The sequence below is a fragment of the Hemibagrus wyckioides genome, linkage group LG09, assembly GCF_019097595.1.
Source record: "Hemibagrus wyckioides isolate EC202008001 linkage group LG09, SWU_Hwy_1.0, whole genome shotgun sequence".
Lineage (NCBI taxonomy): Eukaryota > Metazoa > Chordata > Actinopteri > Siluriformes > Bagridae > Hemibagrus > Hemibagrus wyckioides.
The window spans coordinates 1,059,654-1,131,742 of NC_080718.1; the positions used below are offsets into that span (position 1 = coordinate 1,059,654).

At 37.7% G+C, this 72,089-nt stretch overlaps 2 protein-coding genes and 1 non-coding gene across 3 annotated transcripts; 2 read left to right on the forward strand and 1 right to left on the reverse strand.

Annotated features, from left to right (window-relative positions):
• Window positions 1–15,567: 15,567 nt before the first annotated feature.
• Window positions 15,568–17,610, forward strand: LOC131359544 (hatching enzyme 1.2-like). Its single transcript, XM_058399488.1, has 4 exons — window positions 15,568–16,532; window positions 16,750–16,890; window positions 16,965–17,082; window positions 17,223–17,610. Exons 1-4 carry the CDS (start codon window positions 16,415–16,417, stop codon window positions 17,608–17,610), a joined length of 765 nt encoding a protein of 254 aa, XP_058255471.1. The 5' UTR covers window positions 15,568–16,414.
• A 6,222-nt stretch (window positions 17,611–23,832) lies between these two features.
• Window positions 23,833–25,192, reverse strand: LOC131359404 (dynein heavy chain-like protein 2). The gene is made up of 5 exons (XM_058399276.1): window positions 25,025–25,192; window positions 24,734–24,895; window positions 24,491–24,643; window positions 24,109–24,201; window positions 23,833–24,012 (listed from the first exon to the last, which is right to left on the reverse strand). The coding sequence occupies exons 2-5, from the start codon at window positions 24,857–24,859 to the stop codon at window positions 23,833–23,835; spliced, it is 552 nt and encodes a 183-aa protein (XP_058255259.1). The 5' UTR covers window positions 24,860–24,895; window positions 25,025–25,192.
• A 20,265-nt stretch (window positions 25,193–45,457) lies between these two features.
• trnay-gua (transfer RNA tyrosine (anticodon GUA)) lies at window positions 45,458–45,546 on the forward strand. The gene is given in 2 exon segments: window positions 45,458–45,494; window positions 45,511–45,546. It is a non-coding gene; the product is annotated as a tRNA-Tyr (tRNA).
• The last annotated feature ends 26,543 nt before the right edge of the window (window positions 45,547–72,089 follow it).

Genomic DNA, 72,089 nt, shown 5'->3' on the forward strand with positions numbered 1-72,089 from the left:
GTTCTAATTCTTGATTCTTCTCAGCAACACTTTGCAAACTAGTTGATGTTTCTTTATCAGCGCACATATTACACAAAAATGCTCTTCTAAAAATCATGTCAATTCAAATATACATGAATATGATTCCACATCATCGAGGTGAGCAGCACAATTCGGGACCTCCCCAATACACAATTCATGAGTCTTTGAAATGTGGAGGGGGCATTCTGGAGACCAAAAGCCATGACTGTATACTGGAGGAAGTTGCCCGGGGTAGCAAAGGCAGAAATCTTAGATGCCCATGAAGTGAGGGGTACCTGCCGATAACCTTTTAACAGGTCCAGCTTGCTAGTAAACCTGGCTGTGCCAACACAATCTACACAATCCTCCGTTCTAGGAAGGGGAAAGAGTCGATAATCGGTACAAAAACGATGTGAGGCATCAGCCTTGGACACTAAAATACAAGGTGAACACCAAGGGCTCACACTATGGACAGCTAACCCACATTTAAAGTAAGTACTCTGTTTCTTCCTTCATAATCATTCACTTAGCTGGGGTTGTTCTACATGGGTGCTGCACGATCACCTCACCTAACTTTGTATGAGATGGGACATCAGCAAACAGACAAGGGAATCTTGTAATCAGGGCTTTGATAACCTCCTGGAAAAATGTAGGCAACCCTGCCAATTTCTTAACAGAAAGGTTACACAGATTTAGCTGTCTGCTCTAAAGGAGTTTCTAAAACTTTGTAAGCGTCAGGCACGCACTCATACACATGAAGAACAGTAGCCTTAACAACTTCATATTCTAGACTCTGTTCAAGAGTGAGAGCGGAGCAGGCTTCCTCAGCTTTTCCTGACAGTTTACACTGCAACAACAGCGTCCACAAACTTTTAGGCCAGTTTAACGTTGTGGCTATTCGCTCGAACACAGAAAAATAAGTATCAGCTTCATCTTCTCTAAATACAGGCACTAAACCAACATGTCGGCTAACATCGAAAGCAGGCTGGTGTTACCCGTCTCAGACCAAAGACGCCCGACGGAGTAAGTAGAATACACAGTGGTGTCAATACTGCAGAAAAATCAGAGACACATTAATATGCTGCGAGCTCTGGAGATGTTTAATGAACTCTGCATTCTTTCCCTTTTCTCTTATAATGTTATCATGAATTGAAGGTATTCAGTTTCAAGAAAACAAACAGTTTGTAAAATACCAAAAATTAAAACAATAAAACTCAAACTCCATGTAAACTCGATGTGAATGCCATGTATTCTAATAAAGTCCATGTATTCAAATAGTCCATGACTGTCTATGATTCAATATGGCACATGTAAATGAACAATACATTACATTATACATTCATATCACTAATAGTAATTCACATCACAAACGTTTTTCTCTTTTTTTTAATCCACTTATTCACTGTCCACATAATCATAAACAAAACATAAAAACTATTTTTGCCTTTTCATTAAGCAGGTCTGCCATTTCGTTTCACCCTGTGTTTCACATGGACGTAGCCATTTTGGCTCAACTACAATACACTCGCCGCCATTTTGGCTCAACTCAAACTGGTTTCAACTCTGATACAAAACAGACATTTAACTCACATCCACGTCCACATGTACTTATAATCCATATATAAAATTCTTCAAACACACCTATGAACTCATTTTGTGTACCTGCTTGCTTATATGTCACTGTTTCTTGACACACTTGTTCACGGATCACACAAATTTATCAACCACTTTACAAAATCACCGTTTCATTAAAACAAACTGCATTTATCTACACTCACATGTATAACAAAACATCATGACTTATTTAATGTTGTTTCAAGCGATTAACAAACCATATTTTCCTCACCTGCGAGCTCTAGAGATGTTTAATGAACTCTGACCTGAGCTCCGCAGTTCAGTGTCTCAAAAGCGCTAAGCGCCCTCTAGAGGAGACACAAAATAAAACACTTTCAGAGTTAGGGCAAAATACAGAAAACATTACTAAATTAAACTGAACATCATGTGACCTTGTTTCACTGTTTTGTGGGATGTCTACTTTTCTTGTAGACGTACACTCTCTTTACACATTTGTTTTCGACCCACTACACTGGTTTACTGGCAAGGTCAGGAGCGGAGCTAGCGGTGATGCTGGCGCGATGGAGACATCAGTCCCAGTGGGGGCAGAGGATGCTGCTGCTGATGGGCAGAATTTCCGTGGAAGAGGCACTGGCTTTGTGGAGCAGCCAGGTCGAGCTTCTTCCACTCCGCATCCAACTCCTTCTCCTGAACGCGCAGCAACTCGCAGCAAATCTTACACTCTTGCCACTTTATTGGCAACCCCAAACTGCATCCCGGGATCTACTGAGCCGGCCTGAAGCAGCTCAAAATAGGCTTCATCATCCAACCAACTTCCAGGCTCCGTATCGGCACCCGCAGCGCTGGGAGCCTGAGGTGGCCGAGTAGCGACGCCCGGAAGCACCTCCCGCTCAGGTAAGATCTGCTGCTCCACTAGTACCTCATACAACGCGGCTTTAACCACATTCTTGCTAGTGGGTCATGGAACCGAAATATTAAAGAAGTCGGCTATCAATAGCAGATGGTCTTTCCGACATTTCTCAAAAACTTCTAAAGTAAGACACAATGTAAAGTAACCAAATCAAATACTCATTTTATATATGTATATTTATTTATTTATAGAAGATGGAACAGACATGAATATGATGCCCCAGAGGTAGAAATGACGACACATAACACAGCAGAAATAAAGCAGGTATATTATAATGTAGTGATATATACACAACACACTGAACCAGGGAAGACTTCAGGCTGGACCAAGGCCAAAATAACAAACAGAAACACTCAGGATAGGAGCTAACTAACCTACACAAAATAAAAGAAAAAGACAATTACCTTCCTTAACCTCCCTTAGAAAAACACAGACAAAAACCAACATTCCCCAAAAAAATGGGAGTCACACCCCTACTACTGGATATATAGACAATGTAGCAATATTTACATTCACAGGCAAGAGAATATACAAATAAAGCAACCAAAACAGGGCATAGAACAGACTCAAAGTCAAGGCAAGAAAGGATCGAACCCGGACTGACAGAAACAAAAACACAACATGGAACAACACAACCACCAAATGTGAAGTGAGCCATGAAGCTGCTGGTACTGGCTTCTGTCCCAGCTTTATAGGGTCTCCATTACTGCTTGCAGGTGGTAGTAACTGGATCATCAGGAAAGCCTGGGCTGGAGTACGGAGTGGACCAACCTGAAGTACTGAGTGTGGTGTTCGTTGAATATACACTAAGTGTAAAGTAAGTGCACGAACTGGCACGAGCCTCTTTATTTCTATAGCACTCAACTTCAACATGATCTTAGGCTTCTCTATCACTTCTTGGTTCGAACCTTTTACTCTTATATCTCTGCTACTTGTATGTTTAGTACTACTGCCATCTAGAGGACAATCAGATGAACATCAACTAATCTCTACAGTAATCACCAACACAGGACAGGACACACAGAACAACCCATACCTCACAGTTTGTAAAAGTGTATATGATTCTAAACAACAAAGGTGAAGAGTTAAATCTAGCACTGAGGTTTAAGATCAAGAAGAGAGTGTGAAAGAAAGTAATGAGGAAGAAATAGAAAAGAAGAAAATAGAGATAACAAATGGTGATGCTGTAGAGGTAGAAAACTCAAAAGATATTGATATGACAGAAGATGATAACCTGCTTAAAACACCAACAGGATGATTAAATGGGAGTTGAATCTGATATCTGTAGTAACTCTGATGATTCAGTAATGGAAAGTCACTTGACTCAGTCCCTCAAAGAAGAGCTAGGAGGAGTGCTTATACTCCTGAGAAAATTAACTCCTTTCTGCAAACAACTAAAGTGATGAAAGGAATTAAAGTAGAGGAGTTTTTTCCAGATGGTGGATTGTTTACAGAGTCAGCAAGAGTAGCAATGAAAGAAACAGGGCTGGGGGTTTAACAGAACAGGAGAAATACAGGTTAAAGAAAATTGTGCAAACGTTGAGTTTAAGCATGTTGAATGATGTAATGTAAAATCAAAAAGTGCTTATTGGCATTTTAATACTGTTTTACTGCAAGATATTTTTTTTGTGAAATGAAAACGTTTGTTTGTTTGGCCGCTCCAAAACATTGAGTTTGTTTTCCTTAAGCCATTTTGTAACTAATTTGGTTACAATTTGCAACCAAGCTTTAACTTTCTGGCTGATGTCTTGAGATTGCTTCAATATTTCTACATAATGTTCTTTCCTCATGATGCCAACTATTTTGAGAAGTGCACCAGTCCGTCCTGCAGCAAAACACCCCCACAACATGATGCTGCCACTCCCGTACTTCACAGTTAGGATGGTATTCTCCTACTTGCAAGCTTCCCCCTTTTTCCTCCAAATTTAATAATGGTCATTATGGCCAAACAGTTCATTATTAGATTCATCAGACCACAGGACATTTCTCCAAAAATGAAGGTCTTTGTCCCTGTGTGCATTTGCAAACTGTAATCTGGCTTTTTTATGTTGTTTGTGAAGTAATGGCTTCTTCCTTGCTGAGTGGCCTTTCAGCCCATGTCGGTACAGGACTCGTTTCACTGTGGATAATGACACTTTCTTCCCAGCTTCAGCCAGTATCTTCACAAGGTGTTTTGTTTTTGTTCTGTGGTTGATGCACACATTTCGCACCAAAGCAGGTTCATCTCTGGGACACAGAACCCATCTCCTTCCTGAGTGGTATGATGGCTGGACATTCCCATGGTGTTTATATTTGCGTATAATTGTTGAACAGATGAATGTGGCACTTTCAGGCATCTGGAAATTGTACCCAAGGATGAAATCTTGGCTGATTTCTGTTGATTTTCCCATGGTGTCACACAAGGAAGTGTTTGAGGTGTGCCTTAAAATACATCCACAGATGTGCCTCCAATTAACTCAAATGTTGTCAATTGACCTATAGAAGTTTCCCATGACATCAGCATCTTGGCTTTCCCAAATTGTTTAAAGGCATAGTAATCTTTGTGTATGTAAACTTCTGACTTTGAAGAAAGTAATAAAAAAAAATTCTCTACAAAATTCTCTGAAAAATCTTATTTTTCTGGCATTTAGCAAATAGGAATAATTTTGGTAATCCCAACTGACCTAAAACGGGAAAGATTTAGTCTGATTTAATATCAGACAGTGAGAAAAAAAGATTATGTGTCTTTTTATACAGTGTTTGTAAACTTCTGGTTTCAATGGTAAGTACCTGGGTGTTCATCTAAACTATAAACTGGACTGGACAGACAATTCCACTGCACTTTACAACAAAGGTCAGAGCAGATGGTGGGAGAAAGGAGGATGATGGTCAGGTTCTGGAAGACTCTGATGACCCTGGGCAGCTCCTGTAGTGGTAGGCTACTTCATCCCAAGTGTTTGAGAGAGCGGTACTGTAGGTCTTTCCTTCCTGCTGCTGTGAGACTGTACAACCAGCACTGCTCCCAGTAGCCCCTTCCACAAACTGGACAATATATTTTGGGATTTCTACTATATCATATGAGAATTGTGCAATAACACAAGATTCATTTTTACACAAGATACTTTATCTTGATATTTTCTCTATTTTATGATCAGATTACAATTTATTATCATCATTATTATTATTATTATTATCATTATTATTATAAACTGAAGAAGATAAATTACCGAAATTGTATGAATGAATAGAATCATAATGAATTATTATTATTGTTATAACTTTATTACAAAATACAGTGGTAAAAAGAAAGTATAGACAAGAAATTTGCTTGATAACAGAAAACGTTTACAAAAATTGCCCCAGATTACTTGATGTCATTTCATCGATTCTCCAGCAGATGGCGCAAAGGGATTGTTGGATTTGATTTACAATTTCTCTGACAGTTAGTGACATGCATTTATGAGTACTGTGTTCATATTTACAAAGCTCTTCACACAGTTAGAGCAACAACGGTCTATAAGGAACGATCTAAGTAAGTATATATTGATATATGAGTGTAAGTAAATAAGTGCATTAAAGTGTATGTGTTAACAATAATAACAATACAATAATAGTACTTTATTATTATTCTAATTAATAACGATAACAAACATAAAATAATAATAATAATAATCATCATCATCATCTGCATGACCTTTCATTTACTTACTAAAAGCAATCTCTGAATTTTCCAAGCAGCAGAATGTTCAGTGTGTTAGTATGAAACTGCTATGATAAAAAGCCCTTATGATCTTCATGCTTTATTCTTCACAGTTTCTCAGGACTGGTGAGCTGTACAGCGTCTGCCGAAGTGTTCCCTCCCACATTGCAGACTCCTCCCTCTCACATGTAATCACAGTATTCATTACTCTGATGAAGAGATTTGATATTAATGATTTTTAGAAGAGCATTTTAATAAAATATATCTTGAGTTTCATCTTCCCGTTATTTGCAGGAATTCTCTTATTTTGCCCACACTGAGGATGGTTTCACTGGCATTCAGGTAAGGGATTATTTATTGTGGCATTGCAAAATTGTGTTAATTGCAGTGACTAATTGTGTTTGTGTGTGTTAAGGATGTTCGGCCAAAAATCTTCAGCTGCTGCCGTATGAACATCAACATGATCCATCCAATACCTTTCTGGTAAACAAACCTTTACTCAAGCTGTTTTTACTGTAAGGAAAGTGACAGAATGTTTGATGTTATTATGAAACACAAACACATACATCACACAAACACACACATCACACACAAACACACACACATCACACACAAACACACACACATCTCCTTCTTTACAAGTTCTCATTTTTTGTTTTTTTTGTTTTTTTTGTATTTCTAGTCAGTGAACACTATTCTATCCTTCATCAGGAGGATAAGGGGTCCTGAAACTCAGCTCTGCTGGGTTCTGTACAAATATTTAACCAACGACTTAACACCTGAGTCGGTAAGAGTCTTATCAGTGGATTAAAAAGAATGCTAGAATTGTAGTTTGATCATCGCATTTCATCGCATTTTCTTTTCTCATATTTTAACCCTGGCATTAACAGAGCTTGTCTTCTTTCTTTCCTAAAGTTAATGGGAGGATACTTGGACCACCTACTGGAGTTCATCAACATGTGGGATGCAGACGAGGAGGAGCCTGAAGCAGAGAACTACTTCACAGAGCTTATTGTAAGTGTTGAATATCTTCTGATGCCACGATACACAAATTCTCACCATTGTATCTGTAAGACAGTGACATAATACTGGATTTGTGTGTGTGTGTGTAATTTGTTGATAGGGTCAGCTTACAGGCCTTATTGATGTATTCTACTCGCAGCCACGGTTAGGGATCTCCTCCAGCAGCACGTAAAGAAGATGATGAAAACTTTGGAGAGACTCTGAGCAATGTCCTTCCCTTACCCCCACACCTCCCCATTTCCCACCATACACACACACACACAAACAAATTTTTTAACTAGTTAATTCCCTTTTAATACTTTTGTACATTTCATATTTTGTCCCTACATCCCTTTTGGCTCTCCACATCCATAAATTAATTTTGTAATTTTAAGGTTTAGTCTAAATGATGTGTCTGTGTTTGTCTTTCATTTAATATCATTACTACAATTATTAATCCTTCTATTTTCATCCTCCTATTAAGACCCCCCCATCACCCCCTCCTCCCTCTATGTAGACCCGGAATAGAGTTCATCTGGAAATAGTTGTATCTTTTATTATATAGTTCATAGAAAGTGTTCATATAGAGTTAATCTGTAAATAGTTCAAAATCTGTAAAATGAACCGTAACTTTATTATTTATAAAGACGAAATATGTTTTAATCAGCAATATTTTAAGGTATTTTCCTTAAACAATGCTTTATGTAAAAACAACAACCTAAAATCTTACTTAGATTAGACAATAAGATGAGATGTACCTTTATCTGTACCAGAAGTATTTCCTTACCAATACCAAGAAATAGAGTAAAATTGTTTAAGATAAAAATAAACAATCAAATAAATCTGTGTGTACATATATAGCTATGTATAGATGTAGAGATGCTCTAACCCAGTCGTATAGCCCTTTTTTGTGTTATGCTACTAGGTATGAAATAAATGAAAACATTATTAGTAAGGCTTATAGAAACTTATGAACTGGTTCATTTGTGTTAATTCAGTTTTTTATTGTATCTTGTGGACTATATGTAAACTTCATTGTTTATGATCCCTCTTATTTATTCATTTATTTGTTTGTTTGTTTGTTTCCATTTTCCATTTTCTGCTAGTGCTTATGATGTCAACTGCATTAGTGTTGGCAATTTTATATCCCTATGTGTGTGTGTGTGTGTTGGGGGGTAAAAATGTAATGAATTTATATGAAGTTCTTTATTAGTAAAAAGTATAGAAGGTTGTTTCTTGCCTTTACTTCTCCTGCTGTTGACCACACCCCCTTTTACTTACATTTACATGGCATGTGATGCCTAATGTGATGTCACATTAATTGTGTTATAATTTATCACACAGTTTCACTGCTTAGACTTTCACTTCTTTATTTCTTTATTTTAATAAACAATTGTAAGTCTCTGTGTTTTAAACTCCAGCTGTTTTTAAATAGTCTACAGGGGTACAGATCATTCAGTAAAACCTTTGTTAAATTGCCTGCATATGTTACAAAGGCATACACACCATTTGATTTTTGACTCCTTATGCATCAAAAGCATCAACATATTTAAACGTACAGAAAAAGTTACAGAATTCAATTTTTGCCACATTGCAGTTTTGGAAACAGAAAACAATGTGATTCTACTTTCAGTATCTAATCAGTTCCTCCAGGATTTTGTGATTCTGAGATCACAGAAATGAAAACAAGATCAAGCAAATTCAGTTCAGTTCAATTTATTTGTATAGCACTTTTAACACTTCTCTCAAAGCAGCTTTACAGAAGTATAGAAACACAGAAATAATGTTAAAATGAAAAAAAGTTACTATTATTTTAAGTTATGTTACTATTTATGTCTAAAATGTATCCCTAATGAGCAAGCCTGAGGTGACAGTGGTGAGGAAAAACTCCCTAAGATGATATGAGGAAGAAACCTTGAAAGGAACCAGGCTCAGAAGGGAAGCTCATCCTCATTTGGGTGATGATATTCAGAGGAGTTTGCCTTCTTTCAGTTTTGTCCGTGTTTCAATACCTGGCCCTTTAATTAAGCTACACAGAGATTGTCACAAATCATTGTTAAATCACATCTGTGATCATCCTTGTAATAATTTGATTGAAAATGATTGTATATTGTATTGCTTAACTGTTATGAAACTGTATTTTCCTGTACTTTAGGATTCACCCTGCACTTCCTGATGAAATATTTATGATAAACACACATATGTATATACCACAATTTAAATCCAATGATCTAGAGATGTCCAGAATACCTCTAATCAGTTAAATATTATCACAAATAGATCTATTGGGTCCACAATATGTCTGGTCTATATGAAAGAGGTGACCAGTCACTTCTCTTAATCTGATAGCTAGTGTTTTTGATAATAACTTCATATCAGAGCACAAAGGTGACAAAGGTTGCCAGATTTTTATGTCTCTTAAGTCATCTTTCTTCAGTAAAGCATCCCACAGGCAATGCTAGCAAGTCATCTCCTAAAACTTCCCAGAATGTACTGTAAATACCATCTGCACTGAAAAAAATAACTCATTGGGTGAACTCAGTTGTGGGCAGGACTTCCATCCAATAAATATATATAGCTCCAACTATATATATATATATATATATATATATATATATATATATATATATATATATATATATATATATATATAGGAACAGGTGGACAGGCCTAGAGAGGAAGCTGGCAGGTGATCCTGTGAAGCCTGCTTTATTGTGTGTATTTTTTTGTGCCACTCCTTTCCTATTGTTCTCGTTCCCACCATGTCACCTGTTCCCCATTAGTCTTAATGTTGTGCCCTATAAATAGGGATCCTTTTGTACCTGTCATTGTTCTATGTTTGTTGTTTGTAAGTCAAGTTTCTGTTCATGTTTTAGTTTCTGTTAGTGTTGTCATGTCTTCGTTATTAGGTTAGTTTCCCATTGTCTTGTGTTTATGTTAATAAAGCAGTGCCTTCTGAATCCTGCATATGGGTCTTCTCCATGGCGTGCTGATGCACGCAGCGTCCACGGAGGTCCGGGTTCACGCACGGGGCGGCAGAGACCGGACGCGACACTCATCCATGCACTGTAATTTAATTGAGTTAGTCCAACTAATTTTTATCAAATGCAGCTACAATAATAACCAGTAAAACCTCAAAGGATCTATACAGTGCAGCTTACAAGTTTTAAATGTTAGAACACATCAACCTGAAAATCACTGACAAGGCTGATAACAATAACCCTCAATTCAGCATCATCAATACTTCAATACTCACACCACTATATTAACTTTTAGACTTGAAACCAGACTGCAAGGTTAACTCTTTTAAAAGGATTTAAGAGCAGTGCCCTGAAATAGTACTTCTGTAAAAGTTTCATAACTGGTGAAAAATGAATTCCCAGCTATTCCAAATCCCTGAGCCACAAAAAACAAAGGCTCTATGAAGATGGAGAGCTTTGCACTGCTTTACACACAGGGGATGCCAATGTGTGGTTTTGATATAACAAACACCAATGATGCAAAACAGCTTCTATTAAATTGTTTATTTTAATACTAACTAAAGAACAATTTAAACATCAATTATAAAACACATTCCTTATTCTAGATATACAGTAACTGTATATGTAATAAAAGCTGAACAACAAGGGTGTAGGAAACATTTGCGGGAATTAGGTTTACACCTGAGCAATTTAAAATCTAATAGGCTTACATCTTCTGTTACCACGCAGATAAGTGCAAATGAAAAAGAGCAATATTTTACTAACCTGAAAATCCTAAAATAAAAAAATAAAAATTACATCGAAGCTTCCATGTATGTCATGTATAACCAATATGGCAAAAGTAAAATTCCCTCTACTTTGCTTATTCGAGAGGTACGGCATTGTTTTCTTCCCCATAGTACAAACTAGGACAATTGCAGTTACTCATATACACTGAAAAACTGCTTTTGGTGTATTATCCTAGGGTCTAACAGAAACTGGTTGCATCGACCACTTTTGGGCTACAGAAAAGAAGAAGAAAAAAAATCTCACCCATCTGATAATAACTAATATGGATACCCATATTCATTTATATGTAACAAACTGTAAAATTTGACTTGTTACACAAAAAAATTCTGGCCATTCACAATCAAAGGGAATTACAGTTTTGTTCAAATCTGTTTATATCCATTTCAACTTAAGTGTTAAGTGTCATGTGATCAGGTGAAGGGTAGCGGGGAAAAAATGGATGCACCGGCTGACACTGGCATCAGCTCTATGGCAGCTTGAAAAGGGTGGAGGGTAGAGTCACACTTGAGGTGAAGGTGAAGGTTTTGGGTTGGAGGGTTGGAGGTGAAGCAGGCAAACTTGAGGTGAAGCCCATGGAATTCCACACTTAAACCCCATCAACCCTTAGTTCATCCAGGTAGTGCAAAGTCACTCCACTTCCCGTGGTTGTATATCCTTCCTTATAACTGTTAAACAGCTTGCAGTCATATGTAAAATATGTAAAAAAACACCCATAGTCTGCCTCTGTGAGCTTTGTGAATTCTTTGAAAATATCAGGACAAGAAAAACATCAATGAAGTCTCTGATTGGTTGTTGACTGAGCCAAAGATGAAAATGGAAAAGCAAAACAAAAACAGCTCCAAAAGACCCGATAATGAAGACTGACAGTGTACAAACAACTTGATTTTCAGCTGCTGTATCTTTGTATTCAGCTTGTGCACATCCAAATTCATTATAACCTTCTGGAAAAACTCGAAGGTATACTTGAGGTTTTTTGGAAAGCTTATGCTTATGGACATTGCCTATGTTGCTCAAGACTTGAATGCCTTCGATCACAATTCCCACATCCTCTGGCTCCTCAGCACCATCTCTTCGGATCGTGTAAATCCCCATGACTGTGTCTCTCTGCAACCTCAGTGGCGGAGGCCTGGACAACAACGCATACACACAACACTTGCGTTAAGGAGAATGATGAACACCAAAAACCATAAACTATACACTAAGAATGTGAAGTTGGCGTCACGAAGTGTTAAGTGCTGAAGGACATGGGCACCATCTTGTGAGATTTCCCCTGCCTTTCTATCGGTGAGTTGGAGTCTGTGTTCTGACTTTCTGTCATGATTCTGTAAAGAGTCACCACATACTGTCAGTGCTGCTGCCATAGGTCAGTAGAGGAGTGCTGTCTTACCTTTGTGAGCACTTGCACAGAGCCACTGAAAACCGATCAGGTATTTATTGTTATTACTTTTTCCAAATACTGTTGCTTACTATTGTGATTTAATTTCTCCAGGTAAGGTCCCTTTTCTACCTTCATATCTTCCCATCTCTATCAAATTTGAACAATTTCAACAACTTATAACCTTGACCTTCTGGCTCTCCCTTTTAGTTATGCTGTCATAGCTAGTCTTGCCGGAGTCCCTGCCTGCACTTTACACATAATTCTACTTTGTCTTTAAACATCACATGATCAGAAACTTAATATCTTTCTCTTTCTCTCTCTACCTTCTCTGTCGAGCTATACACCCCACTCCTGAGCTCCCAGTGTTTGCCAGTTTCCAGTGCGACCGCTGCCCTACCCCTGGTCGGAGTCTCGCCGCTTGATGGTGCCCACTGATGCTGTGGATGGATCTGTGTGGACCAGGAGACAGCCATGGACAGAGCCACTTGGGGACTTTCACACCATCACAGACATGCCATTACATCTGTCAGCCCGTGACAGCAAAGAACTAGTGTTTATAATGACCTTAGAAACTACACTGACCTAATAGTTCCTCATGGGTCATTGATTGCTGTTGTAGAAAGGACATTAATCAGCTACAGTTACATTATTTTCTGTTTAGTGTCACCCAAATGAGGATGGGTTCCCTTCTGAGCCTGGTTCCCCTCAAGGTTTCTTCCTTTCCATCCCAGGGAGTTTTTCCTTGCCACCGTTGCCACAGGCTTACTCATTAGGGATAAAATAAAATAGTCTAACTACAGAATTTAATAATTTATTCTTATTTCTAGTTAATTAGTTATTTTTTATTTTTTATTATTATTTTTCATTTTCCCCTCCCCTTTCTCTGTTTTCTTCTTTTGTAAAGCTGCTTTGAGACAATGTTCATTGTAAAAGGCGCTATACAAAATAAACTGAATTGAATTGAATTGAATTATAAAACCAAACAAAAGATATGCAGGTAACCTATTCTAACCGCTGTAGCAGGCACAGATAAAGAGACCACATAGATCACAAGATAGTGCCCGTGTCTCCCAACAGTTAACATGATATGACATCTTCACATTCTCTGTAAAACATTCTTAGATTATCAACTGCAGCTTAGAGATGCAGACTAGATCCTTAGCACATCAGGTGCCAGGGCAAATATTATGAAATATGCTAAATCACCTTCTTTTGCAGTTGCTAGGCAGACATGACCTATCCCATAGCTTGAAATATTTGGCCTAAAACATCTAGCCAAGGGTATGGATGGTGGTCATAGGATTTTCTCATTATAGTGTATGGAATCAGATAGCCCTCAATATTAATGAATGTTCACACAATGATTCACAAATGTATATAATAGAAATTGACAACTTGTATAAGTATTTGTGATTTTTATTAAAAACATATTTACATGCTACGTTGTATATGTATTTATATATATAAGCTGTTGAAGTGCTTGTTATTTGTCAACTTCACTGCATTTGTGTGTGGGTGTTTTGAGACTCCCTGTCACTGCTCAGTTCAACTTAAGTGTGTGATTTAAGGCACAGGTTCCCTACCTGCAGGGTCCTAAACCTCACTAGAGGCTGCCAAAGTTTCAGAGGGGGTCACAAGGCCTTCTTAATTTTAAGCGATGTATGAAAACTAAAAATATACAGTCGGCCTATGTACTGGCACTTTAGTCATTTCCATGAGAGGATTTCATGAAACTGTAATTTAAAAGAACAACAGCCAAGCATCAAGAAGAAGAACACACTGAATTTGTCAATAAAGCAACTTTTTAAGTATATATTATATATATTTAAAAAAGAGTTGTCTAAAAGCATCCTAAAAATCTCTAATGCAATACTGATAGAAAATGATAATTCATGTAAATCACTTATTTCTGGCGCTATGTGTTCACAATTAATCACACCTTTTAAACTACACTTATTTTACTGACTGAAAAGGAAGGAGGTAGGCTACAGATAAAGTGTGAATTTAAGGGCTGTGACACACCAAGTTGACGCCAAAGAATTACTGTCTCACATCGTCTTCATCTGGGTCAACAAGTGGTGCTTGATCACAGAGCAAAGACAACAGCTGACAGACATGTAGGGCTGGACGTTCAGTGCTTGTGTGAGAGAGGGGAAAAAGTGTAAGACCCGGGACTGCATTTGTACAAACCCGACAGCCCGATGGCTAGCTTGGTCTGTCTTGGACCTAAGAGCAGCATTATTTTATTTATATAAATATGTTATGTATTGTATGTATGTATGTTATGTACATATAAATATGTATTTTATTCATATAAATACATCAAAAATTGTATGTTTTTGATGAAAATTGCTAATACTTTTAAATACATATATAATATTGTGTACAAAAAAACTATTTTGTGGAGAGAATCATTTATATTTAAACCACAAAATACATTTACAGAATACAAATACAGAATTTTTCTTTGCGTATTTACTGATTTAGGACTCATGACTCATGTGATTCGATAATAACGTGTCATGGACGAAGTAACTGTGTTAGGCCGTATGGGAGGTATATTGTGATAAACTTACCAGATATTCCTTGTAAAAAAGAGTCTGGATCCTCATTGAGATAGATCACAAGGCTCCTCAGGATGCATTCCCTCCTGATGTCAATGCTGTCACACTAAAGCAGGGGCAACAATCAAGATAGAATTTAGCAGAAGTGGGTGCAATGGCAGAACAGGGAGGAGAGCAGGCTGTCTAAAGCCATTGCTTGTCTGGTTGGCGAGTTGGGTGAATGAAATGCAAATGCAATGAAGTGCTTTGGATAAAAACACCATATAAACAGGCCATTTACCATTTCTCAAATGTTTAAATGAGCAGCTAAGGACAAAAAAACCTTGCAATAACCACCTCAATACAGTGAAAGCATTTCCCATGGATTTTTACTTGCAGGATCTTTGATATCCAGGTCGTCCTTGATCTTCTGCCCCTTCAGTCCTCCTTTCTTGTTGAAGATTGCTGTATTAGTTTGTCTGAGAAATGGTCCTGCTGTGACAGGAACTTTGATCGCGGTGGCTTGGTAGTGATCCACAAGAACTCTGCATTTATCTGAAAATTTTAAACAATAAACAATGGATTAGAATTACTATCATATAAGGATGCAGGATAACTAGAAAATTCAAATTGCAAGCCATTAAACACCATGAACAGTAATAAACATTACTTACTTCACTCTCAAGGAACAGGGTGGGCCATCTGTTTTTGAACTCTCCTATCTGAAGACTGAACAAGCACCTGAGCAGCCTGTGTGGACAGAAATGGCTGAATCCTTCTGATGTTGCACTGAAGAAACTGTCATGAGCGTGTGACATTAGTAACATGGGAGGAAAATGACAGCTGATTGTCCATGGTTACCCCAAGGTTGTGAGCAGTGGCCAAAGGGCAGGTCAGGGAGTTGTTCAGAGCCATTGCGAGATCCTGGGCTGGAGATAAAACATCTGGGATGACCAGCAGATCAGTGTTGATTTGAGAATGGCCAATGACGCTACACATTTCATTCCAAATGAAGCAGCAAGTTCACCTTACTTTTCCTGAATAGTCAATTTGTCTGCATTCTCAAACAATTATTAATTGCAGGTCCTGCTTCTCCAGAGCAAAAATACACATATTTGTAAATTTTGGATACAAATCACATGACCTTCAGCCATATGGCTCAGATATTCATTCAGAGAATGTTTACCTTGGGTTAACTCGTAAGTCCTTCAAATATACAAGGCACTCCATAAAACTAGAGCCTGTCTGAGACATAGATCAACAACCAGTCATTAAGAGGTATGGTCCAGCTAAAGTCCATCCATTACTCCTGATTATCCAACCAATCTCCTAACTCTCATGATGCTTCAGTGAGGCATTAAAGTGTTGAGTTCAGAGGATCCTCCCTTTAGTTCCACACATTAGACAGTGGACATTAAGGCCTAGAGTTAATCCCCAGAAAGCTACTCCAAGTTGTTTCTGTGTGTGTCAGTGTGTATAAAAAGTGAGAAATGACAGTTGGCAGTCACCGAGCTACGGTGAAGGAGCATCCAGATCATCTCCCCACACTGAAGCATCATGCAGTCTATAGTGTCTCTCTCCATTCTAGCCCTGCTGCTTGGCTTCTCGCAAGCTTTCTATCTCGACCAACCTGAGCATGTGGACATCACGTCAAGGATTCTCACCATCAACAACGGTCTGATAACTCCCTGATCTCACTACACCAGTATTATTACTGCTACACATTCTACAAATATGGGCCTAGAACCTGTCTTGTTCTAAGATTAGGATTTTTGTAATTATTTCTTTTGGGTACGGTTTCCTTGCTGGCACCAGTGACAGAAATTGTAAGACACCACCATTACTACTTATTGATTTTGCTGTCTTTATCCCTTTTTGTTCTCTGGTTGAAGGATCCAGTGAACTGTTGTTGGAGGGAGACATACTCTTGCCAAGAGGTAGGAATGCTCTGGTCTGCAGCGACAGCAGCTGCTTTTGGAAGAAGTCCTCAAATGGCCTAGTGGAGGTGCCTTACACGTTGAGCAGTGTTTTCTGTAAGTGAAAGACTTCCTCATTATGACACATCTCTGTTTATTACTTGTTAATGTATTGAACGTTTTCTCTACAGCTTTCTCTGACCGGACCGTAATAGCCAATGCCATGGCCTCCTTCCACAGCAAAACCTGCATTCGTTTCGTTCCCAGGACAAATCAAACTTCCTACCTTAGCATCGAGAGCAAAGATGGGTGAGAACCACTGAACCAATCCCTGTACCTGAAAATGGAATTTGGAGTTCTCTAATTTTGTTTAATGTACTTAGTTTGTACTTAGTTAGTCCTTAGTTTGACGTAAGTGACATGGTTGATTCCCCTCTTTTTTCTCTCAGATGTTTCTCTAATGTGGGCAGATCAGGTGGTGCTCAGGTGGTTTCTCTCAGCAGGTTGGGTTGTGTTTACTATGGCATTGTCGAGCATGAGCTGAACCATGCACTTGGTTTCTACCACGAGCATACTAGGAGTGACCGTGACAAGTACGTCAAAATCAACTGGGAAAACATCGACCCAACCACGCAGTCTAATTTCGAGCTGAAAAACACCAACAACCTCAACACTCCGTACGACTACTCCTCTGTAATGCACTATGGAAGAACAGCTTTCTCCATTAACGGGCTGGACACCATCACTCCCATTCCTGATCCGTCAGTGAATATTGGACAGAGAAAGGAACTGTCCGCCATCGACATCCTGAGGATCAACACCCTCTACAAGTGCTGAAATTGTTTAGAGGCTTCACTTGCTGTGCTAACAAAATATGAAATCATACAATAAAATGGCTACATGCATCTTTTTCTTGGTGTGTGCTTTAATAAAGTATTTCACTGAAACCCCATGAAACAGTTTTCATCATGCCAGGACCATGAATGTCCAGCAAGATTTATTGTTACTCCCTCCACCTCAGTATCACATACGTACTGGCATTTTATTGAATGTTGTTTTGTATAAATGAACCAGCACTTTGACATCTATGACTACATATAAATATAAAAACTATACATTTGAGGACAGTCATCAACTTTAGACTTCAAAAAGCATATCCAGTGAGAGAATCCTAATACACCATGTCCTGTTCGTTTGGTATAATTGAACCAGCACTTAGACATGTATGACTACATATAAATATAAAAACTATACATTTGAGGACAGTCATCAACTTTAGACTTCAAAAAGCATATCCAGTGAGAGAATCCTAATACACCATGTCCTGTTCGTTTGGTATAATTGAACCAGCACTTAGACATGTATGACTACATACAAATATGAAAACTAAACCTTCAAGGATCATCAACAACATTAGACATGATTGCAGAAACAAATCCTGTGAGAAAATCCTAATATACTACATTAGTTCAGCCCTCTGTAGGTTGATCATTTTCATTTCCATTAAATGATGTGGCATCCTTTCATTTCTAACACATTACCCAGTCCATTTCAGTATAGATATCCAGCATGATATTTTCCCCATTGAGATCTGATGTGTTTTCAAAGTGTTCCTTTAATTTTTTTAAACAGTGTATTTACCAGTGGTGGACCGTCAGTTCCAGCAAGGTCTTCTCTGCTGGCCTAAACAGCAGTGATCTGAATCACTGACTTGCATTTTAATATATTTAATATATTTTTCCATGAATGTGTATTAAATTATTCCCAATAGTCTATTCTCTACATTGCATAGCTTTTCTCTCGGTTGCGCTGTTTCCAGTAGTGTATATTTATGATAAGAGTATGTATCTAATCATATTTCAGCCAGTGGCAGACATCATGTGTCACCAGAGTGAAAGAAATCTGCCTTAAGGCCTTCAGAATCAATGGTGCAGGCGCCCGTAGCTTAAAATAAGTGGCAATGAAATTGTTACATTAACCAATCAGATTTCGAGTTGTTGTCACTGGGGCCATCTAGCAGGCATATGATTACGTCAGCAATTTCCCGTCCTTTGATTGGATAATTGGAGTAGTCAGAGGCAGCGAACCGCCCATATGCATTGTTTCTATATTCTCTGCGTCTCATTTCGGATCCTTGGGAGATTGCAGTTTGCTGCATGTGTCATCAAGAATGTCTTTTTTGAGAAAAGTAACTGTAATAAAATTGACTATTCCTTGTGAGGTGTGAAATACTGTAGACTAATTTCTTTTTTACTTTGTTATTTAATGGTTGATTAGTATCTATTGCCGTGGCGTCCAGGGGTGATCCTAGTTTCATTTAAGGGGGGTTCAGCCCCCAATGAGGGTATAATAGTAAAAAAAATAAAAAATAAATAAATAGGGTTTAATAAGGTTTGACTAACAGGGTAGGATGGTAAACTTATTGCAGCATTCCACTGTATTGCATAGATGTGTATAACGTACTGAACAAGCCAAATACTAGTCTTCCTGATCACACACACACACACACACACACACTTGTCCTCTGATCCTCGCTCTGCGGATTGAAAGACGGGGAGGAGCCGAAGTCTGCCGCAGTTTTCATATGAAACTTAAAGCGGACTGAGGCGATCACGAATTTGTGTACAGTTTATGGACAATCGCTGAGGGCTGAGAAGAAAATGGCCTAGCGATGCTCATGGTGGCGTCATAATGATGGTAGAGATGAGGATTAATTCAGGAAGGACACCAGTGAAGGCCTAGGTGTGAAATGCACGGTCCGCCACTGAGTTTACATACTGTATAGTCCACAAGATACAAATAAACTATTCAAAGAAGCGAATACGCACGCGCACGCGCACGTGACGTCTAAAATGCACAGATTCACCCGGCTCGAGACACCATGTGGGAATACCTGAGATGCGGATTGGGGTCACGCAGATGATGATGATGATGATTATTATTATTATTATTATTATTATTATTATTATATGTTTGTTTTCGTTATTAATTATTATAATAATGTAATTACTATTATTGTATTGTTCTTATTGTTGATACATACACTTTATTACACTTATTTACTTACACTCATATATCAATATATACTTACTTAGATCGTTCCTTATAGACCGTTGTTGCTCTAACTGTGTGAAGAGCTTTGTAAATATGAACACAGTACTCATAAATGCATGTCACTAACTGTCAGAGAAATTGTAAAACAAATCCAACAATCCCTTTGCGCCACCTGCTGGAGAATCGATGAAATGACATCAAGTAATCTGGGGCAATTTTTGTAAACGTTTTCTGTTATCAAGTTATAACAAGTATAATTCATTACAATTCTATTCATTCATACAATTTCAGTTATTTATCTTCTTTAGTTTATAATAATAATAATAATAATAATAATAATAATAATAATAATAAACTGTAATCTGATTAAAAAAATAATGAAAATATCAAGATAAGGTATCTTTTTTTTTGCACAATTCTCATATGATATAGTAGAAATCCCAAAATATATTGTCCAGTTTGTGGAAGGGGCTACTGGGAGCAGTGCTGGTTGTACAGTCTCACAGCAGCAGGGAGGAAAGACCTACAGTACCACTCTCTCAAACACTTGGGGTGAAGTAGCCTACCACTACAGGAGCTACCCAGGGTCATCAGAGTCTTCCAGAACCTGACCATCATCCTCCTTTCTCCCTCCATCTGCACTGGGTCGAGACTGCATCCTATGAAAGAGCTATTTTTATGATTTTTTCCAGTCTCTTCCTGTCTGCAGCAGAGATGCCACTGCCCCAGCTGAAAAGGCAAGATGCAAGATGCTGATGTCATGGACGTTTTGATAGGTCAACTGACAACATTTGAGTTAATTGGAGGCACATCCGTGGATGTATTTTAAGGCTCACCTCAAACACTTCCTTGTGTGACCCCATGGGAAAATCAAAAGAAATCAGCCAAGATTTCATCCTTGGGTACAATTTCCAGATGCCTGAAAGTGCCACATTCATCTGTTCAACAATTATACGCAAATATAAAACACCATGGGAATGTCCAGCCATCGTACAGTAGTTGCAGTACAAGTTTTAAATACTTTAAATACTTTTATGTTGCTGCTGGTCTACAGTAAGCTTACCTGTATATCTGTGCAGGAGTGAATACTATTAAGATCTTGAATGTGAACTTTGGGTGTGCTGATTCTGTAACCTGTTCAAGTGGAATCCCCAACAGTTTCACCCAGAACACCAACTGCTACGCTCCAAACACACTCTCAACTGTCTCCTCACTGTAAGCTTTTAGTTTGTTCTTTAAGCTTTTTTTACTTAGTAGGTTAACTTGTAGTCCAGCTCTTAAAGAGACCATGTTAACATTGTTTTTTTCATTTACAGGTGCAATGGACTGAAGAGTTGCACTGTCGAAGCTTCCTCCACCATCTTTACAGATCCTTGTAACACTACTGCTACATACCTCACAGTGTCCTACACATGCACCGCTGGGCATCTGGTCTTTTTCTTTTTCTTCTTCTTTTTTCTTACCTCTTTTCAGAAATATTGGGTAAACTGGAAAGAAATAAAGTTCTTATGAACTCATGAATGAAATATATTTTTTATTCTTATTATAAATTTTTTAAAAATCTGTCATCTGAATTACTTCAGTTTACTTCAGTTCAGTGTACATACAGTACACGCAGTATGAAAGGTATTTTAAGTGCAGCAGTACATAATTAATTTCTTTCCTGTTCTTTTTATTGCTATTGACAGAATACCTTGAAGGATTTGAGATTTCAGTGTAAAAAGGAATCAAACCCTGTTAGCTTGATGAGTTTTGGTGTTGGTGTGCTTTATATTTGCATGTTATCAACATGATCAACTGCTGAAATACCCCCCCCCGCCCCAAATTGTTTATTTGCTTTTACATGCAATGAGTATGATAATATAATATATAAAAATTCAAAAATAACAAATGAGTTTCACAAAATTTAACAAAATTTATAATAATAATATAAATCAATATATATATTTTGATAAAAGGAAGTATAAAGTTTAAAAGGTTCATCTGGTGGCCGGTGCAACAGAGGGACGACCTGAAAGAGAAAAGCAGAGTCATATTACCCTATTACTGTCACAGATACACGCTGTGTGTTCAGAATTATTGTGTAGCTATTCAGTTATATATCACAGTAATTCTCAAACAGTTTATCATAGTTTGTATAACCATTGCACTTATTGATATTTTTCATTTTATTATTGCATTAAATTTCTTGTATTACAAGGTCAGCTGTGACTCACGATGTGAATGGACCCTCTGCAAGAATCTGTGAGGTCTTGTGTGTGGCTCAGTTGGACCACTGCTTCCTGTACACTCAGTCTGGGTGAGGGAAGCCTTGCGCTGCTTATTGTTGTTAGCCAGCGTCACATACAGTGGCTTCCTGCCCATCATCCTTCCATTCATCTCCTTAATGGCTTTTTCTGCTTCATTTGGAGAGGTGAAGCTCACAAATCCAAAACCTCGGGAGCAGCCATTCTCCACAGTCACCTGTAGGGGTCAGCAAGGAAATACAGCAAGCACAAAAGTTAATATTACACACACCTACTGTATGTGGCTAATCTTGAGGAAAAACTAGCACTGTCATTACATCAAAACATAATGAAAATAGCTATATTGTGTTAGTATCAGGGTTCTGGTATTGCACATTCAATATGAATCTCTTCAGTGTTAATAGTAATTTGAGGTAGCAACCATTCGAAAAAAACACCCAACTACACATTCATCTCCTTGTGCTGCAAGTGCACACTGGTTTTGACATAATAGAGCAGGTAAGGAGAAGTAAACAAAAAAAAGAAATAAAATGTAGGGTTTAGTAATTTTAGGTGACCTTTGCACTGATGACTGTTCCATATGGCAGGAACGCTTCATGCAGGCGCCTGTCGTCCACACTGTAGTCCAGATGTTTTATAAACACCTTACTCTTCTACAGAACAGAGAGCAAATCAACATCCAGCGTTTGATTTAGTATTTTATAGTAATCCATCACTCAGTATTAAGACAATCATTAAGCTAAAAATGTGTGACCAAAACATGGGAAAAATCATTAAAGTCCTGTAATATAATCAGAAAAATACCTGTGCATCCTGGGACTGCAGTGTGGTTTGCGCTCTGCGTATCTTCCTGTCCTGTTGGTTGTTTCTCCTCAATTCTGGAGATGCATCTGTAGCCACAACCAAACATTTCACTTTATCATCCAATCAGTATTATAATTGGGACCTACTGAGACCGTAACAATGTTGTAAACTTAACACAAATTGAGAAGTGTGACTTACTCTGTGGCTGAATGTTCTTTTGAGCCTGGTGTGGATTTGGACAGGGTTCTTTCAGGCTACTCTCTGCCCTCTCTCTGTGCCTTCCTCCATGTTCCTCCTTGCTCTGAACCACACTAACATACACTGGCCTGCTTCCCAATACCCTGCCGTTCATCTTCATGATGGCATTTCTGGCTTCATCAGGAGATGCAAAAATGACAAAGCCAGTGCCTTTGGGATGGCCATTCTCCATATTGACCTGCAGAGGAAACAGATTTAGAGATGCGAAAAGCAAAGAATGAGCATTACATGCACTATATGGTAACAATATAATAGATTTCCACATTCAGAAAATAAACCGGTTAAATAGTTCGCAATAAAAAACCCTCATCTTCTTGTGCTACAAGTGCACAGTGATTTTAACCTAAAAGAGGGAGTATGGGGAGGTGAAGGTAGTAATTGAAATTGACCTCTGCACTGATCACAGTTCCAAAGGGATGGAATTCCTCATGTAGTTGTCTGTCATCCACATTGCAGTCAAGGTTCCTCAACAGTAGTTTCACTGTCTGCAGAACAGGGCAGAGTCAACATCCAGATTGTTAATTAAGCCAATTTGTTAATTAAAAACAAAACATACAAAAAACAGAATAGCACAGCTTGAACAATAACTGATACAAATGCTATATGCTAAGTAGAGACACACAAACATGTCCTTATATGGAAATAAAGCTAGAAATAAAGCATGTCCTCTCAGGCCTTGATCTGCAGCCAGACTTTACTACAGTACCTTTTTATTCTTGCAGAGGCGTTCATTAGGGAGCTTTTTGTCACTAACAGGCAGCTGCTGGACTCTGGCCTGCTTCTCTGCCTTCTGCTCCTCTACCTTCTGCTCCTCTACCTTCTGCTCCTCTGCCTTCTGCTCCTCTACCTGGCTGATGATATCCATGCTCCAGGGATTCTGGTTTTAACAAAAAATGAGAGAGAATTAGAGGATGAAAGACACAACATCCTTATGTTATGTATGCCCGACATATTCACAAGCTTATTGTCTTACATAGAAAGAGAAAGGCTCTACATTCTCCATCTCATTGTCCTCAGCGTCCATGATTTCACCCCACGTGAGTTTTGCGGGAGCTGGAGATGTACACTGTGGTAGTTCAGACATGGACTCAGGATCCATAGTAGGCAGAAAGTTGGAAATTGCCTTAAAGAAACTTGGCTCTTGAGGCACATAAAGGTAATTTATGTAATCAACAAAACTACTAACATAGCATAGCATAGTGGTTACAAAGAACTCCCCAAAAACCCTGAATAGCACAGCTGAACAAAAACTGTTAGAAATGCTATATGCTATATAGAGACACAAACTTGTCTTTATATGGAAATAAAGCATGTCCTCTTAAGCCTTGATCTGCAGACAGACTTTACTGCAGTACCTTGTTATTCTTGCTGAGGCGTTCATTAAGGAGCTTTGTGTTTCTAACAGGCGGCTGCTGGACTTTGGCCTGCTCTTCTGCCTTCTGCTCCTCTATGTCCTTCTCTACCTTCTGCTCCTCTACCTGGTTGATGTAATCCATGCTCCAGGGATTCTGGTTTAAACAGAAAAAAGAGAGAGAATTAGAGGATGAAAGACACAACATCCTTATGTTATGTATGCCCAACATATTCACAAGTCTTACATAGAAACAGAAAGGCTCTACATTCTCCATCTCATTGTCCTCGGAGTCCATGATTTCACCCCATGTGAGTTTCACAGGAGCTGGAGATGGACACCGTGGTAGTTCAGACATGGACTCAGGCTCCATAGTAGGCAGCAAGTTGGAAATGGCCTCTGATTGGAACTGAATAAAGAAAAAGTTAGAGAAAGAGTTAGCTTTAACGGCACTCGCCTCTTGAGGCACATAAAGCTAATTTATATAATCAGCAAAACTATTAATTAACATAGCATAGCATATTTCTTTACAACTTACCGTTGTACCAAGTCTGAATAATAAAAGCAAGGAAACTGCTGGCTCTATCTGAAATAAACTTTCTCGCGGTGCGATGTGAACTGCTGCTTGCTTTTCCTAACTTGCCGATGCTCTGGACTGTGGCTGACCAACACTACGTCATGTTCTGATTCTTTGTATGATGCGTTGTGTTCCGTCATTGCCATAGCAATGCTGTTCTCTCCACTACCCACCCTTCACCTGACCCCCCCCTCCCCCCGCGGGTCATCAGGAGGTCATTATCAGTGATGGGCAGTAACGAAGTAAATGTAATTCGTTACTGTACTTAAGTGTCTTTTTCCAGTATCTGTACTTTACTAAAATATAACATTTCTTTGAGACTTCTTACTTTCACTCCACTAGATTTTGAAGTAAAATATCGTACTTTTTATTCCACTACATTATCTCACATCTCTCGTTACTTGTATTAGAAAAAAATAAATAAAAAGCAGTTGTCCAATCACAGCACAGCAAACCGAGCTACAGCGCGCGCAGTGTTTTTGAACCTAGGTATCTTTCCGGTTTCATTAAATGCAGCGAGTGTTAACGGTTCGGTAGAAAAACCCTGACCCCATCCCGCTACCTGCACACACATGACCCATGACCTGACCTGCAGGATTTGTTTTAAGATGTAGAACAGAAGAAAGACTCTTTCATATTCAGATACCTGCTCTGTCTCACTAACATCATCTTTGTGAAAATGTAGAGGTGAGCACGTGCTGTAATCATCATAATGGTCATTTTCTTTAATATGAATCTAATGTTAGCTCTCAGTAATGAAGGATTTTCTAGTGTATGTGAACAAATCTGTCATTATCTTAATTATGTCGTGTATGGCTAGTTCCGCTTTAGTTATCTAAGTAAGCTAATCAGTAGCTCTTGAGCAGCAGCTTATATTAACCTTACTGATGTTATACAGCATCCCAATAACCCAATAACTCAACTTTTATTGTTGATATTTGACCAGTCACCAAGTAACATTCCTTTTTCATAGTTTTTTTATTATGTAAAGCAGAATTACTGCACAAATACTGTAATTGCCCATCACACACCAAAGCATTAGTTACTAAATACTGAAATACTGACTTTGCTGAATTTGAACTTTTTTCCTCTGAATCTGTAGAGCAGCAAGTTTCTGTTAAAGTGAATCTGCTTAGATCCTCACTGGTCATTTGTTTAAAACTGATTCCCCAGGACACAGTAGTGTCCAGCACACATTAGTTATTCTTTATGAGTTACCAAGTCAGACTGTCCAGCTGTAGTGCTTACTATTTCCTTCTGTTGTGATGTATATATTTTTATTTTTAAGCACTTTATTTAGGAAACAATTTACAAGCTATAGACCCTGTCTTTATATGTGTCCTTTTTCTTTTGTAGTGTCCATGCACAAATACCTGTGTCCTGTAAACACTGACACAAATACCTGTGTCCTGTAAACACTGACACAAATACCTGTGCCCTGTAAACACTGACACAAATACCTGTGCCCTGTAAACACTGACACAAATACCTGTGTCCTGTAAACACTGACACAAATACCTGTGCCCTGTAAACACTGACACAAATACCTGTGCCCTGTAAACACTGACACAAATACCTGTGTCCTGTAAACACTGACACAAATACCTGTGTCCTGTAAACACTGACACAAATACCTGTGTCCTGTAAACACTGACACAAATACCTGTGTCCTGTAAACACTGACACAAATACCTGTGTCCTGTAAACACTGACACAAATACCTGTGTCCTGTAAACACTGATACAAATACCTGTGCCCTGTAAACACTGACAGACACACACACATTTCAACAGCAAAGTGTTTTATCATGTTTTAATGGTTACTATTAAGTATACTGTTAAGTATAACATAAGTCTTAACAGGAAAACGATGAGGTAGCATCATGAGTAGTTTTGAACACCATTTCTGTTTTTGGTCTGATGAAGTAAGGTTTTAACAAGACAAGAAGGGTGCATTGTTTAGGTGTGTCTGTTAAGCATGAATAGTCTTTGTGTAGATAATGAATTAACAGTAACTTAGTATTGCAAGTCTTTGCTATCAACACACTGAATACGTTCAATTTTGTCTCCTTTCTTTAGAGAACATTGTGATCTGTGAGCAAGGCTACAGCACGCTGGATCATAGTAAGATCTCTGCTTCCTTATGGTTGGGCTGATGAGCATTTTACTTCTTTTGATGTTGCTATTGGGCTACAGCAATTTTACATGTGTCTCTGTGCAGGAGATGAATCTATTTGGATCAGAAATGCAATCTAAGGATGGGCTGTGGAATTAGAAGCAGATTTACTTATACTTGTTCACATTTTTTACTTCTATTTATAGTTGTAATGGAAAGAGGACATGCACTTTAGAAGTTTCAAACACCACCTTTACAGATCCTTGTGCTGAAACTGCTAAATACCTCACTGTCTCCTACATCTTGTGGGAGTAATTTTTGACTGGTTTAGAGTGTTCAAAGTGGTTTGGAGTGTTTAAAGTGTATTTGAATGGTTTAGAGTGTTTAAGGTGTATATGAATGCATTCTTGTTTGGGTATGTATAAAACAATTAGAATCAGAGGACAGCATGATTGGGTTGTCAGGCACCACCTCAATTTATTGATCACCTCTATTTACAGGTTTAATAATGTAGGGTTTAACACAAACGTGCGGGATGAGGGGTTTGGGCAATGCTTGTTAACTCTGGGCTGAGATTACATAGCTGGTATGGAATGAGAAACAGTGAGGGTAACATCAGTTTGGTAGGCCTTTTCAGTGGTAGACGAAACTTGGAGCTGTGCCCAGGGTCATCGTGCCCCGCTATATGGCTGAGAGTACGTGAGAGAAAACGCAATTAAAACTGCAGGCTGGTGCAAATGTAAAGAAAAATAGAGCAATGAATTAAACTGAAGCAATCATAGATGGAGCAGAGGCCCCGAAACTCAACCATGCTGTCTTCAGAGGTCAGAGTGAACTGCTAAATGAAAAAAGCCAGAAAGTGCCACTGATAAGAGCACAGATGCCCATTATTTTTTATATGACTGATCTCAAACGTCCAATTATAATGGAATGTGAAAGAGTTAAAAATTAAAGATATAATGGTGTCCAAAAAGAACCCGATATTCCAAAAACGAAAATAGGTGGGACTTTCTCAGTGAAGAGGGTTTGGATTGAATATTATGAAAAGATAAGAGAAAAGAATAAAAAGGCTATGTTTTATGATGATTATTTCAGAGGTTGTTGGGATGTTCATTCATGAGCAGCTCAGTTCTTGTAAGCAGCGCTGATTGCAAATAAAACCTTGTATCTGCATTCATCCAGTCTGCATGATTCGTCTTCTTTAGTTAGAGTCTTGCTTGACTGAGCTGTCGGGTCAATGTGGAGTTTGGAGTCAGATAATAGCGAAGTATTAATGGAGTAGTGTTAAGTAGTACATTATAGTATGGGACAAAAAATATGGGGTATGGGGTAAAAATATTTTCCACATTGTTTTGGTGACCCCGACGTGATAGAATATACGCGATTGGAACAAAGCACAACGGAGCCCCGGATCTGGGACCTGCAGTTGCAGCTGCCACCCACAGACCAGACACTTGGCCATCTAGGACAAAGGTAAGGCAGAAGCCTGTTTAATGGAAATTCTGCATTAGTTGTGTGTGGTCTGGGGAGGTGGAGGCGCCCGTTCCGAGGACGGATCAGCTCTGTTTTGTCTTGATAGAGTAATCGTAAGTTAAAGTTACATAAAATCATATGATAAAATTGCATGATTAATGCATGATAAAGACTGGATGGTGTCAGATGTGTGAATGAACTAAAAAACGTCCCTGCAGGGTTCAGTATGATCGAAAGTCCTGGTGGGTTCCAGGTGGTATGAAAGTTCTGTGAAAAAGACCTTGTTTGGAAGCAAACAGAGTGTTCAGTAGCAGAAATTAAATTCTGTGAACAAGAACACTGTCAATGGGAGAAAATCAAGAGTCAAGTAACAGGTGTAACAAGTAAAAATTCCTGGATCCCGGGTGATACAGTGAAAGGAATAAAGAGAAATACAGAGAAATAAAGAGAATAAAGAGAAATAAAGAGAAATAAAGTGAATAAAGAGAAATACAGAGAAATAAAGGGAATAAAGAGAAATACAGAGAAGTAAGACGTAAAATTCCCGGGTCCAGGTGATAGTGATGAAAGAGAAAAGAAACAAAGAGAAAAAGTGCTGAGTAGAAATTCCCGGGTCCAGGTGATAGTGAAGAGAGAAAAAATAAAGACAAAAAACAGAAGTAAAAAAAAAAAGGGGGCCCCGTTGTAAATAAGGTGTGTTTGTCTTTGTTGTTGTTGTGGTGTATCTGAGAACTTCTGTGTGGCTTTGAATCTGGGTGATGGTATTGTATGGCTAGTTGTGTACACGCTTGACTTTGTTATTCTCGGATGCTGAGAAAATCACTGTGTAACGGTGAAGTGTGATCTGAATCTGGGGGTGATATTTTGCTGATTGTGCTGCATTTGAAATGAAGCTGGATTGAAGTAGTGATTGCACTGGTAATTCTTGCGTTGTGTAAATACATTGCGGGGTATGGAGTGTATACAGGTTGAATTTGAAACGTATATTTTGGAGATATATCGTAGAGGTAATGAAGAAAAGCTGAAGGTGTTATTGGAATGGTTCCGATTTAAAATGAAGTTAAATATTGTGTTGAAACGACCACTCACAGGTGGAAGGTAAAAGACGATAAATAGACGACGGTACTAGGGCATGAGCTTATGGTGACATGTTTATAGTGAACTCTGACAAGAAGCGGCTTTGCATTTACGCCCACCCTTATAAGAAATCATGCTCTGTCAGAGCTCATTGACCGCAGTGAAAGAAATCAATATTTTCTGAAAAGACCCTATTGTAGTGGCAAGAAGTGTCATTGTCAGGAGGCGGCAGAATGTGGCCCATAACTTCAAGAGGTCCCCGATACTCCGAGGTCTGGATCAGCGCCTGGCAGTTGGGACGGGATCGCAGGCTTAGGAGGAGCTTTATTGCAGGTGACCTTACAGTTGACCCACAAATATTAGTAAAAAAATAATTTGTGAGACCATTTATATCCCTATCTATAAGAGTTTAGTGCTATTCACATGAAAATACTTGAGGAAAAGCATTCAAAGCATCCTATTACTGCTATTGAGAGTGTGTGTGTGTGTGCCGAAGAGATTTCGCCGTGTAGGGGTGCGAGTGAACTGTGTGTGTGTGTGTGTGCATGCTTAAGGTCAATGCACGAGAATGTGTGTGAGTGGGTGTGTGTGCAAATTCTTTGTGAATGAAAGAGAGAGAGAGAAAGTGAGAAAGAGAGAGAGAGAGAGAGTGGTTGGATAACAGGGATTTTCACTTTGAAGGATTAAGAGTGCATGGCATGAATGAGCTGTTCAGGAAAAAACTAAAAATATTGTATTTTTACCCCAAACAATACCCAGAACCACTTGTAATAAGTTTATCACAAAGGGAAAGGGTAGTTAAGAAGAATCCACCTAGAACTTGGTTCTGTATTTTATTAGGTCATTCAGTAACTTGTAGGAGGTGTGATCCAGACAAAACTACACTGCCTTTATTGAAACACTGAGATACCTTACTGGTGTCCTCTGCTGGATGTGTACTGTTATCTTTTTCAGATTGTATAAATTTGGACGGCCCTCCGAGAATTAGACACAGAGACCAGAGGTATGCACACACTTGGGATGAGTGAACATACAAAGATAGAGACGGTGTAGAGCAGGGCTGGGCAATTCATTTCTACAGCGGGCCACATAACAAGTATGAACTGTGTTGGACGGCCAAACCAACAATAACTTGAACTTAATTTTGCTCAATATTAATTTTCTTCCATTCTAAAAAGCAGTAAATTATATATTTTGATTAGCTGTTACTGGTAAACAGAAGAATAAGGATATTCTGTAAATATTTATGTAAATTTATGAATTATTGTGTAGGTCAAAGAGGAAAATAATCCTGTAAGAAGTAATAAACAGTTTAAAACAAAAACAATCGTTGCATCACTGTTTCATTTTATTTTTAACTTGTTAAAATAGGGGCATGTTCTTAAATGCATGTCCACCATACACTCCTTAATAAACTCTCAGTCAGAAAACGGTTTATTTTTCTAGTGATTTTCTGAGATATGACATAACTCGTCTTGACAGCTGCATCTCTGGGTGTGTGAAGTTTTGTAAAAAGTCCTTGTCGGGTTTGCAGCGTAGCTAGCATAGCCTCCGACTCCTTTGCGCGCTCTTCATCAGACAATTTCTGGTATTTCTCCTCGTGTTTGGTCACGTAGTGGTGATTCAGATTGTAATCTTTGAAACCTGTGTACCACACGGCTTTACCTTTGCTTTCTGTAAATAAATATTTTGCAGTCCATGTCTTGTTGAAAACGCGGCATTCAGAATCAACTTTTCTTTTTTAACGGGAACTGACATTTTTAGGGGTAGCTGACCAGCATTAACGTGCCAGCATCACCGGTTGCTGTTCAGACACGCACGCACATCCATACGTAAACAATAAAACTCCAGGCTTTTCAAAATACAAGAAACACAGTTGTATTGCGTGCACAGCATCAATACTTGTTCTTTAATGTTTATGACTGACTTAACGCCCAGGTCTGGTGTAGAGCGATGGCAGTCAGAAGATTTGATTAACAAATTGTGGGCTTTAACAAAGTCTGAAGGCTTGTATACTTTACAGAGAACTTTCCCCGACACAGATTGGTATGAAGAACTTAGAAAAGTTTGGAGGCCCAAATTATTGAGTCCAGTATTGCGTGAATTGGTTGAGGCCTCAGCCCCCAGCAAAGCCACTATTCTTTTGTTTGATTACATTGGGGACTCACACAGAGAAGATGATAAACCACTAGTGGAAATGTTTAATCCGAGACCAGATCAATATAATTAGTGTTCAGAATAAACAGCAGCTGTAACAGTAGAGCCCATGATCGTCCATTGGGAGAGAGGATTGGCAACATTAATATTAATTGATAAGATTAATATAATTGTAGAGAAGTTGAGGAAAAACCTAGTAAAACCCTGTATGACAGTTGATTCACTGTAAAAAATTCTATTGGTAACATAGTTGATAGAACTTTTGTGGACAATAAGAAAAAATGAAATGTAAGATATTTATTTAAATGCAACTTTATAATATTAATTTTCATAAGTATTTAGAATGTTGAACCAAATAAAATTTAAATGGTTCACTTTAATTGTATTTTCTTAGTATCCAGGCTCGCTAAACTGAAAAACAGGCACAGCAAAAACTGTTAATTTAGACACATTATGGTAACTTTAAGACAAATGAAACATAGGGTTCACTGAATGTTTATGTGGAAAATAGATATATTTATCGAGAATGAACATAGAATGTAGAATTGTTGAGTGATTTACAGACGTTTGGAGATTTTGGAATGGTTTGCATGATAAGGAAAAAGAGATAGATAGAGAGTGGACTAGCCGAGGGAAAAAAAAAGAAAAAAACCCACACCCCACTCACTATCTAGTGCACTTACTCTACTGGGAGCCATTTTGTAAAGCATCTTTGACATGAAATCTCACAATGCACTGCAGCTTGAACACATGACCCTGAGAGAGGATGAGAATGTGGTGAAATTCATTCATGAATACCAGAATAGATGGAGACACAGAACACAGTGTCTCATGGATTCATTAGAAGAGAATGTTGTTCCTAAAGCTGAAGTCAGTATTATTTCTTTGCTGAATTAGAAATAAATTGAACCAGCCAGAGCAGACACAAATATCCCACTAATAAAGAAAAAGTTTGGCAGGGAAAAAAAAAGTTAGTTAAATTAGATAAGTTAGGTGATCAGTATTTAATGTCCAAGTTTTTACTACAGAGCCACTGTACCTTTTCAGCGTGGTTTAGAGCACAGTGTGTCTTGCTGTAAATTATTAAACATGAAAAAAGTTCACCTTGTAGCTCAACACTGCCATCTTATATCCATTAACACTGCAGGCCCAAGCCGGTATAAGGCCCAGAACTGAAGGTTTATTAGAAGCTGGAGTATTGATCCCAACACAAAATCAATGTAACACTCCAATATTTCCTGCCAGAATAACCTAATTCAGACAAGCGGCATCTCGTACATGATTTGCGTGTCATAATCCATATTGTTGAAGCAGAGGCACCAGTAGTTCCAGACTCACATATATTGCTTTCCAATATTCCAGGTGACACCAAATGGTACATAGTCATTGATTTATGTTCAGCATTTTTTAGTATTCCGTTACATCCAGATTCACAACATCTGTTTGCATTTTCTTATAATGGGCAACAGTACACCTACATCAGTCTTAAATCGAATAGTGGCAAGGGATCTAGCTTCTTTGGATATTGATAGTCTCCTGTTGACTTCTGTTGATGACATCTTAATTTGTAGTCCAACCGAAGAACAATGTCAAGCAGATTCATTAAAGGTCCTAAAATTATTGGTTGAAAATAGGCAAAAAGTACTTAAGGAAAAAATTGCAATTCTGTACTGCAACAGGTTAAATATCTGGGAAGAGTTTTGCATGACACCAGCCATAAGCTGTCTACTTCACATGTTAATGTTGTTCGGAAAGCTCCCAAACTGCAAACCGTTGGCCAAATGTTGTCATTCCTAGGAATGGTAGGCTACAGCCGACAATGGATAGTAGATTTTGCTCTAAAAGTGTCTCTGTCCATGCACTGATAAAAGCAGCAGATCAAATGAAAGCATCCTTGGCTTGGACAACAGAAGCAGTAGCAGCCTTAGAAAGATTAAATAAAATAAAATGGTAAGCCATTTTATTTGTATGTGTCAGAAAAACGTGGATTTGCTAATGCTGTTCTAACTCAACAACAGGGTCCAAGTAAACAGCCAGTTGCATACTTTAGCACGTCATTGGATAACATAGTGAAGGGCATGCCACCTTGTTATCATGGGCTAGCAGCAGCTGCATTTGCTTACCAGAAAGCTTCAAGTATTACAATATGTCAACTCACACACTGTATGCATTATTGACCAGTCCAACATTTGTAATCACTCATACACGGAAAACTGGTTATGATGTAATCTTCTCCAGAATTAACCATTCAGAGATGTCAGACCCCATTGGAAGGTGAACGACACGATTGTCAATTAACATCACTTACATGAAAGCGTGACAGGATTCAGAAAACCAGCCACTACCGCATTCTGAGTTAACCTTTTTTGTAGACGGCTCCTGTTTTAGGGGTCCAGACGGTAATTTGGCAGGTAATTGTATGCTTGTATGCTTAAGGAGTGCGTCATTACTTTGGCCCCACATGGGCACAGAGGGGGCTTTTAAGGGCAGACGGCACACCTGTCACACATGGTATGGCTATCACTGAGTTATTACATGCTATTACACTAGCAGCTAAACTTCTCATAGTCAAATGTCCGGCACACAAAACAGACGGCTCGTTCGTAACTAGTGGTAACACTGCAGCGGATGAGGCAGCCAAGTTAGCAGCTTTAGGCCACAGCAACATTTTGCTAGTCATGGACTCTGAGGATGATACCGCCCCGGAAGCGGATTTGACCTCGTTAGTGGCGGCGCAAAATTCGGAGCGGTTAAAAATGCTGCTTATGTGTGCTATTACTTTTCATGCTGATAAGTATTATAGTTTTTATATAGATTTTTAAATGTATTTTTCACGGACTTCAGACTGCTAGTGTGTGTGTGTGTGTGTGTGTGTGTGTGTGTGTGTGTGTGAGACGTCAGCTAGAGTGAGGGATGAGGGTTTTTTTTGGTTATCTGTAGATATGTAAAACATTACTCCACTGATCTCAGTAGTATTATAAGCTGCAGTTTAGCTTCTTGGTAGAAGCCGTAAACATTCCTCTGTAGATGCTGTAAACAAGCATGTAAAACATTACTCCACTGATCTCAATAGTGTTATAAGTTACAGTTTAGCTTATTTGGTAGAGCGCCCGATAATACGATAATAGACATATTTGAACTGTGACTTTAGTTTGTATATTATTTGAGAATGTCTTGCAATAGTTTAAGCATATTTAGCGTGTATATCGTATATTGTGTATTTGATGGTGGCTAGTGGTAATGCATGTAAAGTATTAGTACCACTGATCTCAATGACTTTACAAGTGGCAGTTTAGCTTATTTGGTAGAGCGTCTGCCTCACATGCTGGAGACCTGGGTTCGAGACCTGCTCGGAGTTGTACTTATATATTATTTCAAGTTCTCGCAACAGTTTATATATTTATATATATATACAGTGAAACCTTGACTTACGAGTGACTCAACTTACGAGTTTTCCAAGATACGAGCCGTCGCTCGCTCAATTTTTTGCTTTAAGATATGAGCCGAGATCTGAGTTACGAGCGAGCGAGCTTACGCAATTAATTGTAGCATTAAGTGTGTAGTGAGTAAGTTAAATTAAGCGATAGAGCACGAAATGAAAAACGCCACCCACCTCCTCCAATCTCCTCCACCTCCGCCATCATCTTCGTCTGATCTTCAACGTAAATACACTTAATAAAACCAGTTTATTTCTTTACATTCTCTTTTATTATGTATTATTATTGTTTTATACATTATTTGTTATTTATAAAGTACATTTTTCTTATTTAAAAAACACGTAACAAAAAAATTGGTGTGAAAAAAAATATTGGTTTATTTTATATGGATTTTAAATGTATTTTTCAAGGACTTCAGACCGCTACCGTGTGTGTGTGTGTGTGTGTGTGTGTGTGTGTGTGTGTGTGTGACATCAGCTAGAGTGAGGGAAGAGGTGTTTTTTAAGGACACATCATCTTTAAACTGTTCCTACAGCTTGAATTCTTACTCTACAGCCACATAAACTACCTTAAACTTTTTAAACTGTGACTTTAGCTTTTAAATATTATTTGAGCATGTCTTGCAATAGTTTAAGCAACATATTCGCAATCACACTCGCATTTTCTCCTGGAAATGCAACATTGCAACATTGCTTACGCAATCACACTCTTGTTATCGTCACTATTTGTTATTATTATTATTATTATTATTATTATTCCGGTTCCTGGACTCGCTACTAGTCCTAAACAGTAATAGCTAAAATTATGGTTCCATCGCTAAAATGTTGGTTATGTTCTGCTTAAGTGTGCTATTACTTTTCATGCTGATAAGTATTGTAGTTTATTTTATATTAATTTTAAATGCATTTTTTACGGACTGCACTTCCTGGTTTCCGCACGGACACTTAAGGAGCGCGCTCACAATTCGGTTTTTCTCAGCAGTTGCCGTAAACAAGCATGTAAAACGTTACTAGTCCTAAACGGTAATAGCTAGAAACATGGTTCCAAGGCTAAAATGTTGCCCATGTTATGCTTATGTGTGCTATTACTTTTCATGCTGATAAGTATTGTAGTTTATTTTATATTAATTTGTACATGCATTTTTCACGGACTTCACTTCCTGGTTTCTGTACAGTTCGGTCTTTCTCTGAGATTTTCAGTAGGTGCCGTAAACGAGCATCTGTAGATGTCGTAAACAAGCACGTAAAAGGTTACTAGTCCTAAACGGTAATGGCTAGAAACATGGTTCCAACGCTACAGTGCTGCTTAGGTGTGCTATTACTTTTCATGCTGATAAGTATTATAGTTTTTATATAGATTTTTAAATGTATTTTTCACGGACTTCAGACTGCTAGTGTGTGTGTGTGAGACGTCAGCTAGAGTGAGGGATGAGGGTTTTTTTTGGTTATCTGTAGATATGTAAAACATTACTCCACTGATCTCAGTAGTATTATAAGTTACAGTTTAGCTTATTTGGTAGAGCGCCCGATAATACGATAATAGACATATTTTAACTGTGACTTTAGTTTGTATATATTATTTGAGAATGTATTGCAATAGTTTAAGCATGTATAGCTTTTATATTTGTAACGGAGTGTAGTGCTACGTGCTGTGATGTAAACCTCATCTTAATAAGTTTACTTGCCAGTGAAAGCTTTCATCGCTTGTGGTACATTGTTAGTGCACCCGCCTCCCATGCGCGAGACCCGCTCAGAGTTGTCTTTATATATTATTTCAGAATTTCTTGCAATAGTTTAAGCAACATATCGCGTAAACGGTAATAGCAAGAAAAATGTTTCCAATGCTAAAATGCTGCTTATGTGTGCTATTACTTTTCATGCTGATAAGTATTATAGTTTATTTTAGATGGATTTTTAAATGGATTCCCGGACTTCAGACCGCTACTGTGTGTGTGTGTGTGTGTGTGTGTGTGTGTGATGTCAGCTAGAGTGTGGGAGGAGGGTTTTTTTTTTTTAATTATTTGAGCATGTCTTGCAATAGTTTAAGCAACATATTCGCAATCACACTCGCATTTTCTTCTGGAAATGCAACATTCTAGTTATTTTTATTATTATTCCGCTTACTAATAACGCTACTAGTCTTAAACGATAATAGCTAAAAACATGGTTCCAATGCTAAAATGTGCCACATGTTTATCTTTAGTGTTCTATTACTTTTCATGCTGATACGTTTTGTAGTTTATTTTATATTAATTTGTAAATCTATTTTCACGGACTTTACTTCCTGGTTTCCGTACGGACATTTAAGGCGAGCGCACACAGTTCAGTTTGTCTCGGTGGCTATCGGTAGTTTCCGTATGTGACGTCGGCTGGAGTGAGTGAAGAGGTTTCGGGCTTCGTACAGACATGTAAGCATGGTCAGCCAGCCAATCAAAGCTCACCCGGGAAATTGGGGAAATCTTTTTCGGCCAATCACATCGGCCCGTTACATCCGTTACATGTTTCTTCCCCAATCCCTGCGCTGAAAAGATGGACAGACAATGACGGCCACGCCCGTCCGAGCCAATCGAATCTCTCGCAATTTGATCATTCTCCGCTAATCGCGTTCGTTCGCGCCGATGGGCCCGCCCACGGAAACGGATGAATCCGCCAATCAAATCGCGCACGCACAGTGACGTGTCATTCAAGTTACGTGTTTTCACCTGCAGTGTGTGTTTTCGTATATCGCGTATTTACCTGTTTATTTTAATAACTTTTGGAGTATTATAATCATGTGCTGTGATTAACCTTAATTTTTAGGAGGATTTGGAACATTATACCGCCCCAGGTAAGAGCTGTTTTTTGTTTAAATCCATGCCTCGATGTGTATCATGTATTGATATGCGTTATAAGTATACAAAAAAATTATTCATCATAGTGTACTGGTATTATTCATCATAGTGTACTGGTATTATTCATCATAGTGTACTGGTATTATTCACCATAGTGTACTGGTATTATTCATCATAGTGTACTGGTATTATTATTATAGTGTACTGGTATTATTCATCATAGTGTATTATTATTATAGTGTACTGGTATTATTCATCATAGTGTACTGGTATTATTCATCATAGTGTACTGGTATTATTCATCATAGTGTACTGGTATTATTCATCATAGTGTACTGGTATTATTCATCATAGTGTATTATTATTATAGTGTACTGGTATTATTCATCATAGTGTACTGGTATTATTCATCATAGTGTACTGGTATTATTCATCATAGTGTACTGGTATTATTCACCATAGTGTACTGGTATTATTCATCATAGTGTACTGGTATTATTCATCATAGTGTACTGGTATTATTCATCATAGTGTACTGGTATTATTCACCATAGTGTACTGGTATTATTCATCATAGTGTACTGGTATTATTCACCATAGTGTACTGGTATTATTCATCATAGTGTACTGGTATTATTCACCATAGTGTACTGGTATTATTCACCATAGTGTACTGGTATTATTCATCATAGTGTACTGGTATTATTCATCATAGTGTACTGGTATTATTCATCATAGTGTACTGGTATTATTCATCATAGTGTACTGGTATTATTCATCATAGTGTACTGGTATTATTCATCATAGTGTACTGGTATTATTCATCATAGTGTACTGGTATTATTCATCATAGTGTACTGGTATTATTCATCATAGTGTACTGGTATTATTCATCATAGTGTACTGGTATTATTCACCATAGTGTACTGGTATTATTCATCATAGTGTACTGGTATTATTCATCATAGTGTACTGGTATTATTCACCATAGTGTACTGGTATTATTCATCATAGTGTACTGGTATTATTCACCATAGTGTACTGGTATTATTCATCATAGTGTACTGGTATTATTCATCATAGTGTACTGGTATTATTCACCATAGTGTACTGGTATTATTCATCATAGTGTACTGGTATTATTCACCATAGTGTACTGGTATTATTCATCATAGTGTACTGGTATTATTCACCATAGTGTACTGGTATTATTCACCATAGTGTACTGGTATTATTCATCATAGTGTACTGGTATTATTCACCATAGTGTACTGGTATTATTCATCATAGTGTACTGGTATTATTCATCATAGTGTACTGGTATTATTCATCATAGTGTACTGGTATTATTCACCATAGTGTACTGGTATTATTCATCATAGTGTACTGGTATTATTCACCATAGTGTACTGGTATTATTCACCATAGTGTACTGGTATTATTCATCATAGTGTACTGGTATTATTCATCATAGTGTACTGGTATTATTCACCATAGTGTACTGGTATTATTCATCATAGTGTACTGGTATTATTCACCATAGTGTACTGGTATTATTCACCATAGTGTACTGGTATTATTCATCATAGTGTACTGGTATTATTCATCATAGTGTATTATTATTATAGTGTACTGGTATTATTCATCATAGTGTACTGGTATTATTCATCATAGTGTACTGGTATTATTCATCATAGTGTACTGGTATTATTCATCATAGTGTACTGGTATTATTCACCATAGTGTACTGGTATTATTCATCATAGTGTACTGGTATTATTCATCATAGTGTACTGGTATTATTCATCATAGTGTACTGGTATTATTCATCATAGTGTACTGGTATTATTCATCATAGTGTACTGGTATTATTCACCATAGTGTACTGGTATTATTCATCATAGTGTACTGGTATTATTCATCATAGTGTACTGGTATTATTCACCATAGTGTACTGGTATTATTCACCATAGTGTACTGGTATTATTCATCATAGTGTACTGGTATTATTCACCATAGTGTACTGGTATTATTCACCATAGTGTACTGGTATTATTCATCATAGTGTACTGGTATTATTCATCATAGTGTACTGGTATTATTCATCATAGTGTACTGGTATTATTCACCATAGTGTACTGGTATTATTCATCATAGTGTACTGGTATTATTCACCATAGTGTACTGGTATTATTCACCATAGTGTACTGGTATTATTCATCATAGTGTACTGGTATTATTCATCATAGTGTACTGGTATTATTCATCATAGTGTACTGGTATTATTCACCATAGTGTACTGGTATTATTCATCATAGTGTACTGGTATTATTCATCATAGTGTATTATTATTATAGTGTACTGGTATTATTCATCATAGTGTACTGGTATTATTCATCATAGTGTACTGGTATTATTCATCATAGTGTACTGGTATTATTCATCATAGTGTACTGGTATTATTCACCATAGTGTACTGGTATTATTCACCATAGTGTACTGGTATTATTCATCATAGTGTACTGGTATTATTCATCATAGTGTACTGGTATTATTCATCATAGTGTACTGGTATTATTCATCATAGTGTACTGGTATTATTCACCATAGTGTACTGGTATTATTCATCATAGTGTACTGGTATTATTCATCATAGTGTACTGGTATTATTCATCATAGTGTACTGGTATTATTCATCATAGTGTACTGGTATTATTCATCATAGTGTACTGGTATTATTCATCATAGTGTACTGGTATTATTCATCATAGTGTACTGGTATTATTCATCATAGTGTACTGGTATTATTCACCATAGTGTACTGGTATTATTCACCATAGTGTACTGGTATTATTCATCATAGTGTACTGGTATTATTCACCATAGTGTACTGGTATTATTCATCATAGTGTACTGGTATTATTCACCATAGTGTACTGGTATTATTCATCATAGTGTACTGGTATTATTCATCATAGTGTATTATTATTATAGTGTACTGGTATTATTCACCATAGTGTACTGGTATTATTCATCATAGTGTACTGGTATTATTCATCATAGTGTACTGGTATTATTCATCATAGTGTACTGGTATTATTCACCATAGTGTACTGGTATTATTCATCATAGTGTACTGGTATTATTCATCATAGTGTACTGGTATTATTCATCATAGTGTACTGGTATTATTCATCATAGTGTACTGGTATTATTCATCATAGTGTATTATTATTATAGTGTACTGGTATTATTCACCATAGTGTACTGGTATTATTCATCATAGTGTACTGGTATTATTCATCATAGTGTACTGGTATTATTCACCATAGTGTACTGGTATTATTCATCATAGTGTACTGGTATTATTCATCATAGTGTACTGGTATTATTATTATAGTGTACTGGTATTATTCATCATAGTGTATTATTATTATAGTGTACTGGTATTATTCACCATAGTGTACTGGTATTATTCATCATAGTGTACTGGTATTATTCATCATAGTGTACTGGTATTATTCACCATAGTGTACTGGTATTATTCATCATAGTGTACTGGTATTATTCATCATAGTGTACTGGTATTATTCATCATAGTGTACTGGTATTATTCATCATAGTGTACTGGTATTATTCATCATAGTGTACTGGTATTATTCATCATAGTGTATTATTATTATAGTGTACTGGTATTATTCATCATAGTGTACTGGTATTATTCATCATAGTGTACTGGTATTATTCATCATAGTGTACTGGTATTATTCACCATAGTGTACTGGTATTATTCACCATAGTGTACTGGTATTATTCACCATAGTGTACTGGTATTATTCATCATAGTGTACTGGTATTATTCATCATAGTGTATTATTATTATAGTGTACTGGTATTATTCACCATAGTGTACTGGTATTATTCATCATAGTGTACTGGTATTATTCATCATAGTGTACTGGTATTATTCACCATAGTGTACTGGTATTATTCATCATAGTGTACTGGTATTATTCATCATAGTGTACTGGTATTATTCACCATAGTGTACTGGTATTATTCACCATAGTGTACTGGTATTATTCATCATAGTGTACTGGTATTATTCATCATAGTGTACTGGTATTATTCATCATAGTGTACTGGTATTATTCATCATAGTGTATTATTATTATAGTGTACTGGTATTATTCATCATAGTGTATTATTATTATAGTGTACTGGTATTATTCATCATAGTGTACTGGTATTATTCATCATAGTGTACTGGTATTATTCATCATAGTGTACTGGTATTATTCATCATAGTGTACTGGTATTATTCATCATAGTGTATTATTATTATAGTGTACTGGTATTATTCATCATAGTGTACTGGTATTATTCATCATAGTGTACTGGTATTATTCATCATAGTGTACTGGTATTATTCATCATAGTGTACTGGTATTATTCATCATAGTGTACTGGTATTATTCATCATAGTGTACTGGTATTATTCATCATAGTGTACTGGTATTATTCATCATAGTGTACTGGTATTATTCATCATAGTGTACTGGTATTATTCATCATAGTGTACTGGTATTATTCATCATACCGTACTGGTATTATTTACCATAGTGTACTGGTATTATTTACCATAGTGTACTGGTATTATTCACCATAGTGTACTGGTATTATTCATCATAGTGTATTATTATTATAGTGTACTGGTATTATTCATCATAGTGTATTATTAAAATAGTGTGCATTATTATGTACAATTTATAATATAAGAGGGCTGGAAATTGTACGGAATTGCATGTTGTTCGTTTTTATTTATTTAATTATGATATTATTCAATTCAACATGCTGAATTTAACTTTCACAGATTTTCAACTACTAAAGCCTCAAAAATCAAAAGGCCATGGCAGTTTTCCAGTACAGGTGTGTGTCCCTCTGCAGCTGGGGACAGACCTGCTCCTCACCAGAGGGTATGTATAGAAAAGACAAAGCCATACCGTGTAATCTTTAGGTTTTGTGCCAACTGACAGTGTTTTTTTTTTTAATGTTACAGATAAGTAAATGTCCAGTGCAGGCCTGTGGACACATGACTTTTTTCAGATTCTCCCACTCAAGTTATTGAGGAGAATTTGGTATGTAAATATCTCAGTATATTACATCTGAAATATCTCACCTAAACTCTTTACCCACTGCTTAAATTTTACTGCCATATATGTAGACTGTTAATGTATATTTTTTTCATCATGTTTTACGCATACTGGCGCAAACTGGTGCTGTTTCCATCGAGCCCAGCACTTTTATCAAGCATGGTCCCCACACCGAACCCACATTCGGACCCTGGACATGGACCCTGGAGCCTCAGCAACCAGCACTCCCCAGCCCAGCAGCGCTCCACCCTACTTGATGGTCCATCAACCAAGCCGTGTTCCTCCAACAGCATTTCAACCACCTGTGCCACGTCAACCACGTGCATACATTAGGTGAAGGCCGACACTTGCAGAAAGTGTGGTTGTTCTAGGACATCAGCAACTGGACATAGCCAAGACAAGGCCAGAATTTATTGTCCAGTGACAGAGATGATGACAGAACAACAGTTGCTCAAAAAAATAAAGAAAATATAGATATGTTGCATATAGCACTTGTATTCTTACAAAGTTACATGTATTTTATATTTAAATATTTGATATTTAAATAGTATTTTTCTGTTTTGTTTGTAGTTTAATATATTGCTATTTTATAATGTCACTTGTATTTATTATTAGGGTACATGTATTAAATAATGTATTATTTGAATTGTATTTGCACATTATTCAACTGCTGCTATACGTACTGTATTGTCTCTTTGCACTGTCTTTTGTCTTGCACTGTTTGCACCATGTTACACACGATGTACTTTATGAAGCTAGGACAGCTTACTTTCCGTCCTTAGCTCTGTGTTTTGTAATTATGTTGTTTATGTAGCACCAGGGTCCTGGAGAAACATGGTCTCATTTCACTGTGTACTGCATCAGCTATATGTGGTCAAAAGGACAATAAAAGATTCTTGACCTGACTTGAATGTATTCTTTGTTTTATCATTATAAGTTTATTTAGGTGTGTGCTTCAACATATATATTTAATAATATAAATATTGGTAGGTTTTTGTTTTAATTAAAAAAATTACAAAACAGGTGCATATAAATCACACGTGGCACTCTGTCTCTCCTTTGCTTTCTTCCTTTCTTTCTTTTCTTTTCTCTCTTTTTTCTTCCTTCCCCTCCTTCCCCATTTTTTTTTCCTTTCTTCCCCACCCGAAGCAGACTATTGAACTTTGGCGCAGCTAGTAGAGCGGTGGACTGTAGGTGCTTACAAATGAACATCCTTAGGTTGCTGTTTCAAATCCGGCTCGAAGGATGGTGTTTACCAGCCTCGGGGAAGCCCACCGTTTGTGTGCTGCCGCTAGCTCTGGCCGGGCGCAAAAAAAGAGCTTGCTTCTCTGACCGGGAATCAAACCTGGGCTGCCGCGGCAAGAGCGCCGAATCCTAGCCATTAGACCACCAGGGAGACGCAGACAGCCGTGTGGGCCTCGTGCGGCTGGGCGCAGCACCCAGGATTGGCCTCTAGTGCCGATTTACCGCAATTCTGGATGAGTTACACCCGAGGAAACAGCAGTTTAAACAAATTCGCTTTAAGATCAACAGAATGTCTGCACAGACTGTCTTAAAAGAGGTCTCAGCTGCAGGGTCACCAGTTTGCAGTCTGTCCAGAGTCCCCGTGCGTGTACACCCGGTGTTCTCCGGTTTCCTCTCACCTCCAAAAGACACGCCAGTAGGTGGATCGGCTGAAACAAATTGCTATTAGGTATGAGCGAGTGCGTGAATGTGTTTGCACAGTGCCCTGTGATGAGCTGGCGAGCCATGCAGGGTGTACTGCTCACCGATCAGGTCTAGACAAGAACAGGTATGTCTGTCCTATGGAAAAGCTTTGACGTGCAGCGATGCACACAAACGTTCACATCTGACCGTTTTGGCCCATCGCTTTTGAGGTGCCTGGTGGACAGAGTGAAACCCTGCGCATTAGGTCCTCTCTATTTACTTAGTTTAAGTCAACGCACCGGCGAGGACACCCACACGTAGAAACCTGAGATTGCAAACGAGATTGTAACGGTGAAGAAGGGTCTAACATCGACAAGAAAGTTTATAGGCCCCAGTAAATCTGGCCTAGGGCCCCTGAAACCGCTGCGCTACGTGGCTCGTAACAGACAAAATCACCAGGGGTCCCGTTTGCCAGGTTGTTGCCCAAAAGTAGGTCTGAGCCCTCCCTTTGATAGCTCAGCTGGTAGAGCGGAGGACTGTAGGTGCTTACAAATGGACATCCTTAGGTCGCTGGTTCAAATCCGGCTCGAAGGATGGCTTTTACCAGCCTCCGGGAAGCGCGCCGTTTCAGTGTATCTGCCTCTTGCAGCCGCTAGCTCTGGCCGGGCACGAAAAATAGCTCGCTTCCCTGACCGGGAATCGAACCCGGGCTGTGGCGGTGAGAGCGCCGAATCCTAGCCGCTAGACTTCCAGGGAGACGCAGACAGGTGTGTGGGCCTCGTGCGGCTGGGCGCAGCACCCAGGATTGGCCTCTAGTGCCGATTTACGCCAATTCCGGATGAGTTACACCTGAGGAAACAGCAGTTTAAACAAATTCACTTTAAGATCAACAGAATGTCTGCACAGACTGTCTCAAAAGACTTAAAAGAGGTCCCACCTCTCAGCTGCAGGGTCACAAGTTTGCAGTCTGTCCGGAGTCCCCGTGCGTGTACACCCGGTGTTCTCCGGTTTCCTCTCACCTCCAAACGACATGCCAGTAGGTGGATCAGCTGAAACAAATTGCTATTAGGTATGAGCGAGTGCGTGAATGTGTTTGCACAGTGATGAGCTGGCGAGCCATACGGGGTGTACTGCTCACCGATCAGGTCTAGACAAGAACAGGTATTTCTGTCCTATGGAAAAGCTTTGACATGCAGCGAAGCACACAAACGTTCACATCTGGAGGTTTTGGCCCATCGCTTTTGAGGCGCCTGGTGGACAGCGTGAAACCCTGTGCATTAGATAGATAGATAGATAGATAGATAGATAGATAGATAGATAGATAGATAGATAGATAGATAGATAGATAGATAGATAGATAGATAGATAGATAGATAGATAGATAGATAGATAGATAGATAGATAGATAGATAGATAGATAGATTCAACTTCATTGTCATTGCAGAGTGCAGGTACATAGCAATGAAATGCTGTGAAGTGCAAATAGTAGAAATTCTGCCAATGAACAGGTGCAGATAAATATGTAAATATGTACATCGATAAATAAGGCTGTGTCAGAGTGTGCATAGAGAAGTATGTGCAAGTAATATTTACAGTAGATAAAGTGACAGGTGTAATTATAATTGTGCTAAAAATGTGTGCATTATGTAAAATGTATGTACAACAGTAACAGATAATATACATATATTATATAGTATGTATAAATATAGTATATGTAAATGTATATAAATAGATAGATAAATAGATAATACTAGGTGTAATCTATGAAATGGACAATATGTACAATAATTATATTACACACTGAGAAAAAATTATATTATAACAGAATGTACAACAGAATGTTTAACAGTGAAAAATATTATATTAACAGAATGTACAGAGTGGAGCAGAACTGTAAAGTGGTAAGTGTAGAAAGACATGAGTGTCCTAGTGGTGTAGTGTAGAGTTCAGTAGATTTATGGTTGAAGGAAAAAAACTGGCCCTAAACCTACTGGTTCTGGTGAGGATGGACCTGTATCTCCTCCTGGATGGAAGGTTGAACAGTTTGTGACTCGGGTGGGAGGAGTCTTTGATTATTTTGTGTGTTCTGCGCAGACATCTACTGTGGTGAAGAGACCCAATGGCAGGTAGTTGGGTGCCGATGACGTGTTGGGCGGTTTTCACAACCCTTTGCAGAGATTTTTTTTCACACATCGTGGAGCTGCCATGCCACACTGTGATGCAGCTCGTCAAGATGCTCTCAATGATGCAGCGGTAAAAGTTGGTCAGGATCTTGGGGGATAGGTGAACTTTCTTCAGTCTCCTTAGGAAGTAAAGACCCTATTGTGCCTTCCGAAACAGAGTTGAGGTGTTCAGATGCCAGGACAGATCCTCAGAGATGTGGACACCCAGGAACTTAAAGCTGGAGACACGCTCTACTTCAGACCCGTTGATGTAAATAGGGGAGTAAAACTTACAAGGTCTCTCTCTCTCTCTCTCTCTCTCTTTCTCTCTACCTATATAAGACAGCATAAACCAGCACTAACTGGTATAAACCAGTATAAACCAGCACTAACTGGTGTAAACCAGTATAAACCAGAATTAACTGGTATAAACCAGCACTAACCAGTATAAACCAGTATAAGCCAGTATAAACCAGCACTAACTGGTATAAACCAGTATAAACCAGCACTAACTGGTATAAACCAGTATGAACCAGAATTAACTGGTATAAACCAGCACTAACCAGTAAAAACCAGTATAACCAGCACTAACTATAACTATAAATAACTTATTCTATACCGTTTTGCCAGATCTAAAGGGCAGAAATATGAGGTGTGTCTGGGTTTATTTGATGTCCAGAGAATGCACTCATGGAAGATCATGTCTGATTATTTTTTAAGGCTTCATACAGAATCTATTCAGCTTCTGTTTCTGTTGACATGTGAGTCAGAATATAAAACACTCTTACAGCTGACAAGTGCATGAATTCTACACACTGTCTCAACACAGTAGTTTATAAAGGTTTAGGTCACAACAGAAGATGATTTTTACCTATTCATATTGTAAATACTGGGCTTTATGTAACTACAGTGATTGGTACAAGCCTCTGAAATGGCATGTTCCATTAAATATCTACACCAATACGAAGGTCATTTGAAATACCAAGATTGTTTGCACGTGTGCATGTGTACGCATGTTTGTCTAGACATGCTGGATGGGAGAGTATGTGATGATAGGATGAAATATTTTAGTTTGTAGTGTTTCAATTAGAACTCCATCACCATATCACACAAAAATAATAATAAACATAATTTATTTAGAGTAAGCGCTCTGTGTGCTGCCATTGTCCAGTAAAAAGTCCATTATGATTAACTCATGTTAATAATAAGAATATGAACAATAAAATAATTACAACACAGGACAGCTGTTCTAACTGTTAGATAAGCTTTATTTCAACTCCACTGATCAAAATGTTTGCTTACAGTTGCCTTTTAGTCCTGCTGCCAACACGATTTTTCCATTTTCAGACAGTTCACATTTATCTATGACAAGAAGCAAGATATGCCACAAATGATCTAAAACCACACCATCAGACTGAGCTTTGTCCAGCAACTTCCATGTACATTAGTGTCTTAAAAATCAATTTCAGCCACAGCAGTATGTCAGAGCTTGAGATGCATTTCCTCAAAACACCTGGAATCAGTTATAAATGTTGTCTGCACAGACAAAAGAAGGACATTTTAAGACACATTGAGGCCATTTCTGTCATAAATGAACACACTTAAATTAATACACTAGCCTTCAAAATAAGGAATGTACAAAACAGAAAAGAAATATATAAAAGGTGGACACTTTATAGCCTTGCTAAGGCCATAATAAAATATATAGTGGGGTCCAAATGTCTGAGACCACTAGGAAAAATGCTTCTTTTTTGCATTTTTTTCTAATTTAATACATTCATTTGTTTTACAGATTATATTATTTGACAACAACTTGAAGTAAAATCTTTGAAATTTATGTAAGATGCCTTTCTGAGTTTCTAGCATTTAGCAAGTTGCCTTTTTTGCTTTAAATGAGTTTGTGCATTTGAGCTGCATGGACACCACAAGTTTATGCAAAACCTTACAAGCCATTTTAGATCAAATGCATCAGTGTCACTTGAACACATGCTTCAGTAAAAAAGATCAGACATGAGGAAAATCTCACCTTTAAATAGACACCTAGAAAGAGTACAGAATCTTAAATTAACTATTGTTTACTTTCTATATTTTAAAGAGGAAAAAATGCAGTTGAAGAAAAATCCCAGATTATTAATGTGGTCACAGAATTTTGGACTCCATGCGTAGATTTGTTGTTTTACCCGAGTTGGTTTCTTCAAGTCTTTTGTTTTGTGGTGATTGAATGAATCTGACATTTGACAAATTCAGCCTTTCAGCCTGTGAAATGTTAAAAAAAAAACCTGTGAGGGTGGACTAATGCAAATTTTGTTGAGATGACTAGAGCACAAGCCTCCATTTAAGAATATTGAGGATTAATAAGAGCTTAATCCTAGAAGGAAAACAATGTTTTCTACAAATAAAGTTTAAAAGCTTAGGTTTATTCTGATTCAGCTGATTTTTTTTTCAGTGGACATAATCAATACATTTATCACATTACAATTATTTATGTGAGTAATAAACCATATAAACATACTTTGATAACACTTTACATTAAGGCTCTGTTAACTTACTTTATTTACTGCATTAGTTAACATTAAAGAAATGCTTATATGAAAGCTTATACCGTCTTTATAACAGATCACCTTAGACCCTGAATCTGTTCTTGGAGCTGGATTTGATTTGTATTGTGAAATGTGAACTGACAGAAACTTCTTAACAATTACTGGTATACTTATGAAGAACAATTTACTTTCAAATAAATAACAGAACTGTAGGATGGGAATAATGAGGATTTAAGTGTTTTAAACCTAAGTGCCAGAATCTCTTCACAGAGCTTTAACTATGCGGTATTTCAAGATAATCGCAGCCACATACAGTGTGATGAGATGAAATAATAATTCTCTTGGACTCAAGGTCTAAGACACATGTATGACATTCACAGTGCTGATGAGACATATATAAAGTGCAACAGGAATAAGAAGCATGCAGGGAGGGGCTACAGTAGGGGTAAGTACACACATGGGTAGAGTGTAAGTATAAGAGTATAGAGTATAAATACTGAAATCACAAAAAAGTACATTTAAAATGAAAATAAGACATTATAGAAAACACAGGGTCCAAAGTTTTAAAGTGCAGTAATGCTTGTAAAAGTAACCTGAGATGAATGAAATTTAAAGTGACACAGTGTGTAGTAAGGTGTTAAGTCAGTAGTCTGTGTTATTCCTGCTGCCACCTCTGTATGATGGCCTTCTGCCTCTTTAAACAGCTGAGCACACAGACCCTCAGCCAAATATGGCAATTCTGTAAACTTTTACATTCATCCTGAAGGAAATTTCAGAGTGCTTTAAGTGAAGGAAAGTGAAGGGACAGGCCTTGTTTTCTTTCCACATCCTCCAGCTGAAATTAATCACCAGACCTAACTTATAAACACTGATTCAGATGTTTGAAACTGAAAAGTGTTTTATATCAAGAAGTACAAGTATAAAAACAAATTTCATTTAAGTCATTTAATTCATTTATTATTTTTATTTCATTAAGTGGTTACAGGCTGGTCTTCTTGTGAAAGTATATAAAGAGCCTTAATGCTTTACTTCTATACTCTGTGGTACCTGTTAGTAAGTCTCCTGTATTAGGTCAATTCTCAATCTCACCACAGGATGGCAGTATCGGATACAGTTTATATAAAACAAGGCGAAACCTAGAACTACCTGACAATCATTAGATTATATATCCAACAGTGAGATTGATTTGTTGTGAGAAAGCCTAGAGCGTAAATTGATTGAAATAATAAGTTGCTGAATTTTCTCAGGAACAGCCATCTAGTTAAATTCAGTGAATGTCAGATGATGTTTGTGTGTTGCCAGGTGTGTAGTTTTCAGACCAAACAATTATTTCAGGTCTTGTGTGTGGCACATGTTCCATAATACTTTGTGCCAAGTAAGAATGTCACTTTTGAGACTCCTGAAAGGCTTATTGAAATTTGTTAAATATTTCAAGGACTGGGGAAAAAAAGGTTGATTGTAATATCTCACAGTTAAACTGCAACTATTGTTTTACTGTTAGGTAAAAGAAAAAAAAGGTTGTTTTTTTGCATAAAAGTTAGTAATAGAAGTAAAGAATCCCAAAGATAGTGCTTTACTTTTAAAGTGGGAAAGATGTGATGTTATGAATGATTACATGTAATTTTGGTTACGGGTGTGTGTGTGCGTCTGGGCCAGTTTAGAGGGGAACCGCAATTTGTGCTATAAGAAATGTTGTGTGCGCACGTGCAATATGCTAAGTAAAGTGAAGTGGCTAAAAAGACATTGAAGCTCTCCAGCATGTTGATTAAAACATAAAAGAGGGCATCACATTTAGTGCTACATCACATACACACATATGGTCCACAGTGTCAGTGTGAAATGCCACAGAAATGCCATTGTTTGTTTCTGGAATTAGCCTGAATTAGCATATTTATGTTTACATTATATGTATGAAATTCCTCACAAATCACCATGAGCCAATGTGCGGTATATATACGTGCAATTCTGCATTATTTATTCTTCTGTTCATTTGTTTAATTCAGACTTACATATTGCACACAGAACTTCTGGATAGTGTAGTCGACCAGCACCGTTACATCCTCCACAGACACCCTCACACATCCGTACAGCCAGCAGCCCTGCTCTGGCCAGTACTGACAGCATTTTTCCTAGAAACACACGCAGATTCAGAACCATTTAACCTTTGCAAGCATTTCCAGAGCAAACCGTGTGCTATATTTATGTGTTTTACCTCTTTTCTCTCTCGTATGTTAGTCAGCATGACTATAGTGGCAGATTTGTGCTCCCAAACCATTCTCCAGAAATCAGCCACTGTCTCCAGGTTCGGACCTGCAAACAGACCTTTTTAAAGCTTTCCAACAGAAAGTCATGACATTCAGTAAATTCATTCTGACATTCACTCTTCTGATCTGTATGCTGTGTAACGTGTGGGTGACTGCTTCTGTGTTATAATCTTGAAAACTGATGAAACCCTCAGATGAAAGGTCACTTACACTGACTACTAGCTGTAGTTAACTGCAGGAACTGCACAACACTAACTTGGTGTCACAAAACAATTTGTTTAGAGTTTAACCCTTTATATCATCATACTATTTAACTTATCAAACATTTTCAATTAATGTAAACAAATGAATTATTTTCTCGCTGCAAATCCGATCCCAAAATTAACCACCACTGTGGAGCGTAACAACACAAAATAATTCAACACTGAACCCCCAAAACAAACAGAAATTCTCCTCTTGTAAGCTGTGAAACATGCCATTTTTTCTAGGGTGAGCATACATAGTGAGGAATGATTAACTGCCTTTACAGATGAAACCAGATGTTTACATACACTTTATAAAAAGACACATAACCTTTTTTCTCACTGTCTGATATTAAATCAGACTAAACGTTTCCTGTTTTTGGTCAGTTAGGATTACAAAAATTATTTGTATTTGCTAAATAAATGCCAGAATAAGAGAGAGTGAGAGAGAGAGAGAGAGAGAGAGAGAGAGAGAGAGAGAATTTTTTTTTTTTTTACTTTCTTCAAAGTCAGAAGTTTACATACATTTCCTTAGTATTTAAAAGCATTGCCTTTAAACTATATGACTTGGGTGAAACGTTTTGGTTATCCTTCCACAAGCTTCTCACAATAGTTTACTGGAATTGTGGCTTATTCCTCCTGACAGAACTGGTGTAACTGAGTCAGTTTTGTAGGCCGCCTTGCTCCCACATGCCTTTTCAGGTCTGCCCACAAATTTTCTATAGGACTGAGATCAGGGCTTTCTGATGGCCACTCCAAAACATTGAGTTTGTTGTCCTTAAGCCATTTTGTAACTAATTTGGTGGTATGTCCATTTGGAAGACACATTTGCAACCAAGCTTTAACTTCCTGGCTGATGTCTTGAGATTGCTTCAATATTTCTACATAATGTTCTTTCCTCATGATGCCAACTATTTTGAGAAGTGCACCAGTCCGTCCTGCAGCAAAACACCCCCACAACATGATGCTGCCACTCCCGTACTTCACAGTTAGGATGGTATTCTCAGACTTGCAAGCTTCCCCCTTTTTCCTCCAAATATAACAATGGTCATTATGGCCAAACAGTTCAATATTAGTTTCATCAAACCACATTTCTCCAAAAATGAAGGTCTTTGTCCCTGTGTGCATTTACAAACTGTAATCTGGCTTTTTTATGTTGTTTGTGAAGTAATGGCTTCTTCCTTGCTGAGTGGCCTTTCAGCCCATGTCGGTACAGGACTCGTTTCACTGTGGATAATGACACTTTCTTCCCAGCTTCAGCCAGTATCTTCACAAGGTGTTTTGCTTTTGTTCTGCGGTTGATGCACACATTTCGCACCAAAGCAGGTTCATCTCTGGGACACAGAACCCATCTCCTTCCTGAGTGGTACAATGGCTGGACATTCCCATGGTGTTTATATTTGCATATAATTGTTGAACAGATGAATGTGGCACTTTCAGGCATCTGGAAATTGTACCCAAGGATGAAATCTTGGCTGATTTCTTTTGATTTTCCCATGGTGTCACACAAGGAAGTGTTTGAGGTGTGCCTTACAATACATCCACAGATGTGCCTCCAATTAACTCAAATGTTGTCAATTGACCTATCAACAGCTTCCATGACATCAGCATCTTGGCTTTCCCAAATTGTTTAAAGTATAGTAATCTTTGTGTATGTAAACTTCTGACTTTGAAGAAAGTAATAAAAAAAAATTCTCTACAAAATTCTCTCTCTTATTATTCTGGCATTTAGCAAATAGAAATAATTTTGGTAATCCCAACTGACCTAAAACGGGAAAGGTTTAGTCTGATTTAATATCAGACAGTGAGAAAAAAGATTATGTGTCTTTTTATACAGTGTTTGTAAACTTCTGGTTTCAATGGTAAGTACCTGGGTGTTCATCTCAACTATAAACTGGACTGGACAGACAATTCCACTGCACTTTACAACAAAGGTCAGAGCAGATGGTGGGAGAAAGGAGGATGATGGTCAGGTTCTGGAAGTCTTTGATGACCCTGGGCAGTTCCTGTAGTGGTAGGCTACTTCACCCCAAGTGTTTGAGAGAGCGGTACTGTAGGTCTTTCCTCCCTGCTGCTGTGAGACTGTACAATACATTTGGGGATTTCTACTATATCATATGAGAATTGTGCAATAACACAAGATTAATTTTTACACAAGATACTTTATCTTGATATTTTCTCTATTTTATAATCAGATTACAATTTATTATCATTATTATTATTATTATTATTATTATTATTATTATTATTATTATTATTATAAACTGAAGAAGATAAATTACTGAAATTGTATGAATGAATAGAATTATAATGAATTATTATTATTGTTATAACTTTATTACAAAATACAGTGGTAAAAAGAAAGTATAGACAAGAAATTTGCTTGATAACAGAAAACGTTTACAAAAATTGCCCCAGATTACTTGATGTCATTTCATCGATTCTCCAGCAGATGGCGCAAAGGGATTGTTGGATTTGTTTTACAATTTCTCTGACAGTTAGTGACATGCATTTATGAGTACTGTGTTCATATTTACAAAGCTCTTCACACAATTAGAACAACAACGGTCTATAAGGAACGATCTAAGTAAGTATATATTGATATATGAGTGTAAGTAAATAAGTGTAATAAAGTGTATGTGTTAACAATAAGAACAATACAATAATAGTAATTACTTTATTATAATTATAATTAATAACGACAACAAACATAATAATAATAATAATAATAATAATAATAATAATAATAATCATCATCATCATCATCATCATCATCATCATCATCTGCGTGACCCCAATCCGCATCTCCGGTATTCCCACGTTGGGTCTCGAGCCGCGTGAATCTGTGCATGTTTAGACGTCACGTGCGCATGCGCTTCTTTGAATAGTTTGTGTTTAAACTGTCTCCATGGTGATAACGCGTCACATCGAGCAGTTTAAAATCATAACTCGGCATTTGCTCCTTGGATACAGACAAACATCTGCTCTACAAAAACTCATCTCTTCATCTGAACAGCGCACAACTGAACATCGGAACAACTACATCAACACCACGAACAGCGACTCCCGACGAAGGACTTCTGACTCTGCGATGGATTTCCGCGTAATGCTGCAAGACCTGAAGAGCTTGACCCTGGGTGAGATCGCCTGTGCTGCGGGTCTGGTCACTCTCTCCACCGGTGTGAGTTACTTCATTTCCCGCAGCCTCCGGGGAAAAAGATCTCCTCAAGGTAGGAAGAGCTTTATCCTACCACGTGACTTTAATGTCTCACTGATTTTACAATAAATCCAGTTGAAGTTACAGTTACAGTCTAATGTTATGTAGCTCACAAGCGACCTCATCTGTTGCCGCGAATTAGCCTCATGCTAGTTATCGTGCTAGCGAACTTGGCTACTGGTTTAAATCACACAATAAAATCATTAAGCTTGGTTTAAGAATTTATTTTATTTCCACAATGAAATATTTCCCCCATCAGAAGGTCACTTAACAACCCTGAGTACTGGTTTTACACTAAATCATGATTAGACTAGTGATTATCCAGTTAGCGCCCTAAAGGACTACAGATGTATGTTAGCTAGCTAGCGCATTTCGCTAATCATTTCATGTACACAATATCATATTGAGTATAAAGCTTGCTGAAGTCGGGTGAAGGTGTAAATAATTATACAGTATAATATTTAGATAGATTTTGGATGATGGACAGGGACAGGAGGTTTTTGAGACTTTAATCAGTCACATGTACAGTGAATTTACACAAGCTGAATACTAATGCTGATATTTGTCTGTTTATTCACGAGTGAACTAGCTAACAAACTCACAATATTATTAACTTTTCTGCATTAAAAAGAAAGTTTTTTACTTCTCCCTTTCTCTCTGTTGTTCAGACATGTGTTCATTTAAGATTAGTACATAAAATGTGTTTTTAAATAGAAAAATCCTCATTTCCGGGTGTGGAAAACACAGGTTTAACTACACTGTTAGTAAGCCTGGATAATTAACTTGGTAGCATCATTAAGATAAATAATTTATTCATTAGAGCAAAAATAAAAATGAGTGGATGGTTAAAAAAGTATTTTAAATTAATGCTTGGCTATAAATTATAGCATATATTTAATGGTTAGCTAGTGCACTTGAAAACATGTCTACCCATTTTGAAATCTCATCACAATACAACTCATAAACTTGACTATTGGTTTATATGTACAATAGAAAATATTAGTTGTAATTGAAGTTATAATTATGAATCACATACAAATAAAACTAATTTATTACAGCTCCTGTGAAAACCCCGAGAGAAACACCAAGGGCTCCTTCTGTCATGGTTGTTGAGCCGATCTCTCTGCTGCATCCCACCATACGCCGCCATGTACCTACAGCTGCTGTTCTGGTAACCAAACCTTTCATTTACTTACTAAAAGCAATCTCTGAATTTTCCAAGCAGCAGAATGTTCAGTGTGTTAGTATGAAACTGCTATGATAAAAAGCCCTTATGATCTTCATGCTTTATTCTTCACAGTTTCTCAGGACTGGTGAGCTGTACAGCGTCTGCCGAAGTGTTCCCTCCCACATTGCAGACTCCTCCCTCTCACATGTAATCACAGTATTCATTACTCTGATGAAGAGATTTGATATTAATGATTTTTAGAAGAGCATTTTAATAAAATATATCTTGAGTTTCATCTTCCCGTTATTTGCAGGAATTCTCTTATTTTGCCCACACTGAGGATGGTTTCACTGGCATTCAGGTAAGGGATTATTTATTGTGGCATTGCAAAATTGTGTTAATTGCAGTGACTAATTGTGTTTGTGTGTGTTAAGGATGTTGAGAGAAATCTTCAGCTGCTGCCTTATGCACATGATCCATCCAATACCTTTCTGGTAAACAAACCTTTACTCAAGCTGTTTTTACTGTAAGGAAAGTGACAGAATGTTTGATGTGTTATTATGAAACACAAACACACACATCACACAAACACACACACATCACACACAAACACACACACATCACACACAAACACACACATCACACACATCACACAAACATACACACACAAACACACACATCACACACAAACACACACACATCACACACACACATCACACACACACACCACACACATCACACATAAACATACACATCTCCTTCTTTACAAGTTCTCATTTTTTGTTTTTGTTTTTTTTGTATTTCTAGTCAGTGAACACTATTCGATCCTTCATCAGGAGGATAAGGGGCCCTGAAACTCAGCTCTGCTGGGTTTTATACAGATTTTTAACCAACGATTTAACACCTGAGTCGGTAAGAGTCTTATCAGTGCATTAAAAAGAATGCTAGATTTGTAGTTTGAGAACACAATCTATTTTATTGCATTTTCTTTTCTCATATTTTAACCCTGGCATTAACAGAGCTTGTCTTCTTTCTTTCCTAAAGTTAATGGGAGGATACTTGGACCACCTGCTGGAGTTCATCAACATGTGGGATGCAGATGAGGAGGAGCCTGAAGCAGAGAACTACTTCACAGAGCTTATTGTAAGTGTTGAATATCTTCTGATGCCACGATACACAAATTCTCACCATTGTATCTGTAAGACAGTGACATAATACTGGATTTGTGTGTGTGTGTGTGTGTGTGTGTAATTTGTTGATAGGGTCAGCTTACAGGCCTTATAGATGTATTCTACGCTCAGCCACAGTTACGGATCTCCTCCAGCAGCACATAGAGAAGATGATGAAGACTTTGGAGAGACTCTGAGCAATGTCTTTCCCTTACCCCCACACCTCCCCATTTCCCACCATACACACACACACAAACAATTTTTTTCACTAGTTAATTCCCTTTTAATACTTTTTTACATTTCATATTTTGTCCCTACATTGCTCAAGCTCTCCACAGGTAAGTATAAATTAATTTTGTAATTAAATTCTAACATTTTCAAATATTTTATATTGTTACTAACATTATTAACCCTCCTATTTTCATCCTCCTATTAAGCCCCCCCATCACCCCCTCCTCCCTCATCCCTCTATGTAGATCTTCATCTGTAAATAGTTCAAAATCTGTAAATAGTTCAAAATCTGTAAATAGTTCAAAATCTGTAAATAGTTGCATCTTTTATTATAGTGCTTAATTAGTAATCTTTAATAAAATATTTGAATTGCATCTATTACAGCCTCCTTCTGATTATTTCTATGCATCAAAATCATTTCTATGCATCTTTTTAGCACAAACACATGAAATTCATTTCTCACTAAAATACAAATCCTTTTTAAAGAGTGTCAGAAACTTTTAATCATTCACTACAATGTGAAATGAAAATGACAATAAAATACAGATAGCCTTCAAAAATCCTTCAAGACCCAACCTGTCAGGATTAAAGTCTGAAATTCTAATTGTAAAGGATCAAAAATCTGAGATGACACCATCTTACACATTTTAGTGGATTCGTTTACATGGAATAGTATTGACAAATGCACAAGTTACTTCATTATAGTTAAACATCCTTAAATGAAGCCGTAACTTTATTATTAATAAAAGAAGAAATAGAAATTTTTTAAGGTATTTTCCCTAAATAATGCTTTATGTAAAAACAACAACCTAAAATCTTACTTAGATTAGACAATAAGATGAGATGTACCTTTATCTATACCAGAAGTATTTCCTTACTAATATCAAGAAATAGTGTAAAATTGTATAAGATAAAAATAAATAATCAAATAAATCTGTGTGTACATATATAGCTATGTATAGATGTAGAGATGCTCTAACCCAGTCATGTAGCACTTTTTTGTGTTATGCTACTAGATATGAAATAAATGAAAACATTATTAGTAAGGCTTATAGAAACTTATGAACTGGTTCATTTGTGTTAATTCAGTTTTTTATTGTATCTTGTGCACTATATGTAAACTTTATGTAAAAGCAGAGCTAAATAAAAATAATTAAATGCAATTTTTATGATCCCTCTTGTTTGTTTGTTTGTTTGTTTGTTTACATTTTCCATATTCTGCTAGTATCTAAACTTATGATGTCAACTGCATTAGTGTTGGCAATTTTATATCCTTGTGTGTGTGTGTTGGGGGGGTAAAAATGTAATGAATTAGTATGAAGTTCTTTATTAGTAAAAAGTATAGAAGGCTGTTTCTTGCCTTTACTTCTCCTGCTGTTGACCACGCCCCCTTTTACTTACATTTACATGGCATGTTATCACACAGTTTCACTGGTTAGACTTTCACTTCTTTATTTCTTTATTTTAATAAACAATTGTAAGTCTCTGTGTTTTAAACTCCAGCTGGTTTTAAATAGTCTACAGGGGTACAGATCATTCAGTAAAACCTTTGTTAAATTGCCTGCATATGTTACAAAGGCATACACACCATTTGATTTTTGACTCCTTATGCATCAGAAGCATCAACATATTTAAATGTACAGAAAAAGTTACAGAATTCAATTTTTGCCACACTGCAGTTTTGGAAACAGAAAACAATGTGATTCTACTTTCAGTATCTAATCAGTTCCTCCAGGATTTTGTGATTCTGAGATCACAGAAATGAAAACAAGATCAAGCAAATTCAATTCAGTTCAATTTATTTGTATAGCGCTTTTAACAATTCTCTCAAAGCAGCTTTACAGAAGTATAGAAACATAGAAATAATGTTGAAATGAAAAAAGTTTAAAGTTAATCTAGAGTTTATCTAGAGATGTCCAGAATAACTCTAATCAGTTAAATATCATCACAAATAGATCTATTGGTTCTGCAGTATATCTGGTCTATATGTATAATTCTTCTTTCACCATTCTTCTTTTCAAATCCAAAAAAATACTTATTCAGGCCATCCATGTGTTACACTCTGAAAGCGTGAACGTACCAGAGCACCCTGTGCCTTAAAACCCATCAAATCATCCAAATTTCTATCTTTCTATCTTTAAGAATTTTACATTTTTCATCTCCTGAGATGAGGAGAAAATGAGAAATTATTTGATTTGGTTACTTTTTTACGTTGTGTCTTACTTTAGAAGTTTTTGAGAAATGTCGGAAAGACCATCTGCTATTGATAGCCGACTTCTTTAATATTTCGGTTCCATGACCCACTAGCAAGAATGTGGTTAAAGCCGCGTTGTATGAGGTACTAGTGGAGCAGCAGATCTTACCTGAGCGGGAGGTGCTTCCGGGCGTCGCTACTCGGCCACCTCAGGCTCCCAGCGCTGCGGGTGCCGATACGGAGCCTGGAAGTTGGTTGGGTGATGAAGCCTATTTTGAGCTGCTTCAGGCCGGCTCAGTAGATCCCAGGATTGCAGTTTGGGGTTGCCAATAAAGCGGCAAGAGTGTAAGATGCAGTTGCTGCGCGATCGGGAGAAGGAGTTGGATGCGGAGTGGAAGAAGCTCGACCTGGCTGCTCCACAAAGCCAGTGCCTCTTCCACGGAAATTCTGCCCATCAGCAGCAGCATCCTCTGCCCCCACTGGGACTGATGTCTCCATCGCACCAGCATCACCACTAGCTCCGCTCCTGACCTTGCCAGTAAACCAGTGTAGTGGGTCGAAAACAAATGTGTAAAGAGAGTGTACGTCTACAAGAAAAGTAGACATCCCACAAAACAGTGAAACAAGGTCACATGATGTTCAGTTTAATTTAGTAATGTTTTCTGTATTTTGCCCTAACTCTGAAAGTGTTTTATTTTGTGTCTCCTCTAGAGGGCGCTTAGCGCTTTTGAGACACTGAACTGCGGAGCTCAGGTCAGAGTTCATTAAACATCTCTAGAGCTCGCAGGTGAGGAAAATATGGTTTGTTAATCGCTTGAAACAACATTAAATAAGTCATGATGTTTTGTTATACATTTGAGTGTAGATAAATTTGTTTTGATGAAACGGTTGTTAGATTTTGTAAAGTGGTTGATTAATTTGTGTGATCCGTGAACAAATGTGTCAAGAAACAGTGACAGATAAGCAAGCAGGTACACAAAATGAGTTCATAGGTGTGTTTAAAGAATTTTATATATGGATTATAAGTACACGTGGACGTGGATGTGAGTTAAATGTCTGTTTTGCATCAGAGTTGAAACCAGTTTGAGTTGAGCCAAGATGGCGGCGAGTTTATTGTAGTTGAGCCAAAATGGCGGCGAGTGTATTGTAGTTGAGACAAAATGGCTACGTCCATGTGAAACACAGGGTGAAACGAAATGGCAGACCTGTTTAATGAAAAGGCAAAAATAGTTTTTATGTTTTGTTTATGATTATGTGGACAGTGAATAAGTGGATTTAAAAAAAGGGAAAAACATTTGTGATGTGAATTACTATTAATGATATGAATGTATAATGTAATGTATTGTTCATTTACATGTGCCATATTGAATCACAGACAGTCATGGACTATTTGAATACATGGACTTTATTAGAATACATGGCATTCACATCGAGTTTACATGGAGTTTGAGTTTTATTGTTTTAATTTTTGGTATTTTACAAACTGTTTGTTTTCTTGAAACTGAATACCTTCAATTCATGATAACATTATAAAAGAAAAGGGAAAGAATGCAGAGTTCATTAAACATCTCCAGAGCTTGCAGCATATTAATGTGTCTCTGATTTTTCTGCAGTATTGACACCACTGTGTATTCTACTTACTCAGTCGGGTGTCTTTGGTCTGAGACGGGTAACACCAGCTTGCTTTCGATGTTAGCCGAAATGTTGGTTTAGTGCCTGTATTTAGAGAAGATGAAGCTGATACTTATTTTTCTGTGTTTGAGCGAATAGCCACAACGTTAAACTGGCCTAAAAGTTTGTGGATGCTGTTGTTGCAGTGTAAACTGTCAGGAAAAACTGAGGAAGCCTGCTCCGCTCTCACTCTTGAACAGAGTCTAGAATATGAAGTTGTTAAGGCTACTGTTCTTCATGTGTATGAGCGCGTGCCTGAAGCTTACAGACAAAGTTTTAGAAACTCCTTTAGAGCAGACAGCCAAATCTATGTAACCTTTCTGTTAAGAAATTGGCAGGGTTGCCTACATCTTTCCAGGAGGTTTTCAAAGCCCTGATTACAAGATTCCCTTGTCTGTTTGCTGATGTCCCATCTCACACAAAGTTAGGTGAGGTGATCATGCAGCACCCATGTAGAACAACCCAAGCTAAATGAACAATTATGAAGGAAGAATCAGAGTAGTTACTTAAATGTGGGTTAGCTGTCCATAGTGAGCCCTTGGTGTTCACCTTGTATTTTAGTGTCCAAGGCTGATGCCTCGCATCGTTTTTGTACCGATTATCGACTCTTTCCCCTTCCTAGAACGGAGGATTGTGTAGATTGTGTTGGCACAGCCAGGTTTACTAGCAAGCTGGACCTGTTAAAAGGTTATCGGCAGGTACCCCTCACTTCATGGGCATCTGAGATTTCTGCCTTTGCTACCCCGGGCAACTTCCTCCAGTATACAGTCATGGCTTTTGGTCTCCGGAATGCCCCCTCCACATTTCAAAGACTCATGAATTGTGTATTGGGGAGGTCCCGAATTGTGCTGCTCACCTCGATGATGTGGAATCATATTCATGTATATTTGAATTGACGTGATTTTTAGAAGAGCATTTTTGTGTAATATGTGCGCTGACAAAGAAACATCAACTAGTTTTCAAAGTGTTGCTGAGAAGAATCAAGAATTAGAACCGAAAAGACATGACTTTTGTCTGACATCTCTCTGTGCATGCACAAACACACACACACACACAAATACCAAGAGAATGTGCACTCGAATATGCTCTAGAACCGCTCTTGCGATACTTTAATGTCATATTATTAAACAATAAAAAAGGAGACTAACAGAATTATTATTTTTCAGAAAATGTTTATTGCACAAATATTTTGATGATTTTATATCATCTTATAGTTTTATAATTTAATACCTTATGAAGTCAATAATACTAATGTAATATTGTATTTGTTATAAAATACTGAGACAGGAAGCAGTCACATTACAAGAACGAACAACGTGAATCCAAAGACTTGTTATATAAACTAATCTTTTCTGTTTCCGGCTCAGACTGCGTTGCCATACGGGGCTGTCACGTGATGAACAAACTGATTCGAACCGAGGGCGCGGGAGACGAATCATTCTGTTGGGTATACAGGAGACGGCACGGCATAGCTTAGTTTAGGATGTTACGTGACAAGAGAACGAATGAATTCGACCCAAAAAATCCGGAGGTGAGGTGATGAAGTAACAGACTGCATAGCCTCAAGACACAGGTATGCTATTACTTATAATATGACAGTTCTTTCTTATCCGAAATGTGATCAATATGTGCGTGAGTAGATGTGTTAGGGAATTAACATGGAACATTTTAATTACATTCTGCTGAAGTGAACGAAATGACTCGAAAAAAGATTCGTTCATTTTGCTGAACGAGATTCAAAGAACCGAATCAGTAAAATGATCCGAACTTCCCATCACTAGTGTGTGTGTGTGTGTGTGTGTGTGTGTGTGTGTGAGAGAGAAAGAGAGAGAGAGACGTCAGCTAGAGTGAGTGAAGAGGTTTGTTTTTTTTAAGTCATATCGTCTTTAAACTGATATTTAAGCAGAGCACACACGCTGGTTCGTTTAGACTTCATATTTTAACTGTAACTTTATTTTGTGTAACAACATATCGCTTAAACGGTAATAGCTAGAAACATAATAGCTAGAAACATGCTTCCAACGCTAAAATGCTGCTTAGGTATGCTATTACTTTTCATGCTGATAAGTATTATAGTTTATTTTAGATGGATTTTTAAATGTATTGTATTTCAAGTGTGTGTGTGTGTGTGTGACGTCAGCTGGAGTGAGGGAGGAGGGTTTTTTTTAATTATTTGAGCATGTCTTGCAATAGTTTAAGCAACATATTCGCAATCACACTCGCATTTTCTTCTGGAAATGCAACATTCTAATGCAAAATGCTATTGGTTTCATTCAGAAAAACACAAATGCCGAGCTACAGCTAGCACTAGTTAGCCAAATAGCTAATGCAAAATACTATTGGTTTCATTCAGAAAAACACAATTGCCAAGCTATAGCTAGCACTAGCAACGTTTTTGGGCCCCACAGTGTTGGTGTGCTCCAGATGGCAGGACCCTGCCATGTTAGAACACCTGTACAGGTGTGTGTATGTGTGTGCGTCTGTGTGTGTACAGATGTATGTGTGTGTGTGTACAGATGTGTGTGTGTGTGCGTGTGTGTGTGTGTGCATGTGTGTGTGTGTGTATGCACATACACAGACAGGTGCACTTTTTTGTGTAGCCAGTCTGCGTCTGCCATGTATTTTGGGATGTAGGAACTCCCATGTACAAAGAGTAAGTATCCTGACTTGGATTTTATGATATGAGCGACTCAGCCCCATGAGGCCTCACTCAGTTTTTGTGCTAAAACATGTTCACACTGGTGTCTTAATGGTTTAATCCCAGCCTACACATCTGAGTGAATGTCACGATTAGCTGATTTCTATGAACAGTTATCACATGAAGTGAAGTTATTAGGTGTTTTTTCTCCTCATGCTGCTTTTTTTTTTGTCAGACTGACAGACTAGCCAAATAGAATCAGAAATCAGAATCAGAAAAAGTTTTATTGCTGGGTACAGCAAAGGGTTAGCAAAGAGCACTTTTACAGTACTAGGAATTTGTCTTGGTGTCAGGTGCGAACATTTACACAGGTATGAGATGTCTGTACAAATGTACACAATTTTAGAATAGAGCTAGAATAAGTTAAATAAATACTGTATAAAGTGACATGCAGGAGAAGTAGTGCAATTTAGAATGTAAAAAGTGAAAGTGACTGTCCAAACATTACAGATGTGAAGTATGTACACAATCTCGCTAATGCAAAATGCTATTGGTTTCATTCGGAAAAACACAAATGTCGAGCTATAGCTAGCACTAGCTAGCCAAATTGCTAATGCAAAATGCTATTTGTTTCATTCGGAAAAACACAAATGTCGAGCTATAGCTAGCACTAGCTAGCGAAATAGCTAATGCAAAATGCTACCGGTTTCATTCAGAAAAACACAAATGCCGAGCTATAGCTAGCACTAGCTAGCACAATAGCTAGCTAGCGCAATAGCTAATGCAAAATGCTACCGGTTTCATTCAGAAAAAAAAGAATGCCGAGCTATAGCTAGCACTAGCTAGCACAATAGCTCATGCAATATGCTATTGGTTTCATTCAGACAAACGCGAATGCCGAGCTGCAGCTAGCACTAGCTTGCCAAATAGCTACTGCAAAATGCTATCGGTTTCATTCAGAAAAACGCGAATGCCGAGCTACAGCTAGCACTAGCTAGCGAAATAGCTAATGCAAAATGCTATTGGTTTCATTCAGAAAAACATGAATGCAGAGCTATAGCTAGCTCTAGCAACGTTTTGGGCCCCACACTGTTGGTGTGCTCCAGATGGCAGGACCCTGCCATGTGACAACACCTGTACAGGTGTGTGTATGTCTGTGTGTGTGTGTGTGTGCATGTGTGTGTGTCTGTATGTGTGTGTGTATGCATGTGTTTATTGGTTTTATTCAGAAAAACGCGAATGCCGGGCTATAGCTAGCACTAGCTAGCCAAATAGCTTCTGCAAAATGCTATCGGTTTCATTCAGAAAAACACGAATGCCGAGCTATAGCTAGCACTAGCTAGCCAAATACCTAATGCAACATGCTATCGGTTTCATTCAGAAAAACTTGATTGCCGAGCTATAGCTAGCACTAGCAACGTTGTTGGGCCCCACACTGTTGGTGTGCTCTGGATGGCAGGATGCTGCCATGTGAGAACACCTGTACAGGTGTGTGTGTGTGTGTACAGATTTGTGTGTACGGGTGTGTGTGTGTGTACAGTTGTGTGTGTGCGTGTGTGTGTGCATGTGTGTGTTGGTTTCATTCAGAAAAACGCGAATGCCGGGCTATAGCTAGCACTAGCTAGCGAAATAGCTAATGCAATATGCTATTGGTTTCATTCAGAAAAACACGAATGCCAAGCTATAACTAGCACTAGCTAGCCAAATAGCTAATTAGTGTGATTGTGTAAGTGATTATCGTCACTCTTTATTATTATTATTATTCCGGTTCCTGGACTCGCTACTACTCCTAAATGGTAATAGCTAAAAACATGGTTCCAACGCTAAAACGTTCATCATGTTATGCTTAAGTGTGCTATTACTTTTCATGTTGATAAGTATTGTAGTTTATTTTATATAAATTTTTAAATCCATTTTTTTACGGACTTCACTTCCTGGTTTCTATATGGACATTTAAAAAGAGTGCACACAGTTCGGCTTTTGTCGGAGGTTATCGGTAGCTTCCGTAAACAGGAGGTTTGTTTTTTAAGGTAGTATCGTGTTTAAACTGTTGCTACAGCTTGAATTCTAACTGTACCGCTACATGCTACCTTAAACTTCAGCTATGCTTCACTCCCTGGGCTTCCCGGACATTTCAGCATAGCGCGCACGCTGGTTAGCTTATTTGGTAGACCGCCTGATAATACGATAATAGACATATTTGAACTGTGACTTTGTATGCCTTTACAAGTGGCAGTTTAGCTTATTTGGTAGAGCGTCCGCCTCACATGCTGGAGACCTGGGTTCGAGACCTGCTCGGAGTTGTATTTATATATTATTTCAGAAGTTCTCAGAACAGTTTATATATTTATATATATATATATATATATATATATATACACAGTGAAACCTTGACTTACGAGTGACTCAACTTACGAGTTTTCTGAGATACGAGCCGTCACTCGCTCAATTTTTTGCTTTAAGATATGAGCCGAGATCTGAGTTACGAGCGAGCGAGCTTACGCCACCCGCCACTTGGTAGCCCAGCGAGCGGTCAGTTCACGTGGTTATCACTCCAGGTCGTGCGTTGGCGCTGTGTAACGACACTTCCTCACTCATTTTCCAAACATTTTGAAAGGGAGGAAGAAACAAACCTCCTTGGACAGGTTTTTATTGAAACGCCCTGCAAGTGAAAGGGCGTGATGAAAAAGGCAAAAGTCAGAGATGAAGATGATTAGGTGAAGTTAAAAAAAAAATAAAAAAGTAGCAATAAAGTGTAGCATAGTGTGTAAGTTAAATTTAGCAATTAATTGTAGCATTAAGTGTGTAGTGAGTAAGTTAAATTAAGCGATAGAGCACGAAATGAAAAACGCCACCCTCCTCCTCCAATCTCCTCCACCTCCGCCATCATCTTCGTCTGATCTTCAACGTAAATACACTTAATGAAACCAGTTTATTTTTTTACATTCTCTTTTATTATGTATTATTATTGTTTTATACATTATTTGTTATTTATAAAGTACATTTTACTTATTTAAAAAACACGTAACAAAAAAAATTGGTGTGAAAAAAAAAATATTGGTTTATTTTATATGGATTTTAAATGTATTTTTCAAGGACTTCAGACCGCTACCATATGTGTGTGTGTGTGTGTGTGTGTGTGTGTGTGTGTGCGTGTGTGTGTGTGTGTGTGTGTGTGACATCAGCTAGAGTGAGGGAAGAGGTGTTTTTTAAGGACACATCATCTTTAAACTGTTCCTACAGCTTGAATTCTTACTCTACAGCCACATAAACTACCTTAAACTTTTTAAACTGTGACTTTAGCTTTTAAATATTATTTGAGCATGTCTTGCAATAGTTTAAGCAACATATTCGCAATCACACTCGCATTTTCTCCTGGAAATGCAACATTGCAACATTGCTTACGCAATCACACTCTTGTTATCGTCACTATTTTTTATCATTATTATTATTATTATTACGGTTCCTGGACTCTCTACTAGTCCTAAACGGTAATAGCTAGAAACATGGTTCCAACGCTAAAATGTTGCCCATGTTATGCTTATGTGTGCTATTACTTTTCATGCTGATAAGTATTGTAGTTTATTTTATATTAATTTGTACATGCATTTTTCACGGACTTCACTTCCTGGTTTCTGTACAGTTCGGTCTTTCTCTGAGATTTTCAGTAGGTGCCGTAAACGAGCATCTGAAGATGTCGTAAACAAGCACGTAAAAGGTTACTAGTCCTAAACGGTAATGGCTAGAAACATGGTTCCAACGCTACAGTGCTGCTTATGTGTGCTATTACTTTGCATGCTGATAAGTATTATAGTTTTTTATATGGATTTGTAAATGTATTATTCCCGGACTTCAGACCGCTGCTGTGTGTGTGTGTGTGTGTGTGTGTGTGTGTGTGTGTGTGTGTGTGTGTGTGTGTGTGTGAGACGTCAGCTAGCGTGAGTGAAGAGGTTTGTTTTTTTAAGTCGTATCCAACGCTAAAATGTTGCTCATTTTGTGCTTAAGTGTGCTATTACTTTTCATGCTGATAAGTATTATAGTTTATTTTATATTAATTTTTAAATGCAATACGTACTTCAGACCACTACTGTGTGTGTGTGTGTGTGTGTGTGTGTGTGTGTGTGTGTGTGTGTGTGTGAGAGAGAGAGACATCTGCCAGAGTGAGGGAAGATTTTTTTTTTTTTTAAAGGACGCAGCGTCTTTAAACTGTTTCTAGCGCACACACTAACTGTGACTTTAGTTTATATTCATTATTTGAGAATGTCTTGCAATAGTTTAAGCATATTTAGCATGTATATATTTAATGTAGGGTTACATGTTGTGCATGTAAACTATTAGTACCATTGATCTCAATAATGATTCAATCTGCAGTTTAGCTTATTTGGTAGAGTGCCCGCTGGAGACCCGGGTTCGAGACCCGCTCTGAGTTGTATTTATATATTATTTGAGGATTTGCATGTATTTGCAAGTAACATAAAGTAACATATCGCTTAAACGGTAATAGCTAGAAACATGGTTCCAACGCTGAAATGCTGCTTAGGTGTGCTAGTACGTTTCATGCTGATAAGTATTATAGTTTATTTTATATGAATTATTAAATGCAATACGTACTTCAGACCGCTACTGTGTGTGGGTGTGTGTGTGTGTGTGTGTGGGTGTGTGTGTGTGTGTGTGTGTGTGTGACGTCAGCTAGAGTGAGGAAGAGGTTGGATGCATCATCTTTAAACTGTTCCCAGCGCACACACTAGTTTAGATTTCATATTTTAACTGTGACTTTAGTTTGTATATATTATTTGAGAATGTATTGCAATAGTTTAAGCATGTATAGCTTTTATATTTGTAACGGAGTGTAGTGCTACGTGCTGTGATGTAAACCTCATCTTAATAAGTTTACTTGCCAGTGAAAGCTTTCATCGCTTGTGGTACATTGTTAGTGCACCCGCCTCCCATGCGCGAGACCCGCTCAGAGTTGTCTTTATATATTATTTCAGAAGTTCTCGCAATAGTTTAAGCATCATATCGCTTAAATGGTAATAGCAACAATGTATTTTTCACGGACTTCAGACCGCTACTGTGTGTGTGTGTGTGTCGTCAGCTAGAGTGAGTGAAGAGGTTTCGGGCTTCGTACAGACATGTAAGCATGGTCAGCCAGCCAATCAAAGCTCCCCCGGGAAATCGGGGAAATCTTTCTCGGCCAATCACATCGGCCCGTTACATCCGTTACATGTTTCTTCCCCAATCCCGGCGCAGAAAAGATGGACAGACAATGATGGCCACGCCCATCCGAGCCAATTGAATCTCTCACAATTTGATCATTCTCCGCTAATCACGTTCGTTCGCGCCGATGGGCCTGCCCACGGAAACGGATGAATCCGCCAATCAAATCGTGCACGCGCAGTGACGTGTCATTCAAGTTACGTGTTTTCACCTGCAGTGTGTGTTTTCGTATATCGCGTATTTACCTGTTTATTTTAATAACTTTTGGAGTATTATAATCATGTGCTGTGATTAACCTTAATTTTTAGGAGGATTTGGAACATTATACCGCCCCAGGTAAGAGCTGTTTTTTGTTTAAATCCATGCCTCGATGTGTATCATGTATTGATATGCGTTATAAGTATACAAAAAAATTATTCATCATAGTGTACTGGTATTATTCATCATAGTGTACTGGTATTATTCACCATAGTGTACTGGTATTATTCATCATAGTGTACTGGTATTATTCATCATAGTGTACTGGTATTATTCATCATAGTGTACTGGTATTATTCATCATAGTGTATTATTCATCATAGTGTACTGGTATTATTCATCATAGTGTACTGGTATTATTCACCATAGTGTACTGGTATTATTCATCATAGTGTATTATTCATCATAGTGTACTGGTATTATTCACCATAGTGTACTGGTATTATTCACCATAGTGTACTGGTATTATTCATCATAGTGTATTATTCATCATAGTGTACTGGTATTATTCATCATAGTGTATTATTATTATAGTGTGCATTATTATGTACAATTTATAATATAAGAGGGCTGGAAATTGTGCGGAATTGCATGTTGTTCGTTTTTATTTATTTAATTATGATATTATTCAATTCAACATGCTGAATTTAACTTTCACAGATTTTCAACTACTAAAGCCTCAAAAATCAAAAGGCCATGGCAGTTTTCCAGTACAGGTGTGTGTCCCTCTGCAGCTGGGGACAGACCTGCTCCTCACCAGAGGGTATGTATAGAAAAGACAAAGCCATACCGTGTAATCTTTAGGTTTTGTGCCAACTGACAGTGTTTTTTTTTTTAATGTTACAGATAAGTAAATGTCCAGTGCAGGCCTGTGGACACATGACTTTTTTCAGATTCTCCCACTCAAGTTATTGAGGAGAATTTGGTATGTAAATATCTCAGTATATTACATCTGAAATATCTCACCTAAACTCTTTACCCACTGCTTAAATTTTACTGCCATATATGTAGACTGTTAATGTATATTTTCTTCATCATGTTTTACACATACTGGCGCAAACTGGTGCTGTTTCCATCGAGCCCAGCACTTTTATCAAGCATGGTCCCCACACCGAACCCAGATTCGGACCCTGGACATGGACCCTGGAGCCTCAGCAACCAGCACTCCCCAGCCCAGCAGCGCTCCACCCTACCTGATGGTCCATCAACCAAGCCGTGTTCCTCCAACAGCATTTCAACCACCTGTGCCACGTCAACCACGTGCATACGTTAGGTGAAGGCCGACACTTGCAGAAAGTGTGGTCGTTCTAGGACATCAGCAACTGGACATAGCCAAGACAAGGCCAGAATTTATTGTCCAGTGACAGAGATGATGACAGAACAACAATTGCTCAAAAAAATAAAGAAAATATAGATATGTTGCATATAGCACTTGTATTCTTACAAAGTTGCATGTATTTTATATTTAAATATTTGATGTTTAAATAGTATTTTTCTGTTTTGTTTGTAGTTTAATATATTGCTATTTTATAATTTGTCACTTGTATTTATTATTAGGGTACATGTATTAAATAATGTATTATTTAAATTGTATTTGCACATTATTCAACTGCTGCTATACGTACTGTATTGTCTCTTTGCACTGTCTTTTGTCTTGCACTGTTTGCACCATGTTGCACACGATGTACTTTATGAAGCTAGGACAGCTTACTTTCCGTCCTTAGCTCTGTGTTTTGTAATTATGTTATGTTGTTTATGTAGCACCAGGGTCCTGGAGAAACATGGTCTCATTTCACTGTGTACTGCATCAGCTACATGTGGTCAAAAGGACAATAAAAGATTCTTGACCTGACTTGAATGTATTCTTTGTTTTATCATTATAAGTTTATTTAGGTGTGTGCTTCAACATATATATTTTTAATATTTAATAATATAAATATTGGTAGGTTTTTGTTTTAATTAAAAAAATTACAAAACAGGTGCATATAAATCACACGTGGCACTCTGTCTCTCCTTTGCTTTCTTTCTTTTCTTCTCTCTTCTCTCTTTTCTTCCTTCCCCTCCTTCCCCATTTTTTTCCTTTCTTCCCCACCCGAAGCAGACTATTGAACTTTGGCGCAGCTAGTACAGCGGTGGACTGTAGGTGCTCACAAAAGAACATCCTGA

Bases quoted from the DNA above. Each gene is read 5' to 3' on its own strand.
- LOC131359544 (XM_058399488.1), top strand. From the start codon at position 16,415: ATGCAGTCTATAGTGTCTCTCTCCATTCTAGCCCTGCTGCTTGGCTTC. The intron at 16,533-16,749 runs GTCTGATAACTC...CTCTGGTTGAAG, and splicing joins GATTCTCACCATCAACAACG to GATCCAGTGAACTGTTGTTG. The intron at 16,891-16,964 runs GTAAGTGAAAGA...TTTTCTCTACAG, and splicing joins CACGTTGAGCAGTGTTTTCT to CTTTCTCTGACCGGACCGTA.
- LOC131359404 (XM_058399276.1), bottom strand. From the start codon at position 24,859: ATGGAGCCTGAGTCCATGTCTGAACTACCACGGTGTCCATCTCCAGCT. The intron at 24,644-24,733 runs GTAAGACTTGTG...TGTTTAAACCAG, and splicing joins TAGAGCCTTTCTGTTTCTAT to AATCCCTGGAGCATGGATTA. The intron at 24,202-24,490 runs GTACTGCAGTAA...GAACTACCACAG, and splicing joins GCCTCAGCAAGAATAACAAG to TGTACATCTCCAGCTCCCGC.